General features: G+C 39.8%; 1 protein-coding gene across 1 annotated transcript; it reads right to left on the reverse strand.

Annotated features, from left to right (window-relative positions):
• Positions 1-32,770: 32,770 nt before the first annotated feature.
• On the reverse strand, positions 32,771-35,690 carry LOC141617873 (uncharacterized). Its single transcript, XM_074435005.1, has 5 exons — positions 35,342-35,690; positions 35,027-35,223; positions 34,220-34,504; positions 33,254-33,643; positions 32,771-33,115 (listed from the first exon to the last, which is right to left on the reverse strand). Exons 1-5 carry the CDS (start codon positions 35,688-35,690, stop codon positions 32,771-32,773), a joined length of 1,566 nt encoding a protein of 521 aa, XP_074291106.1.
• Positions 35,691-72,089: the final 36,399 nt, after the last annotated feature.

Consider the following 72,089-nt stretch of genomic DNA (forward strand, 5'->3'; position numbering starts at 1 on the left):
TTTATTCTTCTTTCGCAGTGTAGAACGCGATTATTTTTGATAATACTGTTACAAACAAATGGCTGGAAATAACGCAATCCCAATACCTAGTGTCACACTTGATCGCGCGTCCTGGCTAAAAATATTCATGGACCAGATGAATCAGTTCACACGTCTGAAAAATGACGGCTCCAACTTTGCGGAGTGGGAGGCGGCACTACGGAATGCTGCCATTGCTGACGGTAAGCTCAAGTACTTAACTGAGCCAGTACCTGTCAACCCAGGCCCTAATGCAGGAGTCAACGAGTCACTCGCTTATAGTGACTTGGTTATGGAAGCGGGTGCGATAAAGTACGTACTCATCTTTGCAAAGGAAACCAATTTGCAGAGACGCTTCATTGCCCAAAGTGCAGACAAGATTTTCACTACGCTCACTAACGTGTTCTCAAAAGCACCGAGAATCGTTACATATGAGCATACATGTCGCTTCTTTGATGCGAAACTCCAGAAGGGCCAACCGGTTAGCCCACACATTCTTCACATGATTGAGAATGTCGAGAAGCGGGAGGCACTGAATTGTAAAATCAGTGAGAGCATTGTCATTGACCGAATGCTTCATTCTCTTCACGATGGTTTTGCCCTTTTCAGGGCGAACTATTACATGAATGACTTGAAAAAGAGTCCTCATGAGCTACACTCCCTTCTCGTACAGACCGAGAAGGATATGAAATTGAGTGGGAGCATGAAGCAGGATGTTCTCATGATTTCAAACAAGTTCAAAGGTAAGGGCAAGGCTCATGGCGACTTAGCTGTAGGTAAGCCAAAGTTTAAGAAGCCAGGAAACGGTAAGAGTGCGCCTAGTGAGACTAGTGGCTCATAGGGCAAGGCAAAGAGCAAGGGCGGTGACATAGAGTGCCATCATTGTCACAAGACTGGACATTGGAGGAGGAACTGTCCCGTCTACCGTGAGGACATCAAAGCAGGCCACGTCGTTCCTGTTGGTATGTCATCTTATATTCATAAGATTGAGATTAACCATGCAAGTTTCGGAACTTGGGTACTAGATACTGGTTGTGGTTCTCATCTGTGTAATCATTTGCAGGGCCTAAAGAACATCATACCTCTCGAAAAAGGTGATGTGGACCTGCGTGTCGGGAATGGAGCACGAGTTTCTTCTTTGTCTCGAAGGGAACATATGTAATCCAACTCCCTAGTGGTTTTGAGTTATTTTTAAATAACTGTTACTATGTACCCAGTTTGTCTAAGAACATTATTTCTATTTCCGTACTTGCTAAAGACGGTTTTGCATTTTCAATAAAGGATAATAGCTGTATTTTCTCTTTCAATGAAATGATTTATGGCAAAGCAGTTTCCATGAATGGAATTTATATCTTAGACCAAACCACAGAAGTATTACAGGTGAATAATAAGAAAATAAAGGTTGGTGACAAAGATCAAACCTATCTATGGCATTGTCGAATGGGACACATAAATGAGAAACGCGTGAAGAAACTCGTCGATAATGGGACTATTCCCGCATTCGATTTTTCTACATATGGCACGTGTGAATCATGTCTTATTGGCAAGATGACTCGAATTTCCTTCAAAGGTGTTGGAATGCGCGCTAGTGGCCTACTAGGACTCATACATACTGATGTTTGTGGACCTATGTCAATTACTGCTAGAGATGGCTATAGATATTTTATCACTTTCACGGACGATTTAAGTAGATACGGATATGTCTACTTAATGAAGCATAAAAGTGAGTCCTTTGAGAAATTCAAGGAATACCAGAACAGGGTAAAGAACCAACTGGGTAGAAAGATTAAAGCGCTCCGTTCAGATCGGGGTGGCGAATATCTTTCAAATGAGTTTGATCAACACCTGAAAGACTGTGGAATCATTTTGCAGTTAACTCCACCTAGAACGTCAAACTTTCTAGCAAGCCAACCGTTATTAGGTAATCGTTAATCAACTGATTAAAATATGAAGTATACCCTTGTGAACCTTTAAGAGATTTACAGATGTTATCACACTAATTTGTGGAGGACACAAGCTCCAACAAACTCCCACTTGTCCTCACAAGTGTATGTGCGATAACCGATTCGCATATCATGAAAATTGACACATATAGGTTGTATGTTAGTTTTCATAGACATACATATGTCACATGTTTTTTTTAAGCCAACACCTTAGTTTATTCATTCTCGCATGCTAGATATTAGTTCACTTAAAATGAATTAAAAAGGGTTGATGGGATCTTCCTCTAAAACGAAAATTGAGATTAGTCTTTATAAGGGCAAACAACTATGAATCCCTTCTTCGTCAGTAGGCATCATATGACCCCTTCTACGTTGGGTAAGTAGTTGTGTTTACTTAGTTTACCTCAACATCATAGTCCAAAGAGTTTATCGTGATTATGATGGACTAAAGATAAAATTTACAGAAATTTATCGACCAAGAATTCTAACGGTAGAATTAGCTAAAAGGTTAGCTTATCAATTTACAGAGAATTGAGTCATGGGATCATTTATATAACTCTTGAGGGAGGTCAATTGTAAAAATGCTTGAGTCTTCGCGTTTTGACATTAGTTCATTAGACTTAAAAATATAAACGATGCACATGCTTATTATTTTTATTCTTCTTCTCGCAGTGTAGAACGCGTTTATTTTGATAATACTGTTACAACAAAATGTCTGGAAATAACGCAATCCAAATGCCTAGTGCCACACTTGGACGCGAGTCATAGCTGAAAATATTCATGGACCAGATGAATCAGTTCACACGTCTGAAAAATAACGGGTCCAACTTTGCGGACTGGGAGGCAGCACTACGGAATGCTGCCATTGCTGACGGTAAGCTCAAGTACTTAACTGAGCCAATACCGGTAAACCCAGGCCCCAATGCAGGAGTCAACGAGTCACTCGGTTATAGTGACTTCGTTATGGAAGCAGGTGCGATAAAGAACGTACTCATCTTTGCAATGGAAACCAATTTGCAAAGACGCTTCATTGCCCAAGGTGCGAACAAGATTTTCACCACGCTCACTAACGAATTCTCTAAAGCACCGAGAATCGTTACATATGAGCATACCTGTCGCTTCTTTGATGCGAAACTCCAGAAGGGCCAACCGGTTAGCCCACACATTCTTCACATGATTGAGAATGTCGAGAAGCTGGAGGCTCTTGATTGCAAAATCAGTCTTCACATGATTGAGAATGTCGAGAAGCTGGAGGCTCTTGATTGCAAAATCAGTGAGAGAAGTGTCATTGACCGAATGCTTCATTCTCTTCATGATGGTTTTGCCCTTTTCAGGGCGAACTACTACATGAACGACTTGAAAAAGAGTCCTCATGAGCTACACTCCCTTCTCGTACAGACCGAGAAGGATATGAAATTGAGTAGGAGCATGAAGCAGGATGTTCTCATGATTTCCAACAAGGGTAAAGGTAAGGGCAAGGCTCATGGCGACCTAGCTGTAGGTAAGCCAAAGTTTAAGAAGCCAGGAAACAGTAAGAGTGCGCCTGGTGAGACTAGTGGCTCACAGGGAAAGGCAAAGAGCAAGGGCGGTGACATTGAGTGCCACCATTGTCACAAGACTGGACATTGGAGGAGGAACTGTCCCGTGTACCATGAGGACATCAAAGCAGGCCACGTCGTTCCTGTTGGTATGTCATCTTATATTCATATGATTGAGATTAACCATGCAAGTTTCAGAACTTGGGTACTTGATACTGGTTGTGGTTCTCATCTGTGTAATCATTTGCAGGGCCTAAAGAACATCATACCTCTCGAAAAAGGTGATGTGGACCTGCGAGTTGGGAATGGAGCACGAGTTGCTGCTTTCTCGAAGGGAACATATGTAATCCAACTCCCTAGTGGTTTTGAGTTATTTTTAAATAACTGTTACTATGTACCCAGTTTGTCTAAGAACATTATATCTGTTTCCGTACTTGCTAAAGACGGTTTTGCATTTTCAATAAAAGATAATAGCTGTATTTTCTCTTTCAATGAAATGATTTATGGCAAAGCAGTTTCCATGAATGGAATTTACATCTTAGACCAAACAACGGAAGTATTACACGTGAATAATAAGAAAATAAAGGTTGGTGACAAAGATCAAACCTATCTATGGCATTGTCGAATGGGACACATAAATGAGAAACGCGTGAAGAAACTCGTCGATAATGAGACTATTCTCGCATTCGATTTTTCTACATATGGTACGTGTGAATCATGTCTCATTGGCAAGATGACTCGAATTTCCTTCAAAGGTGTAGGAATGCGCGCTACTGACCTATTAGGACTCATACATACTGATGTTTGTGGACCTATGTCAATTACCGCTAGAGATGGCTATAGATATTTTATCACTTTCACGTACGATTTGAGTAGATACGGATATGTCTACTTAATGAAGCATAAAAGTGAGTCCTTTGAGAAATTCAAGAAATACCAGAACAGGGTACAAAACCAACTAGGTAGAAAGGTTAAAGGACTCCGTTCAGATCGGGGTGGCGAATATCTTTCAAATGAGTTTGATCAACACCTTAAAGACCGTGGAATCGTTCTACAGTTAACTGCACCTGGAACACCTCAATTAAATGGTGTGTCCGAACGGAGAAATCAAACCTTACTTGATATGGTTCGATCCATGATGAGTCACACCGTAGTGCCTAATTCATTATGGGGTTTTGCACTTTTGTCAGCTGCTCTTATACTTAACCGAAGTCCGTCTAAAGCTGTCGACAAGACTCCATATGAAATGTGAAAGGGAACGGTCCCTAACTTGTCCTTTATTCGGGTTTGGGGCTGCGAGGCTTATGTCAAATGGAGACACGAGGATAAGCTCGGCCCGCGATCGGTCAAGACATACTTTATAGGTTATCCAAAAGGAACATTTGGTCATTACTTCTATTCGCCTACCGAACATCGAGTTTTGGTTGCGGCTAGTGCGACGTTCTTAGACAAAGAATTTCTCGAGAACAAGACGAGTAATAGAACCTTCGAGCCGCTTCGGAGATTCAGAACCAACAATCGAAGAACGGATGGAGGAAGTTGTTCCTCCAACCGATGATACGGTTAATATTCCCGAGGAACCCGGGAGGTCGGTAGAGTCTCTCATCCTCCTGGACAGATACATTGGTATGGTCGAGGAGAATGACGTTTTACTCCTAGAGAGTAATGAACCCGTTACCTATAAAGGTGCTATGACCTGTTCCGACTCAAAGCTATGGCTCGAAGCCATGCAATCCGAGATGGACTCCATGTATGAGAATGACGTATGGGATCTAGTTGATTTACCTAATAAGGTAAAACCTCTACAGTGCAAATGGCTTTACAAAATAAAGCGTTCTGTAGACGCGCAACCAGATACCTATAAGGCACGAATTGTGGCAAAAGGTTTCACTCAAGTGCACGGATTGCATTATGATGAGATTTTTGCACCTGTAGTCATGCTACGTTCCATTCGGATAATCTTAGCGATTGCCGCATTTCATGATTATGAAATTTGGCAATTGGATGTGAAAAATGCCTTCTTAAATGGTTATTTGGAGGAAGAGTTGTACATGGTGCAACCCGAAGGTTTCATAGACCCTGAGCATCCTAAGAAAGTATGCAAGCTTAAGCGTTCCATTTATGGACTTAAGCAAGCTTCTCGGAGTTGGAATCATCGTTTCGACCAGGTGATAAAAGAGTATGGTTTCACTCGATCGGTCGAAGAACCATGCTTATATATCAAGTCGAGTGGGAGCAAGATTGTATTCTTGATATTGTATGTCGATGACATACTCTTGATTGGGAATGACATTCCTCTCCTATCTTCGGTTAAAGAATGGTTGAAGAACCATTTTCAGATAAAAGATCTGGGTGAGGCACAGCGTATTTTGGGGATCCGTATCTACCGAGATAGATCACGACGGACGTTATCACTTAGTCAGGAGTCTTATTTGGATAATATTCTTGAGAAGTTAAACATGACCAACTCCAAGAAGGGGAACCTTCCAATGACGACTGGGATGCAGTTGAGCAAGTCTCAGTCACCCACGACGCCTGAAGGGATTGAGCGCATGAGTCGTGTTCCTTATACATCTGCAATAGGATCGATCATGTATGCCATGATATGACACGTCCAGACGTGGCATATGCATTGAGTATGACGAGTCGGTACCAAAAGACTCCAGGTGAAACACACTGGATAGCTGTTAAAAACATCCTCAAGTACCTACGGAGGACTAAGGATTGGGTATTGACTTATGGAGGCGATACTAAGCTATGCGCAATCGGTTCGTGAGATGCTAGCTTCCAAACGGATCGAGATGATTCAAAATATCATCGGGTTCGTCTTCACTCTTAATGGTGCTACGGTCGGTGGAAGAGTTCCAAACAGAGTGTTGTAGCAGATTCTACTATCGAACCGAGTACTATGCCGCGGAGGAGGCAAAGGAAGCGATATGGATGCGTCAATTCTTATAAGGACTTTCGGTAGTTCCTAGTTCGAATGACCCGATCACCATCTATTGTGACAATAGAGGTGCCATCTTCCAGGCTAAGGAGCCAAAGTCTAGAAACAAATCTAGACATGTACATCGGAAAGCTCACCTGATCCGTGATTATGTGGAGCAAGAGGAGATAGTGATAGACAATATTGCGATGGATGATAACATCGCGGATCCTCTCACTAAACCGTTGAATTATGATAAGCATGTAGGGCACGTTAATTCCATGGGAATTAAACGTGTTCCCGAGTTGTAGTACTTGATTATGGATTTGATACATTATCTTTTTTCATATACTATTTATAACTTCATCGTTTTATTATAATATTTTGTTTTTCATGTGGATTGTACTGACAACATTGAACGCCACAAAGTGAACTGAATTACATTATATTTGTTTTGGTCCGTAATCGCCAATGTGAGCTGATAACTCCGGCTATTATATTGTGCAGTCGATTGATGGCGGGTTCAACGAGCCATAAGTCAAACGGTTGACTGATCGATCACAGATGCGAGATTATAACGACACCTCGTAGGACAACTTTTTGTGACAACGTAATGGAGTCCTAAATGTTAAAAACATTCGGTGCCAGGTCGTGGATAGGACATCCATTGTGTTCCTAGAGTCGATTCTTTTGACTATCGACTGTCTCTTGAGATTAAGGCAGTTTTTGGGTGACTTTGGTTTCTTTCTCACGGATTGCCCAGAATCGGAGGCCAAGTAGATTTTTTCTGGGTCATTTCATACTGTGCTTACATCTGCAGGATTCGAGTTGAAGAAAATATCCAACCCTTATCAGGTATAGTTATTTCTCAGGGCCACTCGAGGAGTTGTAACTGAAATGCATGGCCATACTCGAATGATGATTCGTTTATCAGTTAAGTTACTCTCTAGTCGGGGAAACCACTCTTGATAATGATCGCTTGTAAAATACAACCTTTGTGAATATGGATTTGCAAATTGTTTTACATTGAGTAGGAGAAATGTTAGGATATGAGAATCGGTTATCGCACATACACTTGTGAGGACAAGTGGGAGTTTGTTGGAGCTTGTGTCCTCCACAAATTAGTGTGATAACATTTGTAAATCTCTTACAAGTTCACAAGGATATACTTCGTATATTTAATCAGTTGATTAACGTTTACCTAATAACGGTTGGCTTGCTAGAAAGTTTGACGTTATTATCATACAGATGGCGGTGATCAACTGGTCCCTAAAGGTCACAACTATAGGATGTGTTTGAGAGATGTGGTTATAGAAATATGATCACATTGATGCCTAATATGACCAAACAGTTAGTCAATGTGTTGATGAGACAATTATTTAATGAAGATTAAATAATATTAGTTGAGACGAATTAACTGTCAATTCGTAAATTGAATATAATAAGTTATATTTAATTAAATGTATGTAATGTTAGCATGGACGAATTAATCTGTTAATTCGTAATTAAATGTAATCGGTTATATTTAATATCAACAAGATGAATGTGTCATAGTGGTAATAGTGAGGGTACACAAACCAAGAGGTCATGGGTTCGATCCTCACTAGATGACAATTTAGCACATTTTATACATTTTTGGATTAACCGAAAATAAGGAAACGTACTCCTTATTTCGGTCAAATGGGCCGAAAATTAAAAGAAGATAATCTACCCTAATTAACTCCTTATACACGGTATATAGGGAGTGAGGGAGATTATTATTCTGACCTAATTTTTCCTAAGCAATTTTTGTGCCTCCTCTCATCAGTAAAAAACACAAGACAACATAATTTTAAAGAAAATTTTAGATCGATTCTAGCATAATCAGAAGGGCATATCTCATATCGTCTTGGGTGCTACTGATAGGTGAATATCTACTTTGATATTGTTCTTAGGCCATATTTGCTAGGACCGAAGGTTATTTCTGAATCTTTTATTTTTTTTATGTATTTTATTTATGACTAGTGATCGTCTTAATTAAATTCGTTATAATCCATCAATTTTAAGGGAAGTATACAAATTATTTCCCACACCCTATCTATCCTATTGCACAATACAGCTCACCATGACCTAGTAAATGCCCTTTTGGCCTCCTTTCACGGCACGACCTAGGGCAAAAACCAAAGTCACACGAAAACTGCACTTGCTCAGATAATAGTCTCCAGTCAAAAGAATCGACTCATTAGAACATCTTAGAGATCCCCGCCACGACCAGGCGTCTATAATAGAACTTAGGGACTCTCTAAATAGTCACTGTCCGGCAAAATGTCACACACTCTGCCTATGTAATCGACCAGTCATCACATATGACCTTATGGTGTTGAACAACCATCAATCGACTTACAATCTAGTCACTCAGAGACGTCACCTCATTAAGTGACTAGGGACAAAATACAATGTTCATCTTATTCACTTGAATAGTGTTCAACATTGTCTCCACAACTTATTCAGATAAACAAGGCATTAAAATTTAGTCACACTAAATAAAAGATTCATAAAAGAATGAATGCGAAAACAATGAATGTGATTATCATATATATAATAAGAGATACACTATCCAATTATTACATATCCATAATCTAAAGAAAATCTGGTACTCGTCTAAATCCCATAGTGACAACATGACCATCATGCTTAGCCTTTGATAAAGGCTTGGTTAAAGGATCATCAATATTATCATCTGTCCCAACCTTAAAAATGTCAATTTTCTTCCTTTCCACATAATCTCTAATTACATGGTATTTCCTTTCAATGTGTCTAGATTTGTTACTAGACTTAGGCTCTTTGGCTTGAAAAATAGCTCCACTGTTATCACAATATAGAGTGATAGGATATTTGGCGGAATGGACTACTCTTAGCCCCTCCATGAATTGCCTAATCCAAACAAATGACTTCCTTCGCGACCTCGGACGCGCAAGGTACTCAGCCTCTGTTGTAGAATCTGCAGTAACGCTTTTCTTGAAGCTCTTCCAGCAAACAACTCCTCCATTTAGCATAAACACATAGCCGGATTGGGAGTCCATGTCATCCCGATCGGTTTGGAAACTTGCGTCCGTGTAACCTCTTACACGCAACTCATTTTCTCCTCCAAACACTAAGAACGAATCCTTAGTCCTTCTCAAGTATTTAAGGATGTTCTTTACGGCTATCCAGTTACTCTCACCAGGCTTGGCTTGATAACGACTTGTCATGCTCAAGGCATACGCAACGTCGGGGCGAGTGCAAATCATAGCATACATGATAGACCCAACAGCGGAAGCATAAGGGACGGTCTTCATGTGTTCAATTTCCTTAGGGGTGGAGGGAGAGTGTGACTTTCTCAAAGTAATCCCTTGGCCCATAGGTAAAAATCCTCTCTTGGAGTCTTTCATATTGAACCGGTCAAGAACTTTGTCAATATAAGCTTCTTGACTCAATGCTAGTATCCTCTTTGACCTATCCCTATAGATCCGGATACCTAAGATTCGTTGTGCCTCTCCCAAGTCCTTCATTTGGAAGTGTTTCCCTAGCCACTCCTTAACGGAAGTGAGTGATGGAACATCATTCCCAATGAGCAATATGTCATCCACATATAGGACAAGGAATGCAACCTTACTCCCACTAAACTTCATGTATAAACACGGTTCTTTCACACTTCTAGTGAAACCGTATTATTTAATAACATGATCAAAGCGATGATTCCAACTCCTAGATGCTTGCTTAAGACCATAGATGGACTTTTTAAGCTTACACACCTTCTTAGGGTTAGATGTATCCACAAAACCTTCAGGTTGTATCATGTACACCTCTTCTTCTAGAATCCCATTCAAGAAGGCGGTTTTGACATCCATTTGCTAAATCTCATAATCATGAAATGCGGCAACCGCTAAGATTATCCTAATGGACCTAAGCATAGCGACTGGAGTGAAGGTTTCATCATAGTGTAAACCATGAACTTGGGTGAAACCTTTTGCCACCAATCTAGCTTTGTAAACATCCACATGTTTATTCACGCCGAGCTTAATTTTATATATCCAGTTACACTGAAGGGGTCACACTCCCTCAGGTAAATCCACCAAGTCCCATACTTGGTTCTCGTACATGGAATCCATTTCGGACCGCATGGCTTCTTGCCAAAGCGAGGAGTCAAGACTAGACATGACCGATTTGTAGGTAGTGGGTTCATCACTTTCAAAAAGTAACAAAACACCATCCTCTTCGATGTTACCAAGGTAGCAATCAGGTGGATTATAAATCCTACTTGACTTTCTAGGAACAATTACCATTTCAGAGGAAGAGGGAATGCTATCCTCCACGTTCTCCTCTACCTCATTCTCGGTTTGTGGCTCTCGAACTTCTTCAAGTTCAAATTTTCTCCCACTCTGTCTCCTAGAAATAAACTCCTTTTCTAGGAAGACAACATCACGAGCCATAAACACTTTGTTCTCGTGTTTATTGTAGAAGTAATAGCCACGTGTTTCCCTTGGATATCCTACAAAAAGACATTTGTCAGACCTGGGTGCAAGCTTATTGTCAGACTTCATCTTAACGTACACTTCACAACCCCAAATACGCACGAATGACAAATGAGCGACTTTCCCTGTCCATATCTCATATGGAGTCTTATCGGCCGCTTTAGTCGGGCTTCGATTTAATGAAAATACTGCAGACAAGAGGGCCAAACCCCAAAATTAACTAGGAAGCTCAGTTAGACTCATCATAGACCGAACCATATCAAGTAAAGTTCGGTTTCTCCTTTCGGCCACACAATTTAATTGCGGTGTGCCAGAAGGAGTCCATTGTGATACTATACCACAATCTTTTAGGTGTGAATCAAATTCAATATTTAGATACTCACCACCACGGTCGGACCGTAGGGTCTTAATCTTTTTATCCAATTGGTTCTCTACTTCATTTTGGAACTCTTTGAACTTGTCAAAGGCGTCACTCTTGTTCTTCATTAAATAGACATACCCGTATCTACTTAAGTCTTCAGTAAAAGTAATGAAGTAGTGAAAACCTCCTCTAGCGGTGATGGTTAATGGTCCACACACATCCGTATGTATGAGAGCCAAAACCTCACTATCTCGTGTCCCTTTTCCCGCAAAAGGTGCACGAGTCATCTTGCCTAGAAGGCAAGACTCGCATGTACCATAAGATTCGAAACCAAATGGTTTGAGCACTTTTGATGAAGCAAGTCTCTTAATGCGTCTTTCGTTTATGTGGCCTAAACGACAATGCCAAAGGTAAGATTCGTTTGGATCACCCGTTTTGAGCTTTTTAGTTTCCACATGATAAACGTCATTAACATCATTTAAAACATAAATGCCTCCAATTGAAATGGCCTTGCCATAAACCACATCATTAAAAGAAAAAGTACAACACTTGTCCTTAATCATAAAACAAAAGCCTTCCGCGTCTAACGTGGAAATGGAGATGATGTTCTTAGTTAAAGTTGGTACAAAATAACACTTATTTAAATACAACTTTAAACCACTAGCTAAAGTGAGCACATAGGTCCCCACGGAAACGGCGGCTACTCTAGCTCCATTGCCCATGCGGAGATCCACATCACCTTTTGCTAGTGCTTGCACGTCCCTTAAACCCTGCAAATGATTACAAAGGTGAGAGCCACATCCGATACCAAGTGGAAGTACAAGCATAATTAACGTCTATCACATAGAGAGAGGAAATCATACCAATAGGCGTCACACGCCCTTCCTTGAGATCCTCCAAGTATTTGGGACAACTCCTCCTATAATGCCCCTTCCCATTACAATGGAAACATTCGGCCTCGGAGAGCTTGACACTTTTTGCCTTGGGATTGCCATTCTCAACGGCTTTCCCCTTTCCCTTGTCATTTTTCTTTGACGATTTCTTGAATTGGGACTTTTCCTTCCCTTTTACTTTCTTGACTCCAAGGGACATGTTCTTTAACTTCATGGTTAAAACATCTCCTTTTTCACTCCCACTAGCCTCCATATCCCTCTCCGCTTAGGTGAGGAGTGCATGAATTTCATGGTAACTCTTATCCATGTCATTCATGTTGTAGTTTACCCTAAAGTGGGCAAACTTGGTGGGGAGTGAGTGGAGGATACGATCAACCACAAGAGTCTTAGGAATTTTACACCCTAGACGCTCTAGGATGTCTATATATTCGACCATTTTGAGTACATGGGGACCAACCTTTTGGCCCTCTCAAGCTTAGCTTCAAAGAAGCGTGCCGCCGCATCGTATTGACGGACTTTTGTTGTTTGTAAAAACATAGTGATCATATGAGTGAAAATCTCGTACGCATTTAAAGAAATGCATGATAGCTTGAGATTTGGGGATATTGACCATATCAACACATTCTTGATATCATTCAACATCCTCACATAGTCATCATAGGCGGTCCGCACCGCCGATGAAGCTCTTGCACCGGGCTCGATTGGAGGAGCATCGGTCAAGTAAGTGAGCACATTGTCGGACAACGCGGCACTTTTGATGTTGGATTCCCATTCAAGAAAGTTACTACCGTCATCTTTTAAATTACATTTGTCCATTACGGACCTTAGCCATGAATCTTTGCCTAGTGAAGTAGTCTATGGAGTTGATGAAGTTGCCATTGCGAATTAAAATGCTACAACAAAAAGGAAAAATTAACATTCATTATTTTAAAAAATTACTTGTAAAAACATGTTTAGCAAGTATTAGCATTTATATAATGACCTCCCACTAAATTATATAAATGATTCCAAGACCCAAATATTAAACAAAAATGAGCATCGCTTGGGCGAACCATCCCATAATTGCGTAAATTCGGTAAGTCACGTTGACTAATTCTACCTCTAGAACTCTTGGTCGACGAATTTCCTCAAATTCATCTACTAGCCCCGGAACACAAGACCGTCTTATATCCCGTTGAGTCCAACCAATTTTAGTGTGTGATAACCGTTTACCACCCTACTTACCCAAGGTAAAAAGAGAACACCCCGCTTGGGCGAGCGTGGCTCTAATGAACAAGAGATTCATATGTGTTACTAATTGATAAGTCTAATCTCAATTTTAGTTATGTGAGAAATCTTGTCAATTTAGTCATAAATTCCTTATAAGTGAATTAATTCGGTGAATGTAAATGACGTGAATTGACAACCGCGAAAATAAAATGCATGTGAATGGCGATTTTGGCATGCGCGAAAATAAAACAAGCAAACATGTAAGCATATGAATAAATCCTAGTATGGCCACCTAGTTAATAAAAAACTAGTCTATTACATTTCGGAAACCAACTCCTTGGTCCCTTGCCTCTTCATTTCATAAGTGGCTCTTCCTTGTGGGATTTGGAACACCTTCCAAAACTCTGTCTCGTTGTAATCCGTCTTTTGGAAACGCCGGTAAAAATAACTATTACAATTAAATTACATAGCTATTCCTATTATACATTAATTAATAAAATAAATAAAACTATTAATTAATTACAAACCGACGATACGAGATCGTATTTAATTACAAACAAATCGATATTCCCATTCATTTCGGGTAATAACGATTAAAATTAACTAGGCCATACTAGGTACAACAAGATAAATACTTTAAATAAATGACAATTATTCATTCAACTTAAAATAAATATGCTTAAAATGCTGTAAAAATGATGCCAAAATCGCCCTATCTATCATTCGTTGGTATCCATCTCGGTTTTTGTGGATTTAATCGATTTTTAACATGTAAAAATCAATAATCAACTCTTAAATCTCATTTAAGTCCAAACTAATTGTCAGTTTTGAACCTCAAAATTAGTCCTCACTAATTTTATAATGAATAATTAGTTTGATTTGGTGATATTTTGCTAATTTAATCGGTAAAATCATAATATTTAAGTAAAAATCCAAAATAATTGAAAAATTACCCAAAAAATTGAAACAAAAAATTATTAGTATTCTGGAACACTCCCAAGAACACCAAAATGTCAGAAAAATTGCCCAAAAATTCGGATAAAGTTTATAAAGAAAAAGATCGATATTTATCGGTTTTTAACCACTAAAACCAATAAACATCAAAACAAAGTGAAAACACACATGCAAAATCACTTTTAACATTTAAATAATATTTTTAAATGTACATAAATTTATCATGGGCAGAATCAAATGTTTCGAAATTATGATTAATTAATTTCACTTTTATCGACTTTTATCTCATAAAATCAATAAACATGCAAAAAATTCGAACCAACCTTCAACCTTTTGCATACAATCATTAGAAAACATGCATGAAATACCATAAAAAATCCATGCACCGAATCAACTTTTAACTATTTTTAGTCAATTTTTAACTAAAATACGGCATTTTGACTCGGTTTTCTACCAAAAATCATTAAAAATAGCAAACTAACTTCAAAAATAACCAAAAAATACCACAAACCTTTTGAGATCAGTAGGTATGCATGTCCCAATAATTTCGTGCTAAAACCTCTTCTAACACAATTTTTGAGTTTTTATAAATTATCTCATAAATCATTAAAATGCTTAAAATCAACATGCAAATTACAAGCCTAAGCTCTAACACCACTTGAAAGATCATAGATCCATATTAGACTCTCTAATAAAAATTAAATTATATCATAATTTGTCATTTAGGTGATCTATGTAACATGCATGCTAATATGAAAGCATAAAAATGAAAGTATAAGGAAAAACAATTTCCTTACATTGATTTTGTGGTAAAAAGGGGCACAAACTAGTTCACATAACTAGCTTGTTCTTGAGCTTATACCAAATGGATGATCCTCTTTAGAAATCTTCAAAGAGAAGATCTCTTTCTAGTTGCACCCAAGAACTTACCCAAAAATAATAACAAGTATTGAACTAGAACTTGTTAATATTATACCCTTGACATTATTTATAATATTACTAACAAGTCTTAGTAATAAAAATATGAATACTAACAATTTTAGTAGAGTATGTGTATTATTTTCGAGAGAGGAAGACCAAAAATGATTCACATGCAAAAGTGAAGAAGTAAATGATAAAAAGAACAACAATTTGGTCTTAAAGGGAAGGGAAAACCGGGTGGGGTGGAGTGTTAGGTGAGGAAGTGTGTTAAATTTGTCTTATATTTTTATCTTACATCGCATGCAAAATCTTATATAAGATAACTTATGAATGTATACAAAGTAAGGTGAAATGATTATGTTCATAATCATCCACTACTCAATATTACACGGTCCACTTGCCCATTTACGGGTCCATGTTGGTTCTTATATTTGTCACACAAATACGTGTAATTTTATTTTAAACATCGTTTCATGTTTAAATACTTCCATAATTAATTCGTCCAAATCACTCCGTAAATATATACGTGTACCACTATACATATTATTTACGTACTAATATTAATAACATTAATCAATTAGTACAATTTTAGTAAATTAACAGTTAATTAACTAAAACCCGTCTCCCAAAATTTATTATTCAATTATCACATAATTAAATAATAACTGTCGTTCCTCGAGTTCGCAACTCGAATTCTCTCTTAAAATAATTGACTAACCTTTTAGTCTACAAATCAAGGGACTAAATAAATTGTATCTCCTACAATTAATTAGTTGTTTATTGGGGTTCGTTCCTATAGGTGTGACCGAAAGGGGTCAGTTGATCACCGCCGGCTCACGACAATAACGTCAAACTCTAGTCAGCCAACCGTTATCGATTTACGTTAATCAACTGACGAGGATCTAATAATTAAATATCTGATGATATTCCATTAATGAGATTTATTTCGTTAACGCACTATTGTGGAGGACACTAACTCCAACACTTTTACTAGCCATTCTATGGTCAAGTTATCATCATTTCTCTTTACGCAATAGTAACGATGAGCAAGAACAAACATATCTATTTTCGTTTCACCTTTGACCGGGGTATAAATACCTATTTTGTTGAAGTCGGGGTCGAAGTACTTAGCTATCCATGTCACTAGTCCACCATTGACTATAAAAGCCATAATCTCCTTGCCCGAATGTAAACCCATCTAACGGTCCAAAAGGAGCATCACAATGTCATAATCTTGCTTATAGGAACCATGCACATTCAAGCGAGACTTAAGGTAGGCCAAGTCGAATTATGTCAGAGAAAATGCCTCCTTTATAGCTATCAATGTATTTGACACAAAGCTGTGCCAAAACCTAGGCCCAGTAGATGAATATACAAAGGCGAACAAGCGTTACGAGGCTTGAACTCCCTACCTTTAATTGCCTTCCAAAGAGGCTTGGCATCAAAATTGTGGGGTTTCTTGGTGTTGATGTGGGAATTTGATAATCCACAAAGGTTTTCAGACACATGGAGTCGCCGCCAAATTTAAGGAAATTGGGAAACCGTTCTAGAGAAAATGGATTCGTGTGAAAGTACGTGTTGGGAAGCTCATTCAAATACCCAACCCCGTTCGTTGTAAACAACGGCCTCTACTAAGTCAAACAATGGCGAATTTAATTAAACTAGTATTTGTCGATATGCATCCATTCATATTAAACCCTAACATGTGACAAACAATTCTAGTGGTTTAAATGCACATAACTTCGTCAAATGATTTTAACATGTGAGTTGATTAAGCTATTATGGCATAAATAAACAAACAATCAAGGAGGAGAGAAAGAAACTTCTTACTCAAGCGGCGCTGTAACAAACATGGGTTAGATCACAATAACAATTGCAATAAAAACCAATAAGCAAACAAGGCATTAACAAACACCAAGGAACGAAACAAGGGCCATCATGGCCGAACACCGTACACGGCTAAACGTGGCCACCAAGGGTGCATACCAGGCCTATTCAAGGTTAAGTCGGGTTTCAAACAAGTGACATGCTACGATGTAATCATATGCAAATGAAAAGAAGCAACATGCATCTAAATCAAACAATTGTTTCAGAAACGATTGGCATACGATTAAAGCAAAGAAAAGGACTAAACTTAGACTTTAAAACAGCATGGGAAACATGTCTCATGAAACCATACATGACACCAATCAACCAAACAACCAAACATGACGATAATTGAATAAACATGCTAACGATTTCAATTAAATCATAATTAAAACAATTAAATCTAAACATGCTTATCTAATCACGTGAATCATGCCAATCAAACATAAATTAGACTAATTCTTAGCCTAGAAAACCGTGCCACACGAGATAAACACACGACCTACATGTGAGACAATCAAATGGACACAAACAGTTCTAATTCATGCGATTTCATGCAATTCTAATTAATTAAACCTAATTAATTAAATTAACATGTGAATAAGCAACCAAATTAAATTATACAAACATGCATAATATATTTTAAGCAAGTAAGTCTCATGTTCATGCATACATCTCATAAATCATGTTAACATACGAATTAAAATTAAACAATTTCATTATTCCAATTAATCATAAATTAACAATAACAATATCCAAGATGCAAACTTTAATTATAAACATACTAATTAAACATAAAAAGCATGTTATAATTTCATATTCAAATCATAAACATTAAATTAAATGTAGATATAAACATACGAGAATAAATCTAGCATAATTAACGATAAACATGACAAAACAATTCATATAACAATACAAACTGTCTAATTCCTAATAGAAATTAATCCATACAAGCAATAAGCCATCCATCGGCATTCAACAACAATAATAATCCCTTTCTCCTTCATAATTATCATTAATAACAATACTATCGCACAAATAACATTATAAAAACGATAAAACGATAAAAGCGACAATTAATGAAATAAATTGCATTAAGGGAAGAAATGAGTCAGTTTTGGCACCCTCAACTTACATGTATCTCGGATGCAAGCTTCTTGGTACTTCTACGATAGTTTTCAAATCAATCAAATGAAATCGAATTCAAACAACAAACACGTTTCACGTGTTTAGCCCAACTTTGCGCAGCGAAGTTCAAATGATCACCACGACTTTAATACTCAACGCTTTTTCAAACCGAAAGATGTTTTGGAATACTCACACTCCAAATTTTTGATATTTAACAAAACACTAAATTGAAAACGCCTTTTAAATAATTACAAATGAAGCACAACAGTGTTGGTCAGAAACTTCTCAAAACCACGCAAGGTAAAGTATTGAGCAATTTAATGTGCAAAACGTTACCAAGTGCATTTTATTAAGACACAAATAAATCCAGGGTTCTACCTAGATTGTGTATGTCAAATTTCATTAATTATGGTGGTGCTTTCATAGGGTTTCGAGGGAGGTTTTCGCGAGCAGCACGAGGTGCTCTGTTTTCTGGATTGGTTGAGCTCGAGGAAGGAGATGAAGATCTTCCTCGAGTTTCTGGGTGCTTGAGGCTTATAGATGTGTTCTTTTGTCTATTTTGCATCCACCTTCATCATATGGGGTAATGGAAGCTTATATAGGTACATGATGCTAGGGTTTGAGTCGTTTATAGAATAGGAAAGCAAATAAGACGGTTTTAGGAATCTCTTGTTTCTCCATCTTTTTTGGCCGATTTCTCTATCTTTTTTGGCTGGCAATGAAAGTATGGAATATATGGGATATTGCTCACTTAATGGACAAGCAAGGGAAGACCGGTGGAAGAACTTGGAGCTTAAGAAACGAGCTAGAAAGCTCGCCAAAACAGAGTATGAGTGTGAAGGCTCGTGTCAGCTTTGTTTCGCTCACAGTGGCTTGGTTTGAGGTTAGATAGGTTGGTTTATGGTCTAGGGTGAATGGGCTATGGTTGGGACATGGCTAGGACATGTTTAGGTGGCTAAACATAGGTGTTTGGTGTTGGTTTGGGCTGCTCAAAATAGGGGTGTCAAGGGGTGGTCATGGGTTGTTTTGGGCGTGGTTTTGGATGGGTTATGGGAAGGAATTGAGCTGGGCTAAGGGGGGTTCGAACACTGGGTTATAGGGGAAGGGATTGGGTGGAATCATGCCTCAAAACTCGTTCCTAACATGGCTCAAATTGTGCTTCAAAATCGCTCTTCAAAGCGCTTAAAAACGGGTTTAAAACATCGTTTTAAAAACTCGAAACTTCGAATTAAATAAAACGATAAATAAAAACCGTCACAAAAACTCATCCTTTTATTTTTTAAAACAAAAATAAAAATCCCAAAAATACTTTTATTTTTAAAAGCAAAAATCAAAAATCCAAATTAAAACTTTTAAAAACAATTTATAACGATAAATCGTAAATAAAAGCTCGCAAGTCGAATTAAATTCAAATCGAATGAAATAAATTACATTTATTTCAAACATCCTAAAATCTTAAATAAATGAAATAAAAAAATTTAGTTCATAAAGTTTCAAAACCAGAATTAAAAGAAACAAATAACTATTTATTTCAAAACATTCAACATGTCAATTTAAATAACTATTTAAATTAACCGAAACCGTCAACGTAACCTTACTTGACATCCATGTGACGTATTCGTATCACGGGCACGTCATTTGACAACACATGTGACCTATCATCATCGGGTGGCTGGCGGGATTTTTATAAATTCCAATATCGACAGATATGGGTATCTACAGAGCTCCCACTTTGTTCGAGGCTTAGACATGGAGAAAGTCAAAGTATACCCCAAGTCTATTGACTTGAAGATTTAGTGGGTCGGTTATAGTCCATTGGACTTGCTTACATAAGATCGCCAGCCATAAGAAGAGATCATACCTGAAACACGGTTCTGAACGTCTCAACGTTTACAAAACTCTTTTCATTTTGAATCAAAGATGGGTTGAGCCTTATCCTTAGGCGCCTACATATCCGTTTGTGGCGGAATCAAACCCGCATCGTATTTCGTTAAACATGGCCTTGGCCTTCCGTAACTCTCGGTCCAAAACGGAGCTTTCCAAAAGGAGGTTACCGCTATACATTGGAGAGACATCTCCCGCACTGTCACTCAATGGAGTCACAGTTAAACACGTCGATGCCCAAACTTGAGCAGCGTTACCTTTTCTAAACCGAATATCCGTATCAACTGTATCCTTGCCAGGGTACATTTCCATTTGTGATCCGCTTTGGAGCGATTCATCAGCATCTTTTGTAATCCGCTATAGATCACCTTGTATGGCGGAGAACTCTCATCTTCAAAATGGTCTCTGAAGCAACAGCTTCAGAGCCCCCAGTTGCAATGGGTTCTAAAGTCTCTGACTTTAGAGCCCCTAGTTGGAGCATACATGCATATATCATAACCATTCAATAACATGTAATTCCCGTGATATTTCGAAATTTCGAAATCATGGATGGTCATTCGACCTGAAACGTTAACATTTGAAAAGAAAGAGGTTACCCACCCGTTCTTTGCATATGTTTTGAAATGGGTTAACTAACCCTTTGAAATCATGGATGTGCGTTCGGCCTGAAACGTAAACAATTGAAAAGAAATGGGTTACCCACCCGATCTGTGCATATATTTTGAAATGGGTTAACTAACCCGCAAACATGGAGCTTCTTCGAAGTCAAACATTTTTGAAAAAACAAATTCGCAAAATGTTTTTGAAATTTCACATTTTCACATTTTTACCTTTTCACATTTTGGATTGGATGGGCAGACACAACTCGAGTTTCTGACCCGTAAAAAAACAAGGGTAGGGCATAGCCCCCTACCTACAAACAAAAAGTAAATAAAATCCATAAGTGTGTACGGGTTTTAATTCAGACATCGACTCGCTGGGGGTAGAAATGTAAATTAACCACCCGTCCCAAAAAAACATAACCAATTGCAGAAACATTCGAATTCCGAAGCGGGAAGCAAAACTGCCAAAAATTGCCCCACATGGCCGTCCTTTGTAGTCGTGTAAAGCTTTCCTAAAGCTGATCCAAGAGCTTTCCTAACTCCGATATGGAGAACTTTCCTAATTTCAATTGGACCACCTCCCTTATTTTCCTATATATATGGGGATTAAGGTTGAGAGAAAATCATATCTCTCAATTCTCTTTCTTTCTCAAAGCTTCTCATTAAAATTCCTTCAAGTCATGAGTCCTTTATACGAACCTATGAAGGCATGGGCCGAGCAATTCAAAAAGCTAGAAATGCAAGCCCTAATTGATGCTGGCATCCAACAAATTCTTCCACTTAAGCAAATCGTGCCCCAAATTGCTTTTCTAGAAGAGTGCCTCAAAATGTGGGATCCTACCCACCATGTCTTCTTATTTCCGGAAGGAGAAATTTGTCCACTTCCTGAAGAGTTTACCATCCTAGGAGGATGGAGAATCACACAAGAGCCCGTAGTTCCTGACTTATAATAGAATTGGGCTAGAAAATACCGCGAATACTTGGGCTTATCACGTGAAGAGGCCCATAACAACGTTGATGGAGAACGAGTAAACTTACTCGTACTAGTGCATCGATTTGGAACCGGCTATGTGATTCGGTTGAAACTTTGTCGTCTAAGCTTACCAATCAAAACACTATTTATAATCTCAACAAACTACTCTTAGTAGAGCGGTAAGTAAAGGTCGGATCCCAAGGGACAGGTATTGTATTTATTTATCGGTTATAGAAAGCTATGTCTTTGGTGTCACAAATTGGGTTTGAGAGTTGAAATCTAAATTACTTAACAAAGGAAATGTAAACAAATAAAAGTAAAACGAAGCAAGCAAAGTAAATGGGGGTTTGTAAACAATTGATTAAAGTACTAGGGTGTCATGGGTTCATATCGGAATCATGGTGAGATCACATAAACAAGTTCTTAGATGCAAGAAAATTATTGTTGTAGTGGAATCGAGTTAGTTTATATCTTACAATTCCTAGGAAATTTTCGGTCTCAGGGCCGAGTCAGTCTAGACTTTACAAAGCCTACAAGCCGACTTAATTCTCCCTATTCAACTATATGCTTGGTCTAACAAGCGTTGAGTTATGATCATGGAAAATATGCTAACAATGGTGTCAATCATCTTAACAAGTCTAAACTTGATAGATGAGTAAAGCAATGAACAATAATTAAGAAAAGGATAAAAGGAATTGTACCAACTTAAGATGATCAAATAGTATGCAAAGAATAATAGAAGAAAACTTGATTTATTGATGAAGAGTTGTCAATTCTCCAATAATAACCCAATAATCCTCAAACTACCCAACTAGATCTAAGGATACTTGAACAATAATTAAATAAGGATTAATGTGTAATTAAACTAATGTAGTGTAATAGCTTGATTAAAGCTTGGTAAAACTTGATTATAAACTATTAAAACTTGATGCCTAATCTCCTAAAACAATGGAGTATTTATACTAAGTACAAGTATTAGTGTACCTAAGGTCTTAAATGACGATTAAGTCCCTAAAGTGAAGATTAACGCCTTGCAAGTCCTCCATGGAGGTGCTCGACCTGCCCTTGTTGGACGGTCATGCTGTAAAGGAAAACGCTCGTCCTGCTTCTGGGACGCTCGGGCTGAGTCTTGGGACGCCCGCCTTTCTCTTCGGGACGGTCGGGCCGAGCTTGGGACGCCCGTCTCAAGGGTCAGTTTGGCTTCTTCTTCAATTGGCCGCCTCATGATCCGTTGGAATCGCTGAGGAGCCTTGGGATCCTTCATCATTGCCCAAATACTTATCTTAATGACTTAGGCCTTTAGTATTGGTCTCCTCTTTATTTCTTGGTCGTTAGATGTGATCCATTTAGCTCCGTTTTGCTCCATAAAATCAAGGTTAGCATTCCTCTCCTACCAAGGACACAAAACCTCAAAGAATATGCAAAGTAGGCAGCTAAAGATAAGAAACGACCCTAATGCATGCAAGAAAGTATAGGAACGAGGCTAGTTAGGGGACTAAATGTGCCCATTCCATCTTATCCCCACTCTCTCTCTCTCTCTCTCTCTCTCTCTCTCTCTCTCTCTCTCTCTCTCTCTCTCTCTCTCTCTCTCTCTCTCTCTCTCTCTCTCCAATGTCCTCGCGACCTCAACCACCTCCTTTTCTCCACCTCCGTCTTATCGGGGTGATGCTAGACTTCTTCAAATCATAGAACAAATGGAGGCACATTCAAATCCTGCCTGGATCATTTTGGCCGAGACTATCAAAGGGTTAGATGCTCGGAAAACCGACCCTACTACTACTTTTAATGGATCGACTCGTCTTCTGCAGGTAACCAATTATTTTCTTTTTTGATTTTTTTTTTTCTTTTTGTTTTTTGTTTTTATTTTTTTTGTCACCGCCTTCTTTCTTTTCAGCGGGCTTTCATTCATTTTCCTGCACTAACCTATCTTTCGTTGCCAGGCCTGGCTTTTCGAAAGACTCAGACTAATTAGTCGACCAGCAAGCATTGAGAAATATCATGTACGGGGGTTCACCTCTCACCCACTAAAATGCACTTTGGGCCTAACCGCAGATCAATGGCGCAAAGAACTCACGACGAGTGTCGGACCAATGTTCGTTGGGCTCTTCCTTGGCTCAACCTATCTTCACTTACGGGCTTACTTAACATCGATAGGTTGTGTCATATCACTTTCCTGGGCTTAGAGCGTTTCGTCTACATTTACCCAGATCGAGTACTTCGACAATTTGGTCGTCAACAGACCGTACCCGCCATCGAGGCCACCCAAGGCCACAGCTTCTCTGTTTCCCGTGCCAGATGCTAGTCTTGGTTACATCCTTGGCGCCGCCAGACCATTTGGCACATTCTCGAACCATTTCCTACTACCTAGGTTTCCTGTTCGTACTTGAAGTGGACTACTGAGCCCTCAATCTCAGCAAGGTCAAAACTACGCAGGGATGATGCCATAGACTGGAAATATCACAATGAAAAGCTAAAGAACCAAGCATTCTCTGCTGGCTCGACACCAATTATATCTGAGCCTGAGTCTCCGACCGAATGGGTTCCATGATCGCTGATGAACTCATGTGGTACTCCGTACTGGGAAATGATGTCATTCTGAATGAAATGTGCTACTTGCTTCATTTTTAGCACCTTCTAAGACTTAGCCTCTACCCACTTCGTGAAGTAGTCGTTCACAACAAGGATAAAACAGTGCCCTTCTGTTCGAGACGAGTTTAATTTTTCGATGATGTCGATTCCCCAGGTTGAAAATGGCCAAGGTGACGTCATGGTGTATAACATAGAGGGTGGCACGTGCAGCACATTCGTGAATATCTGGCAATTGTGACAGTCTCTGCCATACTTGCAATAATCTGTTTCCATCGTTGTCCTATAATAACCAAGCCTCATGATCTTACGGACTAGCATATGTGGAGCATATTTTCTGGAAGATTATGAATAATTTGAATAGTTTGTAAACAAAACAAATAGGTACAAATAAACTGAAAGTTTAAGCACTAAAACAATGACAAACAAGGAGGAAGTTTCTGTTTTGTGAGACGGATTTTCTGATTTTAATGAACAAGGTAAAATGCGATAAATGTAAATATAGTAACAAGTTTAAGCATCCACAAAGGCAAGCTTAACTCGTCTTCTTAATCAAGCCACGAAGGTCGAGATTAAGGCTACTCCACGAAGGAAGAATGACTCCACGAAGGAAGACGATTTGTTTTGCACAAAGCAATATTTTTCATTCATAAAATTCTATCTTTTACAAACAAGGTGTGGCTCTTATATAGAGCATTGCAAGTTCAACCAATGATACCCTAATAGACTTAAAAAGAACAATCTAACCATTGGTTTCTAACTACTCTAATCCAATGGTCGATTTATCATATAGTAAGAGAACAAAATATATTAAAGGATTGATGTACTACTACTTGGACAAGAAGGAGCTATGCTTTGTCTTGTTTTGTGGCTCAATACTGCTTCTAGCAGTAGAAACCAGTAAAGAGGAAACAAGAAGGAAATGAGGACAAGCTGTCGCTTTCCTTGGACCACCTTGTTTTTCAACAGTTGTCATGTGCATATTCTCACTCAAAAAGGTCTTTCTATGCTCCAATATAATGCTCACATAATTAGGGCTATTTAGGGACTAATATCCATCATTTAAAGGTGCCATTTAGAACAGGGAGGAAGACAGAAATGTTACTGATGCACACATGTTACTATCGATGGCATTGTTAAAATCAGACCCATCTTGCAGAGACCATAACTTGATCCTCAATATGAAATAGCATGCCCCACATGTACCAAATTAAAGCTAAAAGCGTTATCTTTAATTTCCAATTGGAATCACATAAAATGGGTTCCTGGATTATGAGTTATGCACGTTTGAGTGCTAGCAGGTCAATCCTGAACTAAGTTGTGCAGTTCAGCATACAGGGGCATTTTGCAGACGTCATAACCTCTTGATCAGATGGAACTGGAAAACCCATGAATAGCCAAATTGAAGATACATGAGTTAGCTTCTATATCCAATTGGAATCATGCCAAGGTGTTGCCTGGTTTGAGAGATATGATCATTTTAGTACTGACAGGTCAGGCTGAACCTGTGCTGTACATGTCAGCAGGCAGTGGCAGTTTTCAGAGTGCATAACTCTTGACTCAAGATGAACCACAAGGTGAACCATATACCAAATCGAAGCTAGATGCGTTAGCTATCATCTCCAACTGGAATCACGCCAGAACATGGTCTGGATCTTGAGTTATTAAACTGTTAGTCTGTTCAGGCCAGAAATGCTTTAACTGGAACATGAAATCATGCCAGTCTTTAAGGGATTACTGAGGAAAATCCACACAGTAAAACTTGACCATTCCAGGTCCATGAGAAAGATGGCATTCTCAACATTTTATACATATAAAGAACATAATTGTTAGCCAAGTAAAACTCAAGATATGAGCATTTGAGCAAAGCCATTCCTCAGCTCAATTTTGCCAGAATGTTATGGAAATGCTGTTGTTTTGGATAATCTCATGGCTCGTTCTCTTGTCAAAAATGCAATGCATCAACTCCTGTTGCAAACCCCCTTTCTTCAAAAGAATTTGTCTCAAATTTCGTTTGGTCAAAAACCATAACAACCAATTCCCTTAGCTCCTTCTGCAAACCCCCCATGTTCAAAGAATTTGACCTCAAATTTTGGCCAAATAAAGGCAAGAACCTCAGCACCATGCCTTTAGAGTTCAGCCTACCAGTACCTGTATTACTCTTGACTTGAATGCTTAAGGAGTGACCAGCTAGGGAATCCTCCCGGATCAAAGATTAGAACATGGTGCTTTACTTGGTAGTTTTGAACATTCTTCAGACCAGGATACAAAGCACTCATCTCCAAATGGTCATACACTCATACCCATGCTTGGTGCTTATGTTCAAGGGCCACATTTGCACCCATTATTTTCTCTTCTGGTTGAACTCATCATTTTCATTATAGAGATTATAGCTCCCTAAATCTGACCTTAATTTATTGTCATTGACATTCACACTCAGTTGCAAGGCTAATGCGTGTTTTGGTAATTTTTACCGAACTAGGTTGTATGTGGTCAATGCGGTCTTACTCGTTGCGTATTGATTGTATGATTGCATATAATGCTAGATAAAAGAATTAAGTACGTAAATAATGTTGACACGTGAGATTTGGTGACGCCGAAAACCCAATGTGGGAACAACCGCGGGAAGGGACGACACCCTTCCAAGTATTGCACTAGCTTCTTAACGAGAGAACGAGTACAATGGAGACGATATGTAAATTTAACTAGCACAATATGTTGCATGTATGCGTGAGATTTTGAATGTCCTTCTTGATTGCTCCTTTGGCTATTTATAGGGTAAGAACCCTAGATATGCTCTACCTCGTTTATGGTAAGGAATATTACTTCTGCTTCAATTCTTTCCATAACGGGTCGTCTCCCTCCATTATTCCCGATCTCCCTCAATTCTCCCTAAGATCTCCCTGAAGGTTTTTCAAACGCGATACTCTTCCATCAGTGGGCTTCTCCACCGTTGCTTGCTTTCTTGGCCCAATCCTCTTTAGACGGATTTCTCTTGCCTTCGGGCTCCCTGTGATTGACCTACCTCCGCGGCCTAACTCCTCAAACAGAATCAAGTGGGCTTTCCCTTTGTTAGGCTAAAGTGCAAATTTTAGCCCAAACAGTTTGCCCCTAATTCCTTATGAGATACGTCTCGAGGCGTCGAATAAGGAATTATGCATAGATTTTCTGAAAGTCCCGCGCCGTCTTCCACACAACTTCCCAAATACTCAGCATTACCCTTCCTCATTTCTCGCGCCCCCTTCTCTCTCCTCCTTTATAATCTCAACCCCCTTCCCCACTTTATTAATTCCAAAACATCAAACCCTTTACTTCCCAAAACTCTTCTTCTCCCATTTGCTCTCCCCCGCCGGACTTCACTGCCGTTTTTTCGCCGCCGTTCCCCCAGGTACTTTTCCCTTGCCATTTTTCTTTAATCATTTCTTTTTCCTCTCTTCCGACTATGGGTAAAACCCATCATACCACTTCGATCTCTGGCCCTGCCGACCAAAACCAAGATCCCGTTTTTCCTTCTCACAAACTCTTCGTCCACCCTCACGACTGCGACTCTTCTCCCACCACTGGTGACATTCCTTTAATAAAGGAGTTACTGGGTCTTGGCGACGGGGTCAAATAGCGATCCCTGAACTAGGCCAAAAGGCAGACGCTGCTCGGCCGGGATGGGTTTGTTTCTACCTCTACCCGTTTCGATACGGTCTTCGCTTCCCTTTCCCAAAACTTATGCAAGACTTCCTCCGAACCTACAATTTCGCTATGGCGCAAATCTCTGCCAACATATGGAGGGTCCTTCTCTATTCTCTGACTGCTAGTCAGAATACCAGCGGCTCAATCTCCCTGGGCGAGCTAGCCCATATGTACCAGATCCGGTCCCTGGAAAGAGGCCAATTTTCTTTCCGGGGCTCTGATGAGACTCCTTTCAGACACATGTCGAAGTCCAAGGATGAGAAGTGGTTTGAAGACTTCTTCTATGTGAGGAAGGCTTCCATCCAGCCGCCTGCTAACTACATCTTCGAGGACTGGATTATTACCTCGAGTAAGTAGTTCTCCTGACGCCTGATTGTCTTTCCTTAATACTTACCAGCTTACTTCTTCCTTTCGTGCAGGCCCCTGTCAGCTGACTTGTTTGGGTGACATGACACCTGCCCGTAACAAACTGTTCTGCGTTCCTCAGTCTGAGAGAAAGTTTCCTGATCTGCTCCCTGGTTTCTCACATGCTTCTTCCTCCAATCCACAGCAATCAGCCTACAACATGTCCTCTGGTAAGCCACTTCGTGCTATTTGTACGTAATCTTGCTGCCTATCTGGTGTTTCTGGCATCTGAAATTTTGGCTTCCTACAGGTTCAAAAGTTGACCCTTTGGAGGCCATCCTCCAGAGTGCTAAAAGAAAGAGATCTGCTGCGAGCCCTGATATAGCTTCTGCCTCCAAGAGGAGTGCCCCTGCTGCTTCCTTCCAGTCTCCCTCTACCCCCTTCAACGCTGCTTATCCTGAGCCCTTAGAAGTCAGGTCGTTGTCTCGTCATCCTCCTACTCCACCTGCTAGTTCTCCTCCTGCTGCTAGCGGTGGCATCATCACCCACTTTCCAGAAGGCTTTTGAAATATTGATAAGGTGCCATACTGGCCGGAAATCGACCAGATCCTCTTCCCCCCATTGGTGGAGATCTGCTAAGAGTTCTCGCTAGAGGAGATGGCAGAGAACGCCGTGCATAACGCCTTCATGGTGAGTGTTCCTCCTCTGTTGCTTGCTCCGAACTTTTTTCTTTTTAATGACAAGTTTGCTGACTCTTTCTTTTTCTGCTTGCAGGCCCTCCAGTCAGCCTTATATAATTGGAAGATGATCAATGTGGTCCAGACTACCAGTAGGGCTACCAGTGCCAGGAATCAGGAGCTGACTGGATCCATTGCTGAGCTGGAGCAGCATCGCACTGACTTGAGGGGACGGGTGGTGGAGCTAAAAGCCGAGCTTGCTGGAGCCAAGAAGAAGTTGAAGGAGGGAGCTGACCAGCTGGCGCGTACTCCGGAGGTGTGCGGCACCTTCTCTGATTCTCTTAAGCATTCTGAAGAGGGGATCAGCAAGCTGATCTCCCTGGCCACCAATATTGTCGCCTATGCTACTTGGCGGGGAAAGATTAGCGGAATGCGTGCTGCACTTGAGGAGGCTCCAACTCAGCAGGCCATAGAGGAGCAAGAGAGGCAGCTGGAGACCTTGTACTATAGCTGTTCATGGGTCATCCCGTCCATTAGGCCCACCCGTCCAGCCCGCTTATTATGTGGGCTTAGACAAGTATTTTTTTACCCGAAAAATTAAGAGGGCAAGCCAAGCCCAGCCCGCCAATTTAATTGGGCGGGTACGGGCAACAACAAAATCCCGTGGGCCAGCCCATTAGGCCCGTTTACTATTTAAATCTAATACATTTAGTCTTAAAAAAAGACATTTTCAAAGAAAATTGTATAAATTTTATATGGATTTGGAACACTAAAATAATACGTAAACTATAAAGGTTAAAATATAACGAAAATATTAATATAGTGGGCAATCTTATATATTTTTATTAATAAAACATTTAATTTGAAGTTTCGTGTTACAGCCCATTAACCCATGGGCCGCCCGACTTTTGACGAAAGGGAGGGCAAGGGCAAGGATAATTAACCCATAATTAAGGCCCGTCCCGCACACTAAGGTCTTAATGGGCAACTTTTCCTACACAGCTCGGCCCATGTCCGGCCCAAGCCCGCATATGAACAGCTCTACCCTGTACCTCGTCCAGCCTGATCTGAGCGTGCTGATGCCTGAGGTTGGCGAGATGAATTCCCCTGCGCTGGCAGAGTAGACAGCTGCTGGGGATGCTGGCTCATTTCTGAAAACTGTTGTTTCTTAGGGAACTCAAGAGGCATATGTTGCCGGGGGCATGCCAGCTGGTTCTGTACCTGAAATGAGAAGTCAGCAGAAGGAGGCAAAGGAGGTGTTAGAGGTGGAGGTTATCAATGTGACCTAAAGTTAAAAGTTCTTTAGTTTTAAACTTTTTGGATGGTGGTCTAACCCTGTGTGGGCAGACTTGTAAGATTTTTTAAACATTTTCCTGTTTATGTTTTTCCGCCGTGCTGGCGGTTTGAACTTATGGCCGTACTTCTAGGCCAATTTTGAAATGCCCCTTGCCCTAGTTTGGCAAGTTTTATCATATCTTGTGTGTTTTGTTTTATACACTTAGCTTAGGAAGTTGCCGTGTCAGCCTGCTGGCTAATTTAGGCTAGTCGTGTCAGCCTGAGGTGGTTGATTTAGACTCAGCTAGCTGCCGTGTCAGTCTGCTGACTGATTCAGGCGTATGCCGCATTTTGGGTGAGGTGGCCGTGTTAGCCATCAAGGTTGATTTAGACCAGTCGTGTCATCCTAAAAAGGCTGATTTAGACTCAACTAGCTGTCATGTCAGTCTGATGACTGATTTAGGCATATGTCGTATTTTGACTACTTAACCTTGTTCATGACGCAAGGTGTGTTCATCATGTTTAAAGCCAACAAGGGCGTACCTTAGGCAAGTTTATCGTCATTCTAGGACCGATGGAACGTTCCAGAATTCTGGTAGCTCAGAGATCCCTGCGCTCCATATGTGTGTGCATGCATGCTGGGGCCCTGATTAATTGCGTTGATTGCGAGCTACGTCTAGGGGGTGGTATCCAGGGTAGATGTATAAGCGTTCAGCTGTTAGCCAGACTCCCTTTCGTATCTTCCACAGGCCGCGTGGTGAGGGTGCTCCCAATGGAGAAATGTAGGTTAGGCATGTTGGAGCGTCATGTGCCTTGTCACCCCGCGTTTGCAGTTGACAGTCCTGCTAGATACACTTTCAATGTACCATAGATATCAGAATCCAGAGTGATGCATTTAAAGAAGCCTGAAAATAGGAAATTTATCAGAGCGATGTGAAGTACCTGATGCTGTCTCATGGGGTGCCAGAGCAATTGTGGTCCCAGGAAGCTTACAGACCACACAACTCCAATAGTTTTCAAAGTTTGAAAGAAATAAAAGAAAAGAAAACGACACAAAATCGGTAGTATGCCTACTACCGTTTTTTTTTTCCTTTCTTAATACACTGTTCTGTATACCAAGCTCTACTTATTGTTAAAAGTGATACCTCTTCAGGTGAAGTATGTTCTATGGCTTTTGTATGATTTGACCGTCCATGGTCATTAATCTGTATGCGACATGGCTAACAACTCCTTCTACCTGGTATGGTCCTTCCCATTTGTAGGCGAATTTACCTGCCTTTCTATTTTTGGTGTTTTGAAACACTTCACGGAGAACCAGGTCTCCTACCTCCGGAATCCTGACTTTTACATTCTTGTTGTAGCTTCTGGTAACTGACTGCTTGTAGGCAGCCAGACGTATTTTTGCACTTACTCGCAGCTCGTTTACCGTGTTCAGGCTCCTGGCCATCTCTGCACTGTTCAGTTCCCCTGGCATACATCCATACTTGTGGGTTGGAACTAGAACCTCTGATGGAATTACCGCCTCCGCACCAAATACCAGGCTGAAGGGTGTTTGGCCTGTCGTTGTCTTTGGCGTTGTTCTGTCTGGCCACAACACTAGTGGCAATTCTTCTCCCCACTTTCCTCCTAACTCCTGTAGCCTCCTTCTCAAGTTATCCATGATTATTTTTTTGCTGGATTCAGCTTGCCCGTTGGATTTTGGAGTCATGGGTACTGATTTCTTTAGGGTGATGTTCCATCTGGCGCAGTATCCCTCGGCATCATTTGAGATGAATTATGATCCATTGTCACATATGATTTCTGATGGGATAGCAAACCTGCAGATGATATTTCGTTTAATAAAAGAGGTGACCTGTTTGTCTTTTACTTTTGTGAATGCTTCTGCTTCTATCCACTTAGAGAAATAATCTGTCATTGCTAGCATCCATATTCTTTTTCCTGTAGCTCTACGCAGAGGACCCACTATATCCATTCCCCATGTCATGAATGGCCAAGGAGAAATGATGGGGTGTAGGGGCTCTGCCGGCTAATGGATCACTGGCGCTGAGCGCTGGTAGGCATCACACTTGCGGGCATATTCTGCTGAGTCTGCCCTCATTGTGGGCCAGAAGTAGCCTTGTCTGAGAGCTTTGTTTGACAGACTCCTACCCCCTGCATGGTTTCCATATTCGCCACTGTGGAGGGCATCCAACACAGTCTGTGCTTCTTCCTTATCCAGGCACCGTAAGTAGGGTTCTGCCAATGATTTTCTGAAAAGTATATCATCAATCAGTATGAATATGGAGGATTTCATTTTGAAACCTCTTATTTCCTTCTTGTCATCTGGCAGCTTGTTGTGCCGCAACCAATCTATGTAGGGTGTCCGCCAGTCCCAGTCATTTGACTGGTCAGCTGGCTGATCATCTGGCTGGTCAGCTGTCTGGTCGGCTAGTTGGTTGTCTGGCTGGGCAGCTGCCTAGCCATCCATAGTTGTCTGAACTGTCACCTCATCTTATTGGTCTTCCAATTCTCCCCTGTCCACCTCTTCTAATTTTTGGATAGAAGGTTCCAACATGTGCGCGATGGGGATGCTGGACAGTTTGGTTGGCTTGAAGGTTGCCCCAAGAGTTGCTAGGGCATCTGCCTCCACATTTTGATCTCTCGGGATCTGCTTGATCTTGCAATCTTTTAATTTCTGCTTCAACTCCTTTGCCACTTTTAAGTAGGCGATCATCTTTAAGTCCCTTGCTATGAATTCATCATTCACGTGGCTAACTGTTAGCAAAGAGTCACTGGATATTTGTAGGTTCCTGACTCCTAACTCCAGAACTAGTTGTATTCCTAGTATTAAGGCTTCCTATTCTGTTTTATTTTCGGTTGACTTAAACTTACATCTTACTGCTTGTGCTATCAGGTACCCCTGTGGTGAATGCAGGATTAGTCCTACGCCTGCCCCCCTTTGGTTGGAGGCTCCATCGATGTGCATCTGCCAGACTTCTGCCTCCCTGCTCCCTTTGAGGGTTAAGATCTCTTTGTCTGCTAGATTTTGGATAGCTGGGCTGAAGTCTGACACAAAGTCTGCCAGTGGTTGCGACTTTATTGCTGTTCTCGGATCATACATTTCGAGAGATCTGTACCTAGTCTCTGCTGGCAGTAGAGACTTGCTTACGTAGTAGACTGGCTTTTGCTCCATATCCTGCTCCCTGACTAGAACTGCGCTTACTGCTACCTCTGTGACAGCTAGATATAGATACAATGGTTCTCCTTGCTCCGATTTTGATAGTAGTGGCGGGGTGCTGACATAGTGCTTCAGCTCCCTGAATGCCTTCTCGTGTTCTGCAGTCCACTCAAACTTCTGTCTCTTTCTTAATATATCTAGAATAATCTGCACTTGTCTGAGGATCTTGAGATGAACGTGCTCAAAGCTGCTACCTTACCTGCTAGCCTCTGTACATCCTTTGGTTTTTCTGGTTACTCCAGCTGTAATACGGCTTTAATCTGCTCGATGCTGACTTCTATCCCTATTTGAGTAACAATGTAGCCTAAGAATTTGCCGGAGGAAACTCCAAAGGTTCACGTAGACGGGTTTAGCTTCATTTTGTATTCTCTGAGGGTGCTGAATGTTTCTGCCAGATGCTGCATGTGATCCGTAGCTTTCTCTGATTTCACCACCATATCATCAATATATACCTCCATGGTTCTTCCTATTTGTTCTTTGAACATACGGTTGACCAGCCTTTGATATGTGGATCCTTCATTTTTCAGGCCAAAGGGCATGACATTGTAACAGTATATTCCTCTTTCAGACATGAATGCTGCATGTCTTCTCTTGATCTGCAGGATCCATCTTGATTTGATTGTAACCACTCCAAGCGTCCAGGAATGTTAACATTTCATATCCAGCTGTCGCATCTACCACTGCGTCAATGTGTGGTAGCGGGAAAGGGTTCTTAGGACATGCCTTGTTGAGGTCAGTGAAGTCCACACAAACTCTCCATTTTCCATTCTTCTTGGGTACTACCACTATATTTGATAACCAATCTGGGTACTTCACCTCTCGTATCTTGTTTGCTGCTATCAGGCTGTCTACCTCCTGGTTGATCACCTTATTTCTCTCAGCCGCGAACTTTCTTCGTCCATGCTGGATGGGCTTGTATTTTGGGTCCACGCTGAGTTTATGTGTTATGATGAACGGATCTATCCCTATCATGTCGTCATGCGACCATGCGAAACAATCCATGTTAGCCTGCAAGAATTTGATTAGATGCTGCCTTAGGCTTCTTGTGCATCCAGCTCCAATTAACACGGTCCTCTCTAGGTGCAGCTTGTCCAGGTTGATCTGATCTAGCGCCTCAGCCGGAGGCTCAATGTATTCATCCTGGACGTGCTGCTTCTGTAATTGCTATGCTGGGGGGCTGGCAGTGCACTTTAGTGTTTTCTTGTAGCAACCTCTAGCTTCCTCCTGGTCTCCTCATATTGTTTCTACTCCCCATGGCATGGGGAACTTTATGCATTGATGGTATGTAGAGGGAACTGCCTTCATCAGGTGCAGCCATGGTCTTCCAAGAATGACGTTGTCGGTAGAGGGTCCATCTATGACTAAGTACCTGACCTGTTTGTTGACTCCGCCCACGTAGGTTGGGATCACTATCTCGCCCAATGAGTTGGTTGTCTCTCCACTGAACCCTACTAGCGGGATGGTCTTCTTCTGCAAATCCTTCTCGCTGAACCCCATGTTTTCTATAGTTTTTAGCATGATCAAATTGACCGATCTACCAGTGTTCACCAGGACCTTTCTGATTGTGTAATTGGCCATTGATAGAGTTATAATGAGTGCGTCGTGACGGTCTTGCTCGGCACGTATATCTCCATCGTCAAAAGCAACCGCAGGTAGATCACTATGAGAAATTCTGCAAGAAGTTTCTGGTCTATCTCCTTTAGTCTCAGTAGCACGCCTCTTGGCTGCTGAATATGTTAAATCCATTTATATCTGAGCCACCTGTTATCACGTTTATTATCTTGATGCACTTAGGTGGAGTTGCAGGTTTTGTGGAGCCTACCTTATCCTGCTGCTTGCCCCCACATGGTAATAGGTGGCTCAGTTCTCCCTGCTCATACAGGCGTCTGATCTCCCTTCGTAGTGTGTGGCAGTCTTTCGTGTTATGGCCGATATCACGATGGAACTCGCACTTCTTCTTGCTGTCCTTTCGCCATGCCTGTTCTTCTACTAGTGGTCTGGGCCATCTTACCCTATCTCCCATCTCTCTGAGTGCTTTCAGGATTCCTCCGACGCTAGTTGAGAATCCATACTCTGCTAGTGTAGGGAGCTGGTGATTTTCTTCTCTGTTGTCTACTCTGTTGACTCCCCTACCATATGGCCGGTACCTCTCATCCTTTTTGCTGGTGGATTGCTTCCTACTTGACTTTTCCATGGCCAATGTGCTGGATATGCTCGGTGTACTTGGTATGCTGACTCTGGCTAGGATATCTTCTTCTAATCTGATCGCAGTCGCTGCCTTTTCTTATACTGCTTCAAAACTATGACAAGGGTGCATAGTTAGCTGTTTGTACAGGTCAGATTCATGGTGGAGGCCCCTCCTGAAGGCTTCCACTGTTGTCGACACGTCACACTCCCGTACTGCCACCTTCTCATTGTTGAATCTGGTGTTGTACTCTCCAATGATCTTTCCAGCCCCCTGAACAATTCTATACAAGTCTCTTGCGTGCTTCTGCGGCTTCCGGCTGCTTGCAAATTGCTGAGTGAATGCGTTTACCAGGTCGGTAAACGTGGATATTGACGTGTTAGGCAAGCTTATGAACCATCGGAGTGCTGGCCCTGATAGTGTGGATCCAAACCCTTTACACATACAACCTTCTTTTACTTGTCCTACAGCCGTTACTTTATCATTTTCTGCTTGTACTGGCTCATGTGGTCAAAGGGATCTGTAGTGCCATCAAAGAGAGGCATGTTTGGATTTGTGAATCCCTTTGGCATGGCAACGATGGATATGGCATCCAAGAATGGCGAGTCAGTATAACTATCTGGCGCTGCCTTCTCAAGTGGAGGTGGCAATCCTGGGACCTTTCTCGGCATCTCCCTCAGCTCCACGTACTGCTGGTTGGTCAGGCTTCCTGAGCCCGAGGTTCATCTGTTTGCTGCCTGCTGACTTGGGGTGCTGCTTCCAGGCCCGAACCTTTGAAGGTTCTGATACGGCGTGGTAGCTAATGGTGTTGAAGTCACAGGTGTTCCTTGATGCAAGCTTACCTGCGGGCTACCTGCGGATCCTGCACTAGGTGTTGGGTTAGTTACCACGAAATTACCAACTGGGAGTTTACCTGATTGTGCTTCTACGCGGCTGGCTGGCTACTAGCTGTCTGGTGTGAGGTATCCTAACCCTTGTGGGGTTATCCTTTCTTTTGTCAAAACTGATGTCAGATCTAGTCTGGTTACTAACTATGCTGGTATCTGTCGAAGTTGACTCCTGCTGCCTGATGCCCCCTGGGTGAGATCCACTACCGGAGCCCGACCTTCATTCCCTGTGCCTGCTGATGTGCTGGAGTGTTGCTTCATAAAGTCTATCTGTGCCCAGAGTTCCCTGTCCCTTCTCTTTGCTTCAGCTTCTGCCTTTCTCATGTTGTCTCACATATCTTCCATGACCTTTTGAAGGTTCTCCATACCACTAAGCAGGAGTTGCGTTGAACTGGGTGGTGGAGTAAGGGATGAACATGCTGTGCCCTTGTCTGACCTAGGCTGGGCCGTTACAGCAGGAGTTTTGGGAGGTATAGTGACTTTTGTCACGGATGTGGTCCTTGGGGTGTGTCCGGGGGCCTGATTTTGTGCCGCTGATACTGGATTTTGAACTGGATTAGGTGGTATTGACGGCTGACCGCTCCCTGACACAGCTGCTGATGCTTGTTTGTCCATTATACGTCTGAGTTAATCAACGATTGACGACCACAATGCCCCCACGGTGGGCGCCAAACTGTTTTGGTAATTTTTACTGAACTAGGTTGTATGTGGTCAATGCGGTCATACTCGTTGCGTATTGATTGTATGATTGCATATAATGCTAGATAAAAGAATTAAGTACGTAAATAAGGTTGACATGTGAGATTTGATGACGCGGATAACCCAATGTGGGAACCACCTCGGGAAAGGACGGGACCCTTCCAAGTATTGCACTAGCTTGTTAATGAGAGAACCAGTACAATGGAGATGATATGTAAATTTAGCTAGCACACTATGTTACGTGTATGCGTGAGATCTTGAATGTCCTTCTTAATTGCTCCTTTGGCTATTTATAGGGTAAGGACCCTAGATATGCTCTACCTCGTTTATGGTAAGGAATATTACTTCTGCTCCAATTCTTTCCATAACGGGTCGTCTCCCTCCATTCTTCCTGATCTTCCTGAATTCTCCCTAAGATCTCCCTGAAGGCTTTTCAAACGCGAGACTCTTCTATCAGCGGGCTTCTCCACCGTTGCTTGATTTCTTGGCCCAACCCTCTTTATACGGATTTCTCCTGCCTTCGGGCTCCCAGTGATTGAGCTACCCCCGTGGCCCAACTCCTCAAACGGAATCAAGTAGGCTTTCCCTTTGTTAGGCTAAAGTGCAGTTTTTAGCCCAAACAATGTGTTCAACAACATATTTCCAAACTCATTATAAGCTTCACAATTTGAGTTATTCATCAAGAAATGAAAACTCAAGTATTTCTCATTATAGTCTTCAACCCTGTGGTCTGATTCACGCCTCTGGATAGTTTCACTAATACCAAGTGACAGCTCGCTCATGTAGGACATTTCAGAACCTATTTCCCTTTCGGGATTCATTAAGGTAGCACCTCTAGAATCCATCAAGACACCTCCTAAATTGCCCTTAAACTCATATATTATTGCCATAAGTATACCACTAGTCTTGGTGAAGGATTTAGCATAGCTCTTAATTTTATTAACATGACAACTTCTTAAGAAAGCCTTATCATAAGAAGCATCAAGAGTGCTTCCCAAGACCAGATTGTAAAAATTAAAACAAGAAAAATTAACTTGATTCATTTCTAATCCATAACCCAATGTGAAGTTTGAGAGCACCAACAATTTAGGACTTAATAACAACATTCCTAACTCATCAAACCTTAAATAAGCAAGTTCCAAGCATCCTACATCCATAAAGCACAACCATTTCATTCCACGGGACAGATTATACATGTTAAGCTTCAACACATCACCCCTCCAAATAAATAAGTATAGACCACCATCTAAGCTTATCATTAACCTTACCAGCATGTAGTAATGAAAGTGTGGGGTGAATATGTCATAGATTTTATCTTCCTTAGAGTTCATTTCAAAATCAGAATAAAAGGCACAATAAAAGAGCATACTTTGAAATTCTGAACATGTGACGATGTAAGGACCATCTTCTTGCTCCTTCTTGTATGCACCCAACATGACTTCGCTATTAAATATGGTCAAGGACAAGCCCATATCAAAGCTCAAAGGGTTACCCAACTTCTGGCTCAAGAGCATATTCATAGGGTTCAAGAGAACAACATGAACATCATGAGAAATAATTCGTGGAACGGTCTCTAGAACTGTTCATTTCACTATATCTACATCACATGAGACTTTTCCGTCATTCATTAATGATGTGTGGACTTCACACCCATCATTCACTTCATCGTCAAAAACAGGGTGTAGTTCGGGATGGAACCAAGCATTACCCTCCTCAAGAACATAATCAAGAAATATTGAAGACTTCATTGCTTAAAGAAAAAGGAAGGGTCTTTGTTATGTAAAGATATGAACTTTGATGTTATTCTAAGAAAATGAAGGGTATATTTTGTTGTGAGTAAAGAAATGGAAACAAAATTTCAGAAACCAAGTTTACAAGAAAAGGACATGTACCCTTTTGTCCTTGGTCTCAGATTTCCTTTTCCTCTACTAATCCAAGAGTTTTTTCGTTTGAACTCTCTGCCTATGGTCCAAATCGCTACATATGCATGAAGGATCCTTTTGTCCACTGTCGCCCTTAACGATAGCCTGGGTGCTGAGATCGGGCTATCAGATCTGGCTCACAGGTTTGAGTGTCGGTCACTTGGGAATGGCCAATACACTTTTAGGGCCATGGAGAAGACTGAAAACTTCCTTCAGTGCGCGACCAAAGGCAAAGATGATGGCTGGTTCGAGGATTTATTTTACATCAAGCTTGAATCCATTCCTTTACATGCCGACTACCTCTTTGAACACTGGATCCTGGCCAAGAGTAAGTATACTTGCATGTCTTTTTTCCTGATTTCTTCTGCTACTCAACTTTCTTACCTTGTGATTTGCTGCAGAACTCAAGAACCCTGAAAAATCTGAGGACGAGGATACTTCAGTTGCCAAGCTTTTCTCCATCCCTGAAAGACAAAGGACGTTCCCTGCTGTGCTTTCTGGCCTTGACAACCCTGTTGCTGAGGAAGCCATGTCTTCTGGTAAGCGCTTTTTCTGTCTCTTGCTTGTCTCTGCAGCTATTTACTTTGAATACCCATATCTGTGCTCTGGCATTTTTGTAGGAAGCACCCGCCCTACTGCCTTTTAGATTCTGATGCGTCAGGCAAAGAAAAGGATTGCTGAATCCACACCCTCACCTGCTTCCTCTAAAAGGAGTTCTGCTGCTAGACCTACTCCTGAGCCTATTGAGGTTACTCCCATATCCCGTGCCCCTGGTTCTCCAACACGTGCTGATGACCAAATGATCCGTCTTCCTGATGGCTTTGGGGACGCAGAGCGTGTCAACTGCTGGCCCTCATTGGAGCGGCTTTTGACACCAACATACACCCAGATGTTTGATGAGACTGATCCCCAGGAGATGACTTACCTAGCTGCCGAACAATGCTTCCTTGTAAGTCTGCTTTCTGCTGCTCCGGTCTCTTGCTCCCATTATTTAAACTTTCTTTCTGACTGATAGCCTCCTTACATGTCACAGGCACTACAATCATCTCTCTACCATCGCAAGATACTGAAAAGAGCCAATCAGAAATTTGTGCCAACTTGGGCGAATAGTCTCTAGTCAAAAGAATTGACTCATAAGAATACTATAGCAGCTCTTGCCACGACCAGGCTTTATGAATTACCAGTACTGAAGGAAAAGTAGATCTATATACTTAACATACTCATATATGTTTTAATTTAATTTGTCATAAAATTAACTAATGATCTTATGCATGCAAACTTACAAACAAAATAAGGAAGAAACATCCATTCTTACATTGGATTTTCGGTTTTAGGGCACAAGAGAGATCTCCTTCTCTCTTGTTCTTAAGCTTTCCTTTTGGATGAACAAAGACCCAAGTGTAGGATCTCTCCCAAGGATTTATACCCAAAGCCCACCCTTAAATAAAATTAATATTATAAATACTAGTACAATATTAATCTTTGTAGAAAAATGACCCAAAATAATTTGGTTTTTAATCTCCGAAAACCGGTTGAGAGAGAAGAGAAGAGGAAGTATTTTTATCTTTCTAAAAATCTTAATTTTTGATGAATGAATTGATACACAACAACTAAAATGTTATGTATATGATAATGAATAATATAAGGCAAAAATCACTTGTTTTTCCTTGAAGAAAAACCGGACAAGAGGAGGGGGAGGGGAGCCAATGCATGCACTTATTTGTCTTCACAAGGCACAATAGGATTGCATGGCTAGATTTGTAGGTAATCATCATGCCCTCCACTAATACAATCAACAAAATATTAGCTTAATCATCCTCTAATTTTCGGCACATTAGATAACATGGATTCCATATTATTTTTGTCAATTTGTCAATATGTTACATGTCACATGTCACATAAAATTGCTATTTATTTTTAACATATTAAAAATCAACGTATTAATAAAAATACGTCATATACAAAAATCGACTTAGTAATTCATAATTAATTGTACCAAAATATTTTACCAATTATAAATCACAATAATTTGTATTTATAATAATTCATTCAATTTCAATTGTTTCCTTAAACAATAATTTCATCTGAGTAAAGATACAATTCGATTACTCAGACCGTATCTCATTTAATCAAATTCCAATGCGATACGTAAATTTTACTTCCAAAATCGTCCGTCAATTTTCAAGTAATTTAATTAACTCGTAACGTTATACGATTAATTAAATGATCAATTAAGAGTGTTGCCCTATAGGTATGACCTAGGGGATCAATCGATCACCACCGCCGCACGACGAAAGTAATGTCAAACTCTAGTCACCAATCATTACCGATATATGTTGATGGGTTGACAAGTAAATATTACTTCCCAATTGTATTCTTTATAATGAGATTTAAACATGTGATCATCATGATCAACAATCGTGATCGCATTATTGTCGGAGGACACATATTCCAACAATCTCCCACTTGTCCTCGACAAGTGTGCGTCACCAATTCTCTTGTCCTATTACTATCTCCCACTCAATGCAAGGTGTCTTTCAGGTCGTACTTGCAAGTGATCATATCGAGAGTGGTTTCCTCGATCTGGAGAATAACAGATTGACCGGATTTATCCACCATGGATACATTCCGAGCGTGGCCACGCATTTCCAGTTCATTACTCCTCGAGTGGCCCTGAGATATTGTTATAACCCTGACTAGGGGTGGACAATTCCTATCGCACTCATTCCCTTCGACTAGCCACAGCCATCATAACCTAAAATATGCCCATTTGACCCCATTTACGAAGGTCGTAGTAACACAAATCAAAGTTAATCTGAAACTGTGCCATCTTAGGCGAATAGTCTTTAGTCAAAAGAATCGACTCATTTGAATACTATAGCAGCTCTCGCCACGACGAGGCTATATAAATTTGCCAGAACTCTATAAGCGGTCATTAGGCCCGACAAAATGTTCCTAACAGTCTGCCTATGTGATCAACTAGTCATTCTCATATGACTCTATGGCACTTGAACTTGCCATCAATCGCATCACACTCTAGTCACTTCGAGACGTCACCTCATGTAAGTAACTATGGGCAAATCCAATGTTAATCCATGTTCACTTTAACGGGGTTCAATTGTCTCTACAACCCGTTTGGATATAATAATGTATAAGGTGAGTTAATAATAACTCAAACGACAAATGTCGACATCACACTCGGGTAGTCAATACCATATTACAACCTTGTGATGCAAATCGTAAGTGTATAAACACTTGTTGATTGCAATAGAAGTTTAACATGTCATGTGTCCATGTGTTCAAACTTCTTATAATCGCATTATCCTTTACATTCATGTTATCACTCATATCATGAATTTTACCAAGTACACATCAAGGTTCCCGACCTTGGTTTCGGTTCTTTATCTTGAAAGAACTTCCTTATCGATTATCACATAACGAACGAATTTGTGGTGAATGATATAACCTGTACTGATCAAGTGCTCCATTCACACATGTAGATACCCGTATCCGTCGATATTGGAATTTATAGAGAACCCGACAAACACCCGATGATGATAGGACACATGTATTCTTTAGTTGTCACTGTCATTATTTGGAGCTCGTTTTACGAGGTGGAATGGGCGCCGTCGACGAAGTATTTTATTAATTTAAATGATATTTAAATTAATGTTTTTAGTGAATTCATTCTGTTAATTTAAATGATATTTAAATTAATGTTTTTAGTAAGTTCATTTTGTTATTTTAAATGATATTTAAAATTAATGTGTTTTTTAAGTGAATTCATTATTCATTTAATTTAAATGATATTTAAATTAAAGTTTTATTTTGAATTTATTTTCCCAAGTTTATTTTATTGAAAATAAAATAAATAATTGATTTGAAAAATCATTTTATGAGTATATTTGATTTGAAAAGTCATTTATTTTAATTTATTAATTGATTTGAAAAATCGATTTTAAAAGCGAAGAACTCGTTTTTTAAACCGTGTGTTTTGAGCTCGATTTTAGCTCGGTTTTTAAGCCCGTTTCCTTTACGAATTGGCACGAATCTCGAGTACACTAACCAACCTATACCAATACCCATCAACCCATGTTCGAACCCCCTCACAAGCGGCCCAAATTCTCATCCCAAACAGGCCACAAGCAGCCCGCAAAACACCAATGCAGTCCCTTTGTTTTTGCGTGTCAATCCCGAGCCCAAAACCCGCTCCAAACACTACCAAGACCCGTACCCATTAACCCTAACCCATACCCTAGTATCCTACCCATATTATCCTAGCTTAATCACCAAGAAAACCCCCAAAACGAACCCTAGAAACCCCCCTCAAAGCTGCTGGACAGCAGCTATGTTCAGCTAGCCCGATTTGCCTCCCCTCTCTTTTAACCTATTTTAACTCCCTATAAATACCACCCCTTCACCATACATTCATTCCTCTAAGTTCTACATACATCCAACCATCACCCACAAGCTTTAAACCTCAGAAACAAACCCTAAACATCCTTCAAAAACCCTAAACAAAACCGACACACAAACTGAAACTGTTTGTGTGTCCTCTCCGAAAACCCTTTCGTTCCTCCATCAAACCTCCATAAAAACTCGAGTTTCTTGTTCCTAATTAACCACATAACATCCATCTACACATTAGACAAAGAATTACGAGCCAAATTGCCCTTGAGAGTACACGAAATCCCTCGAAAAAACAGAGTGAAATAACACTGTTTTTCGCGGTTTCTTCTTGTCTGTCCAGTTCTGTTTGTGCTCGTTTTTCGTGCCCAATAACCCAAAACGAGCAGGGGTTGCTTTAAGATCCTTGTTCTCCTCTCTTTCTAGTTTCCAAAACATCTTTTAAATCGAATTTTCGTCGTGAAACGAGGGAGATATCACTGTTTGAAAATCGCTGTCCAGAAAGTTTCCAAAACGCGTGTTTGCTTTATTCTTCGTCGACGACGGCCTCTCGAGATAAAATCTACCATCGATTACGACCCAAGACGGTGTCAACGATACATGTAGGTTGAGGGTGCATCAAATCCCCTTCTCTTTCCTCTTTTTATTTCGTTTTCTTATGCTCTTTTTATAGTTTGTTTTTTTGTTTGTTTTTCGTTTTATTTATCGATTGTTTTAAATTAACTATGAAACTAGTTAGTCCGAGTATGAGTTAAAGTACCACCATGAACACCCGCGTTGACTTGAGATGGGAAAAGAAACCGCTACATCAGTCGGTCGTACACCCCCGTCTCATTTACATATCCTCGTGTTCAAGGTAGGGCATAAATAAAACAATTGTCTAACTTCGTTCTTCGCTTTCGACCCCCTTTTGTTTCGGCCAAATCGACATACCCTAGGACCCGTTGTATGTTAGTTTAATCTCTGATTGTTAACCTATGACATATTTAGATAACATTAATTTAATTTAATAACCTAATTAGACACGATAGGTGGTTTCGACGTAAGTTATAAAATCAATCGACGATTCTGTAAATAATTGAATGCATCTCCTTCTTTCACCTAATTTCTCGCTAGTATAAGAGTGCGTGATTAGCACCTTCTTATTGACACTCGATGAGTTAAATTAATTAGCGAATTTGACCTAATTAGACCCTTTAGGCCGTGTAGAATGCACCCTTGCGCGACAATCAATCAACATCGTTTTTAACTCGTTTTCTAACTTGTTTCCTATCCCTTTTCGCAATCATTCGATCTAACCAATGAACTTAACTTAGGAACTAGGTTGGCCTCGTCTTGGCCGTGAGGGTGGCCGTTGGTTTGGGCCGTGAGGTGGCCGTTTTCTTTACCTTTCTCGTTTTGTTTTTATACCGTTTGTTTTCTCGTTGTTTCATTGTTTGTAATTTATCGTTGGTTTATCGAGTTGTAATCTTTCAAGTTTGTTTTCTTTTATCGAGTCAAATGATTTCTAAAAACCTTAGTCTTGTTTGGTTAGACGGTTGTTCCCCAATGTTTGTAGAAGCGTAGTAAACCGCATGTTGTCTAAAGCAACATGGCCCGGTTTATGCTAATGCATGCTTTGGTGCGTAGCCCTATGTCTAATTCGATGAGATTAAGCGCGAGCACGCATTACGAGGAGTGACCCAAGGCCGTGGGTCATGTGAGCCGTGGGCCACCCCTCATGTGCACGGTTTTCTAGGCCAAACGGCCGTGTGTGTTGTCATGTATTGCGTCGTATGTAGCATTTGTATTTAGATCGAGTTGTATCTTTAATTTGTTGTTGTGTCGGCATGAAATGCCTGGTTTGTAATAGGTAGATCCCAACGGCTCCCCCATTCCCCCTAAGCCTTGTTTGTTTGCTTTACATGTTGTTAGATCAATCAACCCACATGCTAAATTACAACTTTGACAAAGTTAGTTTAGTTGCATCTAAAACGACATAGAAATTGTTGTCACATGATAGGGTTAAAACAACGTTTGCATTTCATACATCGTAGTAGCTATGACCTTGTTTGAAATCCGACACTTGACTTAGTAGAGGCCGTTATTGACGGGCGGGGTTAGGTGTCCTTATGGGCTTCCTAACACGTACCCTCACCCCTTACTCAAGATCTATGGTTTGTGGATCCGTCTGAATACCATTGGATTACGAGAGTCATTCAAATCGAGTGATATAGGGTACAAGTCTTTATCTTTAATCACTCGTAGTCGATGGGCTTTATGCTTTTCGATGAAAGGTGTAAAGTTGACTTGAACGGTTCCAAGTTCCCAAAAAACTTGGTGGCGACTCTAATATGTCTTAATTCGATTCGAAAGAACCTCGAGTCGATTATGCCGGTGTGGATCCCTCGGACGCAGTTCCGAGGGCCTTGTCCACTGATTTGGCGACTCATTTGGGGAAAAGAGGACTAGTTACACTTTGTGTTTCTAGGGTCTTTTCCTCCGAGGTGAAACTTGAAAAGAAAGTGTTGGAAAGTAAAACATTACTCATAGTGCTACGATTCATGCATAAACCCTTAAGGACTTGCCCGGGCCGTCCCAGCGTTTCTTCGTGATGCGTGGGGGGCGACGTCCCACTATGCCAGGAAGCTGCACATTGCTCGCTTCCACTTCGCCTCGCGTGGTTCTTGATGGTGGGGACGATCTTCTAGGTACTTTACCTTAAGACACCTTCTTGTATAAGACCGCAAAGGATGGAGGGCATAGACCTTCTAGTAGAAGACTTGCCGAGACTTAGAGATGTCTAGGAGCATACATCCTTATAACATGAGAATGACAATGTGCAATGTGTTTTCCCGAGTTGTTTTTCGAAAATTCCCATGTCCTTTTCAAAACCGAACTTTTGAACGACTTACTTTCAAATAGCATGGTTTTAAAAACGCGGAATGCTGCCCAAATAGGACTAGAAATTTCGGCCCAAAAATGAGCTTTTATAGCCGGCATGCTGCCCATTTCAAATCTCATTTTCAAATCAATCCTTCGTTTTTTCCAAATCCGATCCAAAATGCTTCTCGAACCTCAACCAAGCATGAAATGCGTAGAGTCGTGTCCGGGTCCTGGCCGTGTTAGGCTAGACGTTTTTTCATTCCAAGAGTCTAGAACACGACCTTGTTGGGTCACCCAAGCTCACCTCTTGGGCTTTGAGTCATGTTGGTCGACTCTTTGGTCTAGGATAGTCCACAAAAAACGTCCAAGCTAGGCCCTTATGGACGTTTTGCTCGAACCCATGGGCTATGTTGGTCCAATCACGGGTTTAGTCACACCAAATCCAGTTTAGAATCGAGTTATGACAGTTTGAGTCATGTCGTTTTGTCGAGTCTAAAATGAACCAAGGTCTAATTCAAACCGTGAGTCGAACCCTTGTTTAATCGATCTCAAGTCGAGTCTTTGTTTGAGTCAAGTTGGGGTCGTGTCCTTAAGTGTGCAGGGGCTCTTACTTTAAATATTGACTCAGTACGGGGTTTTCTTGTAGAAAGGCCGCCAAAAACCCGACGTCAAGCAATGGAAGATGCTATCAACAAGCTCACGGAGGCCGTGAACCTCATGATGACCCGAATGGATGTGATCGAGTCTAAGCTGGTTGAAGATTCCTCTTCATCTACCCCACCTCTGACTGATTTGGAGAAACGGTTCAAGTTCATCGAGGACCGTCTAAAACTCTCCCAGGGGAAGAACATCCACTACGAAAATGCTAGGGCCTATGCCCCAGTTCAGGATAAGTTGCCTACGAACATGGTACTCACTGATATCCCAAAGTTTAAGGGCACAGAAGATCCAGTCCACCATGTTAAGGCCTATAAAGGGTACTTAGCATCTTTGAAGGGAGTACCGCCGACATGCTCTCCGAAATTTTTGCCCAATCTCCGGATGAACACCGAAGGCGTGGTTCTACAATCTTGACCTTAAGAACTTCCCCACTTTCGAAGATATTACGGTGGAGTTCGTAAGCACTATCTTTGACAATGTCGAGATTCAAACCAACATAAGAACTTTGGAGGTTATGACACAAAAGGAGGAGGGTTTTACGGAATTCCTCGCAAGATGGATTTGAAAGCGTGAAGCTAGCTAAGAAGCCTGATGAAGTTGAAATGGTAGATAAGTTCGTGAAGAATTTACGACTTTATCGTAATGCTCGAAATACCAAAATTTTGGTTCTTTCAAAGAATTGATAAGGATCGGGATAAAGGTAGAGGACGATGTCCGAATTCTTTGAAGCCGAGAAGCCAAAGGGATACCAAGGGCTTCATCATCAAAAGCAAAAGCACCCGCATGCCCATTTTGTTGACTTTGTCAATCTCTTAGATGGACAGTCAAAAAGGCCTCCGCGCCAAGCTCCGAGGGTATTCACCGATATCGGGTGCACTTACGCCTATGCTCTCCAAAGGCTCATGGCCCAAGGAAAATTGAAGCCCATTGGTCCAACTCCGGACCCTCCCGCTGATCAACATGGTAAATGGTATAAACCAAATGCCTACTGTGCCTTTCACCAAGGGAAAGGCCATGATACTGAAAGGTGCTATCGACTGAAGCACGAAATTCAAGACATGATCGAGAATGGAAAGCTCCCGATCCCAGCTGTTAAACCCAATAACATCACCAATCCGTTTGGTGATCACACTAACTTTGTTTCTGTCGAAGACAATGTCGATTATTCCCATCTTATCCGCCCATGTCACTTGAAAGGGGTGTTTATCGGGAACATATTTGTGGATTGCTTTGAATTCTTGCCAAACCCGAAGAATGAAATTCAAGTCGGGAGTCTTGCTCTAGAATGTACTCCTCTCATTAACGAAGTTAATAAAAGACAATTCGATTCACCAACCTCCATCACTAGCGTAGATCCTCAGAGGACTACCTCGGGATGGAGGCCGACCATCAAAGAGATCAAGGACAAGAGTCGAGCATCTAAGCTGACAGCTGAACAAGGGAAAGCTCAAGACCAGATTTGAAAAATTATGAGTCGGGATCTGTTTTCTTTTCTTAGTCGAGTCGAGTCTAGGACTTTCGTTTCTTGAAGTTGAGTCGTTTGTCCCGCGATGACCTAGGGTGTGTCCTAGGAATCGTTCTTTCGAGTCTGTTAAGCTTTTTGCCATTCCAATAAAAGGTTGCAGTTTCGTTTCCCAATATGTCTTGTTTCCAATCCTCAATCATTCCGAAACATGATAAAATGCACAACACACTCAAAGGAATCCCTGGGGTAGAAATATGTCCTGTTTCAAAATGCAAGGTACACTAGGATCCCGTGTTTGATTCCTTTACCTATTCCATGTCTGGCGGTAGAAAACCTCCATCAAAACCAATGCCTAACACAAGCCTTTAGATGATTCTATGACAAACCCGGACTAGCTCCTTGTTTCCCCTATCGATGATGGAAGGCAAGCCTTTTCCCCAACAAAATCATCCCATCTCGAAGAGAGAAGATATCAACCCGTTCTAACAAGGAATTGTTAGTTCCTACCCAAATTAGCTGGCGAAGCCCAGTTTTCAAGGTGTATCCATTTATGACTAAGAGAATGAATAGAAGATCATTTTCAAAGAGAGAAAAAAAAAGGGTGAAAAAGAATGAAAAAATGAGAAAAAGAGAAAAATTGGAAAAATGAAAAAAAATGAAAAAAAAAGAAAAAAAAAAGAAAAAAAAGATGCTGAAGTTATTGCAAAAGGTTTTTGGTTGAATGTCGAAGTTACAGAAGCCAGAAGTCGAGTCAAGTACCCATAGTTGAAGTTCAATGGGCGAAGCCCAAAAGCTTAAGTAGTAACCTCTTTACCCTCTAAGTCCGTCCTGAGAGAGTTACAAAGGGATAGTCGGGAATTTTGAGAATCATTCCGCTTGTGTTGTTACACCCAGCCTTTAGGGTCCAGACATGAAAATTTGAACCCGCATCATTTTTCAACCCATTTGCACTCGTGGTTCATCAAACCCGAGACACCCATTCCAACAACATCAGCAGCCATAGCCCTTGGCCTTAGCACCACAAAACAAACCTTCAGAATGATGGTTAACCATTCCAACTTGTTATTACCAAGCTCTACATCCCAAAAGATCCAAGCCTTTTACACCTAACCCCAAACACGGGATTTTGTGGTATTTTACTGGCTAGAATGGGATATGACATGATACCTTAGGTGAAACCTTCGAGTGTGTACACACAATCAAAATGCCATGTTTATGCACTTTGATCGAACTACGTCGGATTTGATTTCGCTCCACGCGAATACGTAGGCAGTCCTTCAGAATAAGGGATTCAATCCACTCATCAACCAAGTTGTCATCTTGTCGGTTTATTACGGGTCCTAACCAAGTCCAAATGAAGCCACCTTTGTTTGAGTCGGTCTTAGCACTCGATGTAGGCTAGGATGAGGATATAGGTTCGGATGAATAGTATCAAGTCTCGGAATGAGCTTTATCTAATGGTTTAGGCAAAGATGCTGAGTCACATAGATGTGGGTCTGTGTTGGGAACAGAAAATATGAAAAACCCGCTGAAAAGAAAGAAGGCGTGGAAGAAAAAAATAGTAAAAGCCCGCTGAAAAGAAAGAAGGCGGTGGCAAGAAATGATGAAAAACTCGCTGAAAAGAAAGGAGGCGAGGAGAAGAGTGACAGAATGTTCCCAACAAGAGTGATGTGTGATGTCTAAGTGTTCTCATAAAATCAGTCTGTGTTTAGTTTCTGGGCGAAGCCAACGTTGCTGCTCTGTGAGTTTAATCCACCTTGTCAATGCCAAGTGATCTTGATTCCCATGTGCCCTCGGGAGCACGCCCATGCCATACGATATCTCCGTCCAAAGTCCGACGACCTTGTGATTCCCATTTGTCATCTTTTGGCGCCAGAATGGCCAATTTACATTTCTACCCCCAACAAGTCTATAATTGAATTAAAACCCGTGCACACTTGCGGTTTTATTTTCCTTTTTTGTTTTACGGTAGCGGGCTACGCCCACGTTGTTTACAAGTCATACAGAGTGTCTGAGTCATATTTCATGCTCACCCATCAAAGTTCGATCTCAAAATTTTTTTTAAAAAATTCCAAAAAAAGAAAACTTTTTGCGAATTGTGGATAGATGATCCAAGTAGTGGAATCCTTGTGGGTCGATGATCCAATCCTTCAAAATTCAAAAATTCAAATTCAATTTTTTGGGTCGATGGCCTAACATACCAAGTAATGTCAAATTCAAAATTCGGGTCGATGACCCAATCATTCAAAATTTTCAAATTCAAAATTCGGGTCGATGACCCAATCATTCAAAATTTTCAAATTCAATTTTCGGGTCGATGACCCAGTATTTCAAATGATCCAATTGCAAGATCGATGATCCAAATATGCTTATGTGATGATTATTGCTAGTACGTTTTTGTGTTTCAAATATAGCAGGATATGCTTCAACTGGGGGCTCTAAAGTCTTCGACTTTAGAGCCATTGCAAATCGGGGCTCGAAGCCGTTGGCTTCAGATACCATTATCAAGATGTAAAGGATGACATCCACCAAGAATTCAATTCGATACAAGAGTATGAAATGGAAGAATTCCGCAGCTGAAAGCAAATGATGAAAGTGGCGGCAACCTCCTCGGAAAGTCCCGTCCCATTTTGGCACGTGCCGTGAGATGATAAATTTTGGGCAAATGTCGTGAGATGATGAATTTTGGACATACGCCAGCTGAGATGATAAACTTTGGGCATGTGTCGGCGGTGGCGAACTACGACGCGGGTTTGATTCCGTCGTAAACGGATACGTAGGCGCCTAAGGATAAGGCTCAACCCACCATTTGTGCAACATATGGGTCGATGACCAACGAAGATAATTTGACGCAACAGAAGGAAGAGTTAATCCCCGACGAAGTTTCAGGTATGATCTCTTCTTATGGCTGGCGAGCTTATATACGCAAGTCTAATGGACTATAAACGACCGAAGAATCCTCGGTCGAAAGGGACTCAGGGTATACTTTGACTTTCGCCTTGTCCAAGCCTCGGTCAAAGTGGGGCTCTGTAGATACCCGTATCCGTCGATATTGGAATTTATAGAGAACCCGACAAACACCCGATGATGATAGGACACATGTATTCTTTAGTTGTCACTGTCATTATTTGGAGCTCGTTTTACGAGGTGGAATGGCGCCGATCGATTTAAGTATTTTATTAATTTAAATGATATTTAAATTAATGTTTTTAGTGAATTCATTCTGTTAATTTAAATGATATTTAAATTAATGTTTTTAGTAAGTTCATTTTGTTATTTTAAATGATATTTAAAATTAATGTGTTTTTTAAGTGAATTCATTATTCATTTAATTTAAATGATATTTAAATTAAAGTTTTATTTTGAATTTATTTTCCCAAGTTTATTTTATTGAAAATAAAATAAATAATTGATTTGAAAAATCATTTTATGAGTATATTTGATTTGAAAAGTCATTTATTTTAATTTATTAATTGATTTGAAAAATCGATTTTAAAAGCGAAGAACTCGTTTTTTAAACCGTGTGTTTTGAGCTCGATTTTAGCTCGGTTTTTAAGCCCGTTTCCTTTGCGAATTGGCACGAATCTCGAGTACACTAACCAACCTATACCAATACCCATCAACCCATGTTCGAACCCCCTCACAAGCGGCCCAAATTCTCATCCCAAACAGGCCACAAGCAGCCCGCAAAACACCAATGCAGTCCCCTGTTTTTGCGTGTCAATCCCGAGCCCAAAACCCGCTCCAAACACTACCAAGACCCGTACCCATTAACCCTAACCCATACCCTAGTATCCTACCCATATTATCCTAGCTTAATCACCAAGAAAACCCCCAAAACGAACCCTAGAAACCCCCCTCAAAGCTGCTGGACAGCAGCTATGTTCAGCTAGCCCGATTTGCCTCCCCTCTCTTTTAACCTATTTTAACTCCCTATAAATACCACCCCTTCACCATACATTCATTCCTCTAAGTTCTACATACATCCAATCATCACCCACAAGCTTTAAACCTCAGAAACAAACCCTAAACATCCTTCAAAAACCCTAAACAAAACCGACACACAAACTGAAACTGTTTGTGTGTCCTCTCCGAAAACCCTTTCGTTCCTCCATCAAACCTCCATAAAAACTCGAGTTTCTTGTTCCTAATTAACCACATAACATCCATCTACACATTAGACAAAGAATTACGAGCCAAATCGCCCTTGAGAGTACACGAAATCCCTCGAAAAACAGAGTGAAATAACACTCTGTTTTCGCGGTTTCTTCTTGTCTGTCCAGTTCTGTTTGTGCTTGTTTTTCGTGCCCAATAACCCAAAACAAGCAGGGGTTGCTTTAAGATCCTTGTTCTCCTCTCTTTCTAGTTTCCAAAACATCTTTTAAATCGAATTTTCGTCGTGAAACGAGGGAGATATCACTGTTTGAAAATCGCTGTCCAGAAAGTTTCCAAAACGCGTGTTTGCTTTATTCTTCGTCGACGACGGCCTCTCGAGATAAAATCTACCATCGATTACGACCCAAGACGGTGTCAACGATACATGTAGGTTGAGGGTGCATCAAATCCCCTTCTCTTTCCTCTTTTTATTTCGTTTTCTTATGCTCTTTTTATAGTTTGTTTTTTTGTTTGTTTTCGTTTTGTTTATCGATTGTTTTAAATTAACTATGAAACTAGTTAGTCCGAGTATGAGTTAAAGTACCACCATGAACACCGGCGTTGACTTGAGATGGGAAAAGAAACCGCTACATCAGTCGGTCGTACACCCCGTCTCATTTACATATCCTCGTGTTCAAGGTAGGGCATAAATAAAACAATTGTCTAACTTCGTTCTTCGCTTTCGACCCCCTTTTGTTTCGGCCAAATCGACATACCCTAGGACCCGTTGTATGTTAGTTTAATCTCTGATTGTTAACCTATGACATATTTAGATAACATTAATTTAATTTAATAACCTAATTAGACACGATAGGTGGTTTCGACGTAAGTTATAAAATCAATCGACGATTCTGTAAATAATTGAATGCATCTCCCTCTTTCACCTAATTTCTCGCTAGTATAAGAGTGCGTGATTAGCACCTTCTTATTGACACTCGATGAGTTAAATTAATTAGCGAATTTGACCTAATTAGACCCTTTAGGCCGTGTAGAATGCACCCTTGCGCGACAATCAATCAACATCGTTTTTAACTCGTTTTCTAACTTGTTTCCTATCCCTTTTCGCAATCATTCGATCTAACCAATGAACTTAACTTAGGAACTAGGTTGGCCTCGTCTTGGCCGTGAGGGTGGCCGTTGGTTTGGGCCGTGAGGTGGCCGTTTTCTTTACCTTTCTCGTTTTGTTTTTATACCGTTTGTTTTCTCGTTGTTTCATTGTTTGTAATTTATCGTTGGTTTATCGAGTTGTAATCTTTCAAGTTTGTTTTCTTTTATCGAGTCAAATGATTTCTAAAAACCTTAGTCTTGTTTGGTTAGACGGTTGTTCCCCAATGTTTGTAGAAGCGTAGTAAACGGCATGTTGTCTAAAGCAACATGGCCCGGTTTATGCTAATGCATGCTTTGGTGCGTAGCCCTATGTCTAATTCGATGAGATTAAGCGCGAGCACGCATTACGAGGAGTGACCCAAGGCCGTGGGTCCAGTGAGCCGTGGGCCACCCCTCATGTGCACGGTTTTCTAGGCCAAACGGCCGTGTGTGTTGTCATGTATTGCGTCGTATGTAGCATTTGTATTTAGATCGAGTTGTATCTTTAATTTGTTGTTGTGTCGGCATGAAATGCCTGGTTTGTAATAGGTAGATCCCAACGGCTCCCCCATTCCCCCTAAGCCTTGTTTGTTTGCTTTACATGTTGTTAGATCAATCAACCCACATGCTAAATTACAACTTTGACAAAGTTAGTTTAGTTGCATCTAAAACGACATAGAAATTGTTGTCACATGATAGGGTTAAAACAACGTTTGCATTTCATACATCGTAGTAGCTATGACCTTGTTTGAAATCCGACACTTGACTTAGTAGAGGCCGTTATTGACGGGCGGGGTTAGGTGTCCTTATGGGCTTCCTAACACGTACCCTCACCCCTTACTCAAGATCTATGGTTTGTGGATCCGTCTGAATACCATTGGATTACGAGAGTCATTCAAATCGAGTGATATAGGGTACAAGTCTTTATCTTTAATCACTCGTAGTCGATGGGCTTTATGCTTTTCGATGAAAGGTGTAAAGTTGACTTGAACGGTTCCAAGTTCCCAAAAAACTTGGTGGCGACTCTAATATGTCTTAATTCGATTCGAAAGAACCTCGAGTCGATTATGCCGGGTGTGGATCCCTCGGACGCAGTTCCCGAGGGCCTTGTCCACAACACACAATGCACTAGGTACATGTTTTGTAGAGTCTTGCAACAATTTGTCAAGATGATTAGCCTAGCACTTCTTACAAGTCCTAGCATAGTTAGGAATGATTAGTTTTGAGCAACTTCTTATTCAACTAAGTATCTTTCCAAACTTCTTATTTCTGTTTTTAGCTTTAAAGGCTTAGGATTCTCATAAATCCTTACATGTGCTCGGATTTTCATCAATATGTGCAACCTCTTGTCACATAATAGAGCATTCCCTCAAACACCGAAATCGCTCATCGGATTCTACTCGAGAATTCATGACGTTTCTATTATGGCTTACCAATGAATCATCATGCTCTTACGCATATAATTCACCATTGGACATGTGCATGATTATTCTAATGGCGGAAACATTAGTAACTTTTAATCATGTCATCAACTATATTTAGGTTCAAGGAACGACCATGACTGCTAATGACAATTCCATTTTCATTTAAATGAATAACCTACGTATCTCGTTGATTCGATGTGTATCTAACAATACTTATCCAACATCTCATGATGTAGTTGGATTCATCATGGTCCATTTTCATCCAAAATTGAAAACTCAAATGCTTCTTTATGAAAGAAGGTATTAGCTCGTCATTCTTCAATGAGTGATGAGTTGTAAACATTCAAAGGATGATAGCTCCCACTAAATTCCATGTCTTCACATGATAATTTCTAATGCTCCCACTTAATTCCACATGTTTCGAAATTGATTACTCAATTGAACACATTTCAAAATTTGGAATGTATGTTGCTTTGCAAAGTTATTAAGATGAAACCATATATGTTCCCATCATATCCTTTCAAAATTCCTATTTCGAAGAGGTCTCATCTTAACCTTATGGAAAGAGATTTTAAATCTCTAACACATTCATCTCATAATGATGTGTGGCAATGTCATTTATTAAATATGAGTAATATCTAATACACATCCTTCAAAATATCCCTTTTAGAAGGAGGTTTAACCAATTCATTTTCATAATGAGGTTAAGTAATGACATCTGCGTGGTTTAAAACTTTGGCTTATTGAAGATATCGGTATATCAATCCTTGCAACCTCTAGTCATAAATATCGCTTATAACTAGGATGTTACATTGATTCATTTAGGCTCTTAAGTAAATCTCAAGGTTGAAACTATTGGTCAAAATTTTTCATAAACTAGTCAAAAACTCTTGTTAAGACTTTACTTTAGTCATTTTTATCCAAAACTTTCTTTTGGTCTCCTCGTGTAGTTATCTTGAGAACATACTCTTATGATTACTTCAGTTGGTCTCTTCAGTCATTTAGAACTTGCTTGAGACCATAGATCTCATCTATTGAGTATACTATTTAAATAGATATACCTTCATTCAAATCATTCTCTCTTGCGTAGATCTCATTTACACAAGTACACAAATATATCTTGCCTTATGTGTTGTGTCCTCATTTTTCTCCCACTCTATCTTTAGATTAAATACACTATATATTCAAAGATAGCATATGAGACACAAATAATGAATTTGAAGTATAAGGAGAACTATCTCATAGATTGACTAATAGTTATAGATTTCGTAAGTGTACTTGGTGATTGACATTCCTTTAAGAGAGTTCATAGACTCAAAAATTACTTTGTAAATGATCATACACAAGCCTTAAGCATGTGGACATATAATGAATCCCGTCATTATATTTGTCTATTAGATCACTTTAAGTTATATGTTTCTAAGAATAAGCATTTAAACATGAATTTTAGAACAAAAGGATAAAATGATAAAACGGGGGACTTGGGTTGCAAACCAAGTCACCATTATCCAAAATACAACCCATTATCCAAAATACCTTTCCATGTCGAACACGGAAACTTAAGGTTCTAAAATTCAAAACATGAATAAAATAAGACAATAAAAAGCAAAGCTCCATGAAAGCTATTCCTAGCTTCTTGATGGTATCTTATGCTTGCTTTTATTTTCCCTTGTCTTTGCTTGGTGGAGGCCCTATTTACAATAAAAAGGGAGATACATTATCACAACTTTGTATCATAATACCATAGTTGAATCAGAAACATAAAAGAAAGGATAGTCATCTACCTACTTGAGTGATCTTTCCAGCCTTAATATCACAAAGGTATTTGGAACAATTTCTTTTCCAATGTCTCATACCATTACAATAATGGCATTTATCAAGAGGACCCTTCTTGATTTTTGAAGTGCTAGCATCATTAGCCCTTGCTTTGGTGAAAGTGGGAGTTTGCTTCTTACCCTTCCTCCCATTCTTCTTGAACTTCCCCTTACTCTTAGTGCTTATGTTAAGCACATCCTTTGGTGGGTTCACATTTAACCCCATGTCCTTTTCGGCTTGCACAATTAACTTGTGCAATTCTTCAAGAGACACATCCTTGTCTTGCATGTTAAAATTCACCCGGAATTGAACATACGCTTTGACTTTGGACAAGGAGTGTAGAATCCTATCTACAATGAGTTCTTTGGGGATTTCAACCTTTTGAATCTTCAATGTCTCGACAAGCTCCATAAGTTTGAGCACATGAGGGCTAACCTTTTGGCCCTCTTTGAAGTCGAGATCAAAGAATGCCGCGGCCGCCTCATATTGGACGATCCGCGGAGTTTGTGAAAACATTGTCACAAGTTTGGAGTAAATCTCATTAGCATTGCCCATTTTAAAGGCTCTCCTTTGGAGATCTGCCTCCATCGCAAATATCAAGACATTTTTTATTGCGGCGGACTTCTTTTGGTCAGCCTCATATGCTTCCCTAGTGGCGGCGGTCGACCTAGTAGTAGGTTCGGGTGGAGAGGCCTCGGTAAGGTAACGAAGCTTATCGTCACCTTGGGCGGCTAATTTGAGTTGGGCATCCCAATCGGAGAAATTTGACCTATTCTTTTCAAGTTTACATCGATCCATGAAGGATCAGAGCCATGATGTATTAGCGAGAGGCGTGGCATTAGGGGTTGGTGTTGCCATTTGTTATGAGAAAAAGAAGTGGTCTACAAAACAAAATAGGAGTAAAACAAATGTCGTTTTAATACTCGTAAAAATGTATAATTTAAACAAGTTTTATGCATTTTTCTAGTGACCTCTACCCAACTAGATAAATGATTCCAAGACCCAAATTCATATCGACTTAGGCACGGTATGGCCGATGAAACCTTTATCAATATAACTCGGTGGATTAACGTTTTAATCGATTCTACTTTTAGAATTCTTGGTCGATAAAATTACTCTAATAATTATCTATAGCCCAAAACACATCCGACAAGGGCACGGTATGGCCGATGAAACCCTTATCGAAAAACGTTTGTTGAGTTCAATCCAAATTTCGAATAAATGTGTCCATGATCCAAATCCACATCAACTTGGGCACGGTATGGCCGATGAAACCCTGATTAACATGAACTCGGTGTATTAACATTCATCATCCACTTCCCCTACGTAACATGGTTTGTACCCCGGTAGGGCCGAGTGCACTCCCTCGCGAAATAGGTTTTCATGGTTTCAACTATTTGGTAAGGCTATGTCTCAATTAATTGTTTTAGCGAGAGGTCATGTCAATTTATTATCTATCACGTTTTAAGTGAACTAAAGCGGTGAACTACGATAATTCTAATCGACACGGTCGATAAACTCGATGAAAGAAGATGCATGTTTTAGTTATGGCGATTTAGCGATGCATGTGACATATAAATAAAATGCAAACATAAAATAAATCGTAGTATGGCCTTCCTAAAATAGAAAAACTATTTAACTATTACATATTCGGAAACCAACTCCATTGGTCCCTTGAACTTCGGTTGTGGCACGCATCTCAAAGTAACACCGTCTTTATGTATCGCCATCTTGAAGAAATCCGTCTTTGGGAACTCCGAAATGAATAAAATTACATAATAAATTACATAATTTCCTATTATACATATGTTACTAAAATAAAAATAAATCTATTAAATTACAAAACGTTGATACGAGATCACAATAAAATTACAACCGAATCGATATTCCCATACATTTCGGGAAATACCAATTAAAAACTAAGGCCATACTAAGTAAAAATTACATAAATTAAAATTATGACAATCATAAAGAAAATGCAGCATTATAATATGTAAGAACATGCCCAATTTTATGCTAAATCGCCTTTAATTAGCCATTATCGTATATTACTCGGTTTTTACGGATTTGCGTGATTTCAACATTTTATAATCACAAAAATTACATAAATTCATATTTATGCATAAGTTAATTACCCTAACCTCTTAGGACTCAAAATTTAGTCTTCACTAATTATTTGACCATAATTAACTCATATTTATAAAATTTGTTTATTAATGGACTTAAAATTATAAAAATAAGCTATAAACTTCAAATAAATCACAAAAATTTCAAATAAATTCAAAATTTGAAATTTAAACTCATGAACATTCTGGAAAAATACCATGACACTCATAATGTTCAAAAACTTAGGTTAAAAATTTCGAATTTTATCCCGAAAAACAATGTTGCGGTTTATCGGTTTTAACTAAAATAATCATAAAAACATGTGAAAAATTATATAGATCAACTTTTAAATTTTAGATCTGAAAACGATAATAAAATGCAACATATAATATTTTTCCTTAGTCATAGAGTATGTTTTATCAATATTTCACTAATAAAGTCACTATTCATGCTATTTTTCTTCAAAAATCCATAAATCATGCAAAAAGATTTCACTATAGCCTATTATTTTACACACATCTTGTAAAATTGCATGTGACAACATACTAAATTTCTATGACCAGATTCGAAATTTATCTCATATTAACCTATTTTTCACCTAAATCCGAATTTAATAATGAAAAATCCATTTTTCGAGCATGAGAAGTCCAAAAATTATGAAAATTTACAGATTATCTCAAAATAATATATGTGACAACATATCCAAAAATCACTGGAAAATTAGAAGTTTAGCTAATTTTAGTCCGAAAATGACATTTTTACTCATAAAATCATATTTTAATGCCATTATTGTATAATATGAACAATAAAAATCCGTAAATTAACCAAAAAATCCTAAAAACATTTTAGGACCAGATATTTTAACATGCATAAATTAATTTCGTGATATATCATAATAACACAAATTATACAAGTTTTATATGTTAATCTTTATAACTCGGAAAAACTTTTAACCGATTTGCATGCAAACAACCATGGCTCTTGATACCGATTGAAGGAAAAGTAGATCTATATATTTAACATACTCATATATGTTTTAAATTAATTTGTCATAAAATTAACTAATGATCTTATGCATGCAAACTTACAAACAAAATAAGGAAGAAACATCCATTCTTACATTGGATTTTTGGTTTTAGGGCACAAGAGAGATCTTCTTCTCTCTTGTTCTTGAGCTTTCCTTTTGGATGAACAAAGACCCAAGTGTAGGATCTCTCCCAAGGATTTATACCCAAAGCCCACTCTTAAATGAAATTAATATTATAAATACTAGTACAATATTAATCTTTGTAGAAAAATGACCCAAAATAATTTGGTTTTTAATCTCTCAAAACCGGTTGAGAGAGGAGAGAAGAGGAAGTATTTTTATCTTTCTAAAAATCTTAATTTTTGATGAATGAATTGATACACAACAACTAAAATGTTATGTATATGATAATGAATAATATAAGGCAAAAACCACTTGTTTTTCCTTGAAGAAAAACAGGACAAGAGGAGGGGGAGGGGAGCCAATGCATGCACTTATTTGTCTTCACAATGCACAATAGGGTTGCATGGCTAGATTAGTAGGTAATCATCATGCCCTCCACTAATACAATCAACATAATATTAGCTTAATCATCCTCTAATTTTCGGCACATTAGATAACATGGATTCCATATTATTTTTGTCAATTTGTCAATATGTTACATGTCACATGTCACATAAAATTGCTATGTATTTTTAACATATTAAAAATCAACGTATTAATAAAAATACGTCATATACAAAAATCGACTTAGTAATTCATAATTACTTGTACCAAAATATTTTACCAATTATAAATCACAATAATTTGTATTTATAATAATTCATTCAATTTCAATTGTTTCCTTAAACAATAATTTCATCTGAGTAAAGATACAATTCGATTACTCATACCGTATCTCATTTAATCAAATTCCAATGCGATACGTAAATTTTACTTCCAAAATCGTCCGTCAATTTTCAAGTAATTTAATTAACTCGTAACGTTATACAATTAATTAAATGATCAATTAAGAGTGTTGCTCTATAGGTATGACCTAGGGGATCAACTGATCACCACCGTCGCACAATAGTAATGTCAAACTCTAGTCAGCCAATCATTACCGATATATGTTGATCAGTTGACAGTAAATATTACTTCCCAATTGTATTCTTTATAATGAGATTTAAACTTGTGATCATCATGATCAACAGTCGTGATCGAATTATTGTCGGAGGACACATAGTCCAACAAGTACTCTATAAGCGGTCACTGCTCGACAGAGTGTCCCATACAGTCTGCCTATGTGATCGACTAGTCATCTCATATGACTCTATGGCACTTGAACTTGCCATCAATCGCATCACACTCTAGTCACTTCGAGACGTCACCTCCTTCAAGCAACTAGGGGCGAATACTATGTCAATCCAGTTCACTTTAATGGGGTTCAATTTGTCTTTACAACCCACTTGGATTTAACAAAGTAATGGGTGAGTTTAATAAAACTAAAATGATAAATGCGATTTTTGTATATGAATAGTCAATACTCTATTACTACTTCATATCTTATAATCTGTAGTGTACCTTTTACACTAGTTGAAATGCAATAAAAGCTTGGCAAGTGGATATACCAGATATCCATGTATTCCAACTTTATTATTGCCTTTTCCTTCTATTCAATGTCATCTCTAATGACATGAATTTTTCTAAGTTGATGTCTAGTCACTTACCAGACTTGGGATCTTTAACTTGAAAGATGCTCCCACTGTTATCACATAACTTGTGATAAAGTCTTTGGTAGAGGAATCCACTCTCATTCCCTACGTTGACCACTTTATCACAATTTACTTAGATTCCTTTTGTAGAATTTGCAATGTACAAAACTAAAACACTTTTCTAGTCTCTTCCTCCTAAGTCAATAAAAACGACCTAGGATTTCACCAAATCCTTATCTGTTTGGAAACTAAAGTTTGTGCAACCCTTCAACACACAACTTAGTTTATCATCCAAACATGTGAACGAATCCTTAATTCTTCTAAAGAATCTCAAAGGATGTTCTTTAAGACTTTCACAAGCCACCATTCGAATTAACTTGTTATTGACTTATCATGCTCTAAGCATATGTTACATCATAACATGTTTGTCTGTTGGCATACATAATCGTTCTAATGGCGGAAACATTAGCAAACGATTTCATGTAATCAACAACTTAATAGGTTCAGTTAACGACTATGACGCCATCATAGTAATCCCGCTTTCATCACCATGAATAACTTATTCAACCTTGTTGATTTTAAACAGATTTGAAAGATCTTATCATAATAAGACACTTAACTCTATACCAATATTCTCTCACATAGATTCAGAAATCTTAGAATATATCGCACCTTCTCCTAGTCTCCCAATCACTCTTTCATAGAAGAGAGCATTGGTACATTATTCTCAATAAGTAATATGTTATCAACATATAAGACATGGGAAAAATAATTCTAGCTCCCACTTAACTTCATGTATAATCATTATTCTTCAATAATGTGAATGATTCCATTCTCAATTATCACATGAACGAAAAAATATAATCTTTAATGCTTGCTTAAGACCATTTTGGGATCACTTAAGATAGCTACGCATAATATGTTAGGACTCTTAGATCTTTATCTAAGATTTTGTGTTCCAAACACATTCCTTTTCTAAATTCCCATTTTAGAAAAGCGAATTTTTATTTATCATTTGCCTTTCTTTATTAAAATGAAATGCGGCAATTCCTAATATAATTTATCTTGATTAACATCTTCATGTCAATCTATGCACTTAGGTACTCTAAAGCTCTATTTACTATTAAGGAGACCCTCGCCTTAAAGTAAATCTACTCTTGAGTAACAATCTTTGGATTGTAATGCTATGGCTCGTTTGTAACAAGGTCGATTTGGGACAAGGTCATAATAGCATTACTTTCGAAAAGCAATATTTTAACAATAAGACATGTGTGCTATACTCCCACTCTATCTTTATAGATTATAGTTCCATTACTTTCACATAGTAACACATTAACTATAAGACATGTTTGTGACGATCCAATCTACTCCCACTCTATCTCTTAGAAATACATCTATCTTCTTAAGAGATAGCTTTGTGAGTTACAAACATATATGGTGGAGTAATTGAAGTTTGTATAGACTGACATGTTAGCACATAAAAATACCATCTCTATCATGACAGTTTGATTCATGTAATATGCCATTCTGATCCATGTCATATGTTAAATAGACTCTCTATTTCAGGTATCTCCTGGTTGACCACCCGTTTAGAATTACTTGTCCGTGTCCGATTGCAAATTCCCAAAATTGAGTTCAATAACTCAAACCGACTCATATTAGTTTGATCTTATGGGTAGTGATACTAGGTCATAATCCATATTTCATAAATCAAATTTATTACTTAGATCTTTGCCACTACGATCGGATCGTAATGCTTTAATACTTTGTTCAATTGGTTCTCTACGTCATTTAGAAATTCTTTAAATTTCTCAAATGTTTCACTTTATTTCCGATTAAATTAACATACCCATGTTTACTTAAATTATTGGTAAAAGTGACGAAGTAGTCATAAATTCCCTTTGCGGTGATGCTCATTGGAACTCATACATCGGCATGTATTAGTCCTAACAAATCGCTTGCTTGTGTCCCTTTACTACTAAAGGGAATATGAATCAATTTTACAAAGGAGACAAGATTCACATATACCATATGATTGAAAATCAAATGGTTCAATAAATCTAGTCGACACTAGCCTTTTAATGCGTTTCTCATTTATGTGACCTAATCGAAAAAGCTAAATGTACAAATCATTTGGATCACTAGTTATGAGTCTTTTGGTTTGTATGTTATAGATATCTTTAGTTGAGTTGGAAGTGTCTAAAACATGAATACCATTGATAGAAGTGGCTTGGCTCACAGCCAAGTCATATTCAACAAAATACAACAATTGTTTTTGATCGCAAAAGAAAGGAAAAAATCCTTCTATGTCTAACATAGAAATGGTACCTTTACGCTCAGGTCCCGAGTGTCGTTCGATGTACAGTTAATGCATCGAGAGGTCTGGCCAGGTCTTAGGCATATAGGCAGTGGTGATATGCTATACATAGTACCGTAGAGTATCAGTTAAATGCTTCACAACCGATGGTTCGTCAGTTAAACATTCCATCTACTATTTCTTCAGTTAAATGTTCTAGCGGCGTTCGCTCTATTCGCTATGCTTTGTTGCTAGCTTTGTGCCTTATGTGCTGTGGATCGTGTCTACTTTGGTTTGTAGGTTTCCATGGTCTAGTGGTTGCATATGGTCTAAGTTCATATAGTCTCATCCATCTAGTGTTATGAATGTCATGAGTAGTAAGTCTGAGTTTGATTTTCATGAGTATAAATGATCTCACATGTTTACTGTTTATGCATTTCAATTGTTATTGATTGTTGGTTATATTCAATTATTGTAAACATGACTGGGAGAGCATCTAGTTACTCCCGACTGATTGTCGACCCCCATTCTCAGGTCGTTCAGATGTTGCAGACCGGTTGATGCTTGCTTGGGGAATGTGCGAAGCGAGCTTAATAATAAATTAGGAGTTTTCCTTTTTTTTTTATATATAATTTGAGAACCTTTGAATAATGTATTAGTTTGATTTTGGGTTTAGTAGTGAACCATATTGGCCAGGTGTTTCCTCCACCTTGACCCTTTTATCAGTATCGTACTATGATATTTACTTTAAATAAGTTTTTCCTTTGTTTTATAATCCGGGTTGTTACAGTTGGTATCAGAGCGAACACGTTCCCAACTCTCGCTTAGTTGATGACTAAAATAAATGACCTAGTTAATGAGTGAGAGTAAATGGGGGTAGAAACCAATAGGTTTTGTTGGTTTTCTTATGTTTGTAGAGTTTATGAGTAGTTGTTTGGAGTGGTACTTAGGTTCTACCACTTATAACGAGATTTCGTTCTTGCAGATGGTGCGTCACGCGAATGGTGAGACTGATGATGATCGCATCAGGAGACTTGAGGCTTCTTTGGCATCTATGGCCGAAGCTTTCACTAATCAGCTCAACAACAACAACAACAACAACAACAACAACAACCATCCACAACCGACTGTTTTTGATCGCTTCGCTCGTCACCGTCCTCCTACTTATGATGGTGCGAATGATCCTACTGCTTTGGAGGCTTGGATTCAAGAGATATAGAAGTTGTTCCTCGCTACTGGATGTCCTGAGGATCAGAAGGTGGATATCGCCACCTATTATCTGAAGGATGAGGCCGACAACTGGTGGGATCTTGCAAGAGCTGGTCTGGAAGTTCAGCCAGGATATGGTTGGGCTGTTTTCTCTGAGGCTCTGAAGAAAAGGTTTTATCCCGAGGAGATGCGCTGGCAGAAGGAGCAAGAGTTCCTTCGTCTACAGCAAGGTTTCATGACCAATGAGGAGTACACCAACAAGTTCGTGAAGCTGTTGCGTTTTGTTACTTCTGTCGCTATGGACGAGGTTTCAAGGACTCGTCTTTATGAGAAGAATCTGGCTCCCAAGGTCCGGACTGCTATTTTTGGCATTCCTTCGACTTCTTTCCAGCAGGCTTACGATCATGCTCTTAGTATCTATGATTCAGTACTTGCTACCGAGGCTGAGGAGGGTGCAAAGAGTAAGTTCATGAAGAGGCCTTATGTTGCCCCTAGTACTTCCCAGAAAAAACTAAAGTATGAGGCTCGTCCGTACACTCCACGCGTGATGTGACCATTATTTGCGCACATTTAGTCCCCTAATTGAGCCTATTTTGCATACTATTATAACATTCTATGACCATTTTATCCGTCAAAACCTTCCTTTTTGCTTTTCTATCGCATTTCATGTGTTTTGTAGGAAAGGAGATAATAAGGCGGAAATTCCCGTCTTTCGTGCATAATTAGTAGCTTATTGATGACACTAGATGGACTAGTATGAAGAGGAAGCAAAGGCTAAAGACCCATCTCGCAAGAATAAAATGGAAATGAGCAAAAAGGGAAGAAAAGAAGAAGAACCACTGCTGAAGAACAATCCGAGCGGATTGTCTCAAATCCGCCCGTCTCCACTAAACAATCCGAGCGTCCTGCTCAGAATCCGCTCGGATTCATCCACCCGAATCCGCCCGGATTCTCTTGAATCCGCTCGGATTCCTTTGCCAGATTCCGTCCGTCCCGACCCCAATACGCACGGATTCCTTCACAGCATGATTTCGTCTTCTCCAAGCTTCAAAGAAAGACTCCCTTCCTCAGAAAATACCGGAGTCTCCTTGCTCAACTTAAAAAGTGTAATTACTAGTTTAGCCCTTAGTTAACCCTAATGCATCCACCTAATTTCCACTATAAATACCCCATCTTTGTAATTAATCAAGCAGGTTGTTTTTGGGTAGAAAATCCTTCCTTAGATTAGATTAGGAGTAGATTAGAATAGATTACTCTTTAATCTTTCCACAAATTACACATTAATCTCTCTTTAATTATTGTTCAAGTTTATTATTCAAGTTTATTATTGGGTAATTGAAGATTATTGGGTTATTATTGGGAGATTGACAACCTTCCATCAATCAATCAAGTTTCTTCTATTATTCTTTGCTTTATTAATTGGATCACCTCAAGTTTGGTATAATTCCTTTACTCTTTAATCTTTATTGTTCATTTCTTCATTCTATTATCATGTTTATACTTGTTGTGATGATTGACACCATTAATGACATGTTTCCCATGATAATGAGTGAGTAGTTTCTTTAGCTAGGATTAATGGGTAATTAGGGGAAACCAACATGGGATTGATTCATGCTTAATCTAATATGTTCACATGATTAAATTGCTTGCTTGTTGTGATGTCAACTTTATGCACATGTTATGTTTGATGAAATGCTAAGCCTATGAATCCTTGCATTTACAACCATCTCTTATCTACTCAACTTGACTTGTAAGATATAACCCAACTCGAGTCTTGTTAGACCATGCATAGAAGTTGAATAGGAAGAAAGTAAGTCGACTTGTAGGTGTTGTACAATCTAATCGATTCGGCTCCGGGACCCAACTCTTCCTATGAACCGTAAGACATAACCCAACTCGGTTCCTCCACAACACTAATTGCTTGCATATAATTGTAAACATGTTTGTATGATCAACACCATGAATCCCCCATGACCCCATGATATCCTAGCACTTTTAATCATTTGTTTACATCTTTCCTTTTATTGCTCGTTTTACCTTATTGCTTGCATTAGCCTAGAACACAACTACAAACCCCATCAATTGTGACACTAGCATAAATTGAGATAGATAGACTTAGAACCCAAAGCACACCGTCCCATGGATCGACCTCGACTTACCGCTAACTAGTTGTTTGTTGAGTATTATAAATGTGTTTGATTGGATGAGTGACGACATCACGCCACATCAAAATGGCGCCGTTGCCGGGGATGGTGCTATGTGATTAAGTTCTTACTTGTTTGTCTATTTTAATTGTGCTTTCACCTTGAGGAACTTGTTCCTCAAGGGTTGTTCTTACCATTTTTGTGTAGTTTCCATGTTTATAGTTATCTCCTTGTCTTAGTTATGATGACCCAAGACATGTGTTGTGGAGTATGTGGTGGATCTTTTGAGTATGACTATGGGTATGGGGAGTTTGAGGAGCAAGTCAACACAAACCTACCTTACTATTTGTACAATGAAAATCCTAACCACTACCCCAATTTTTCTCACCAAAACTACCACACCCAATATCAACAACAACCACCCACTCAATACCCATTTCACAATGAACTTCAATTGCCACAATACAACCATTTTCACACCCACCCACAACAAAGAAACGAACCCATTCAAAACATGATCCTCCAAATGATGGGAGACCAACAAAACTTCTTCAAACAAATGCTAGAAGAGAGCCGAAAAGAAGAAGATGTTCTTAAAAACATCGCTATCCAAAGAAAGGAATTGGGGATTCAAATTGCCCAATTAAAAGAATTCCAAGCAACCCCTCACCACCGTTCTTTGGATATTGAGCATAAATGCGAGTTTGAAGTAGTGACATTTGACATGGAAGATGAAAAGTGGGAGGAGCCAAGTTCCTTGAGCTCTTGTGACTATGAGAGTGTTGTGTTTGATGAGGAAGACATGAGGTTGAGCAAACCAAATGTTCTTAACCTTTGCGAGTATGAAGGTGTGTCCTTTGATGTGAACGGTGGGGTGTTGAAAAAAGAGCTAGATGAAGCCCCCATTCATGATTTACGTGAAAATAGCAACAAGGATGATGAACCTAGAGGAGGGATTCATAATATCACCTTGCTTGAGGAGCCTATCCTTGAGACATTTGAGATACCTTATCATGAAGAAGAACGTCCTTCCTTTATCCTTCATGAAGACCACTTGGCACCTATCATGGAGCCAATGATCATTGAAGAGGATATGTTAGATCTTCTTCAAAAAGCCAAAGTGTCCTACAAGAGTTATTTGGTAAAAAAGCTCAAAGAGAAAATTGCTCGTGAGGCTACTTGTGAAGATTTGGCACCCATAGTCTCAACTCCTATGGTATCCGATCATCAAAGTCATGAAAACTCTCCTTCCACCTTGGAAGGATTGAAGAATCAAAATGCTATCATCATCACCAAAATTGAAGAAGAAGTTGGTAAGTGGAAGTCCACGGATGAACCACACTTCAAGCTCAATCTTAACAAGAATCATGAATGTGTTTACTTGAAACATTGGGAAAGCTCTAACGCTAAGGAGGAGACAAGAAAAAGAGCATTTTACAAACCTCCTTGGCCAAATTTCATTTTCAAATGGAGCAACCCATACTTATGCTTGTTTGGAGCTTGTTCACAAGCTTTTGACCTTTTGTTGAGAGCTTTGAGCTCTATGGATAAGAATTGTTACAAATTGAACTAGTTTGGTGGAGTCCTACCTCAAACCACCATTTGTAAGATATTTCTTGAACCCTTTTATTTTGTATAATATTGTACATTTTATTTTTGCATTTAATTTCATGCATAAGAGAGAAGAGAGAGAGAGTCATCTTACATGTTTCCTAAGCAAATTTCAGAAAAGGATAAGGAAAAAAGAGGAAATCGGTGAAAAGGGGTTTATCATTTCACGAAAGAAGAAAGAAGAAGGAGAGAAAAGCAGAGACGCTCGGATCCTAGCACATCCGCCCGTCCAGGGCCAACGGAAAAGAAAAGCTGAAATTGAGGAAGAATCCGAGCGGATTCGAAGAAATCCGCCCGTCCCTTGCAATCCGTCCGTCCTCTTCACGGGACGCCCGTCCCGTATGACGTCCAGAAGCAAGATTTTAATCTGTGCCAAAATCCGTGCGGATTATCAAGAATCCGCCCGTCCTGATCAAGCCGTCCGTCCTTTGCAGAATCCGCCCGTCTTCTCCCTGCTTCTCAACCAACAGATTTTTCTGTTCTAAAATCCGTGCGAATTCTACAGAAGACGCCCGTCTTCCCCATCGAGAATCCGCCCGTCCCAGCTGCAATCCGCTCGGATTGTACTGTTCACGCGAGAAAAACGGGTTAGGTCCAACCCTATCCGTTCGGATTCCCTTCTTCTTCTATATAAACACCCCCCTTCTCCCTCATTCCCTCATCTTATCAAACCCTAAAACACTCTCTTCAATCCTCAAAATCACCTTCATATCCTCAAAAACACCCACATCACCCCCATCACCAACATGAGTTCAAAGGGAAAGGCCAAGAAATTGATTGAATCGATCGGGAAGAGGCGCAAAGGATCATCCTCTTCAACACCACGAGATGTGATAATGAGGGGAGGTATTGAACAACTCAACAACTTCCAAGAAGTGATCTTCCTATCCGACGACCACCGCGAAAAATTCGTCGAGCTTCTAGGTAAGGAATACGAACCTACTCAATTTGTTGACACTAGGGTGTTGGAAATCCTTAAGATAAGGTACCCTACCGAGATGTTCTTTAATGGCCTTGGCATTGGGAACTTTTTCCATGCTCATGAAGAGACTTACCTTAGTCTCACCCTTGAGTTCTTGAGTAGCCTTCGCATTATAGCGGATGCCCGCAACAATTTAGGCATGGAGTTTAGGCTATGCAACCGAGACCATGTTCTTTCTCTTGAAGAATTTGCCTATGTTTTTGGTCTTGAAGTACCCACCGCCTATACCGAAAAGCCCGATAATTTTAATGTGGATTTTCTTTGGAAAGCTATCTCCGGGAGGGACTTTACCAATATAAAGCGTTGCTATACATTTGCTATCCAACATCCGGTGATTCGATTCACCGAGCGCTTTGTAGCCGGGTGCATCAATGGGAGGTACGAGCAAGATCGGTGTACTCTCATCGACTTAACTTTTCTTGAGTCTTATTTGAATGTTCGAGCGGTGAGGCGTTATAACTTCAATACGCCACTTGAGATACTCACTAGGTTCCATGACTTTGCTCAAGGGACATCTCAACTTAAGACCTTCGTGATGGGAGGTCTAATTACAATTTTGGCTAAACACCTTTGTCCCGGGTTCAATGCCCGAGGAACCTATATTCCTCTTGAAGGGAGGACTTTGATTGATGAGAACACCATCTTCTATAGTCACCGATGGTGCAACTACACTCAAGATGGGAGTGTGGAATGGTACACCAAGGGTTGCACTTCAATGATCCTTGAAGGATGGAAGATACCGGGCATTGACCCAAGATTGAGTCCATACTCTCCTCCACCAAGCTACCTCCTTGATATCCAAATTCTTGAAAATCCCCCTCAAAGGGAGGAGCCACGCCGTCAACCACCTCGTGGAGGGCCGGGAATACAAATGCGCCCACCTTCCTACGTCCCTATCCCACCTTACCCTATTCCGCACACCCCATTCCAACCGGCAATCCCCAACACCCCGGGTATTAATGATTTGATGGCACTCATGAATAGAGTGGACCTTGGGGTGCATAAAGGGAGGGAAGACAACTACTTAGCCCTCTACCCCCAATACTAAAACATGGCTCAACAAGGGTATATTGACCCCAATGGTCCTAAGCCCTCTTGGGCACAACCGGAGCTCTTGTTCCCAAATTATGGGGACCAAACTAGGAGTCGCGGCGATGGAGGGCATTCTAGCCAAGGTGGAGGGTACTCGGGTCAAGGAGGAGATTTTGACCAAGGAGGATATTGGGGCCAAGCACCGGGACATGATCAAGCCGGAAGCTCTCATGGTTATGGCTACGACCAAGATGAGGATGACGAGTGAAAGAGGCCTACTTCACCACTTCCACTTGTATGATACCCATCTCTCCCTCTCTCTTTTATATTTACATTGCATTTAGTATAGCATTTAGCTTGCATGTGTATTATATTTCATATTGCATTTTGCATTAGTTAAGTTCATTTACATTAGTTTGCATTGTAATATATATCACATGATTCATATAGATAGTTGCATATAGATTAGAATTCATGCATAGTTACTAATGACCAATCCTATTCTTTTCTACACTAGAAATAGTGTTTAAATCGGTTTGGGGAGGTTTGATCATAGGTGACTCAAGCATTTATCATGCATCATATAGTATAGTTTAGATTGCATTCATTTGTTATATATGTCATATATAATTGCATTTAGTTAGAGCATGCATTCATTCATACCATATCATTGCATTTGTACTTTATTTCAAAAAAATCAAAAATTCAAAGCCATGTATTTCTTTTTCATTCCTACTCCTACATGTACATTGAGGACAATGTCCAAAATAAAGTGTGGGATGGGAATTTATATTCCAAAAATGCATAAAAATTGAAAAAATTCGAAAAATCACAAAAATATGTCTTTTAATTTCATAAAAATCAAAAACCATAAAAATTTGAAAAATTTAAAAATCCAAAAACAAGTTCATTTCCTTTGTAG

This window comes from Silene latifolia, chromosome X (genome assembly GCF_048544455.1).
Source record: "Silene latifolia isolate original U9 population chromosome X, ASM4854445v1, whole genome shotgun sequence".
NCBI lineage: Eukaryota > Viridiplantae > Streptophyta > Magnoliopsida > Caryophyllales > Caryophyllaceae > Silene > Silene latifolia.

Excerpts from the sequence above, each read along its gene's own strand:
- LOC141617873 (XM_074435005.1), bottom strand. The coding sequence starts at position 35,690 with ATGGAAAAGTCAAGTAGGAAGCAATCCACCAGCAAAAAGGATGAGAGG. Across the intron at positions 35,224-35,341 it reads ACTGAGCCACCTATTACCAT|CAGCCAAGAGGCGTGCTACT; the intron begins GTGGGGGCAAGC and ends TAACATATTCAG. Across the intron at positions 33,116-33,253 it reads AAGGGAGCAGGGAGGCAGAA|GAAGCCTTAATACTAGGAAT; the intron begins GTCTGGCAGATG and ends AAAACAGAATAG.